Source organism: Papaver somniferum, chromosome 4, assembly GCF_003573695.1.
Source record: "Papaver somniferum cultivar HN1 chromosome 4, ASM357369v1, whole genome shotgun sequence".
NCBI classification, from domain to species: domain Eukaryota; kingdom Viridiplantae; phylum Streptophyta; class Magnoliopsida; order Ranunculales; family Papaveraceae; genus Papaver; species Papaver somniferum.
This window is the reverse complement of record NC_039361.1, coordinates 53,260,476-53,332,564: the sequence shown is the minus strand read 5'-3', so window position 1 is coordinate 53,332,564 and position 72,089 is coordinate 53,260,476. Positions and strand designations below refer to the sequence as shown.

Here is a 72,089-nt window from a genome sequence, read left to right as displayed (position 1 = left end):
TATTTGAAGAAAAAAAACGGGACAGTTTAGAAAAGTGCAAAAAAGCGAAGCACTTTTTTTTTACCCTAATTCAAAACTGGGTCACTTTATCAAAATTCCCTTATATAAGTTATTGAGTTTGTAGCTTCAATAGGTTGGCATTCGTACTAAATGAGCAACCGAACTCACATGAGCAGTAACTGGAATGTGTAGGCTTCGCTTGATCTCTTCACAGCAGCATCACCTTCATCTCAATCTCCAATTTCTTGCACCGATTATCGAAAACAACCAAAATTACATCCATCCATCACCAGCACCAACAAACCCTAATCGACTGAACACCATCTTCAACAGCAAAACCACTTCAAATTCGTAATCATCTGAAACCTAACTTCCACCAACAACATCACTTCTACCTTCTTTTCTGATTTCTTCTCTAGGTTCTCGATTCTAGGGAAATAGATCCCCAATTTCTTCCCTGAGTTCATAATATATCTCCTCTCTTTATCTCAGAGACAAATCAAGACCCGTCTCTAACTGTTCTTCTCAATCTCGATTATCAATCCAAACCCACAATCTGTGTTCTTCTTAATTATCTCATCAGTTCCTTTTCATCAACACTGCACATCTCTGATCTCCTTTGAATACTCGTCAATTTTCCTGGATGTTTTGTGAATAAGAGATGATAGAGTATATGAATGGTATCTTACTTTTGTTTATTGTTTAACGGAAGTTTTGTCTACCTAACTGGCGTTAGTAACGTCCAGTTAAGTATTTGGTGTAAACCAAGTGTAATTAATTATTAAGATGTAGATCGAAACATAAGTGTTGTATACTCATGTTTTTGCTTACGGGCCAGTTAAATACAGAGTGTAAACGGAGTGTTATTCAATTTTTTATGCTCGGAACAATAGAGTCTCGACACTTGTCCTCTTCAGGATTGCTCTACTTCAAAGCTTTTATCTAATTTAATTTGAGAGGTGTGTCACATTCACCGTGCGATGTGGGAGCTCATATGACTTAGTGTTTTAAAGGAGGGGAGATAACCACCTTAATAGCTTTGTTACAGTTTACAAAGTCATCACTGAAGACCGTAATCAACGTTGCTTTCAGTTATGGAATCAAATCTTGATTTTACTTTGGGTTGGTCATCGAACACTCACTTGTCGAGTTCTTTCCTTATCACCGCATATAGGAGAGCCAGAAGCTTACACCCGCCTCTTTCTGGTCTGTCGCATGCGTCGAAATTCCTAAGTGGTATAAGTCCAACCAGGGCCATTCCTTACATTTGTATGGCCCCTAATAAGCAAAATAAGAAAATATGGCCCTTAAAGAAGAGCCAGAGTTTTCGTGTCTTGGTTTGTCTGTTCATGCACTACATTCACATGTATGGTACGCATGAAGTTATGAATTCTTTCACCTGTTTATGTTTTTGATTCACTGGAACATGTTTAACTCAACTGTTTGTACGAAGTCTAGTTACGAAAAGAAAAAAAAAATATACGAAATCGGTGAAGTGAATGTCTCGTGAAAAGATAATTGAAACCCCAAAAAATTGGAAAACAAAAATGAATGGATTGATTGTATTGTGGCAGTGGAACGTTAGGTTTGTCGGAGATGTAGTCCCTGGATGTCGTTTTTACGCGCCATTATAAGTTGGGTCTCTGAAGTCTGAAGTACTGACTGCTTTTGTATTAGCCAAATCATTATTGATACCTAGGTGGACCTATTTGGATACCAGAATCTTCAATTCTCTGCCCATACCACTTGGAACTTTTCTTATTGGAACAAACACTTTTCTAGTCCACCTTGTAAAATAATCATGACAGCCTCCTTGCTCATTACTGTTTGCTTGAAATGTAAGAGCAACTCCATGTCCAAATCAAACAGCTAGGTTTGGTGATTATACATCTACAGTGGGACTAGCAAACCACTAAAACGGATGAGTAAATCCTCAAATAAAAGATTTTGTACATCACGTCTCATATAGAGCCGATCGGCTCAATCTGAAACGATCGAGTTATATTGAGACGATCGGCTCAATATGAACCGAGACTCGTCTCAAGTTGAGATGATGTCCGGTTCAACTTGAACCCGTCGTCTCAAAGTGATACAATCACTATTTTTAAAACAAAAACAAAAAACTATGGAAGTTAGTTAAATTTAGCCAAAATTAGCTTTTTACATATTTTATATAAGATTTTTTTAATGTACGGTCCCATTTAACATTATAAAAATATTTTTAATATAAAAACGGGTTCCACTAGTTATGTATTAAAGTAGATACTTTAGTTAAATTTGTCCGTTGATTACTGTGAGAATTAAGTTTGCTCGTCCACGCGGACAGGCAAACAATCAAATTAGATGAGTCCCATTGGACTTGCTCTAAGGAGTTTATGTTCTTGTCAGTGGCATACTGGGGTAAGTCGGGACATCAAACGTCGGTGAACCTTTTTGCATTTTGTTTTTTTTCGGAGCATTTTTGCATAATTTAAAACAACAGTAAAATGCATATAGGAGGAGCATTTTATTTTTTATTTTCTAAGTTAAACTCAATAGGAGAATTAAGAAAAGGAAGAAGAAAAAATAAAACATGAGGTAAAGACATAATTTCTAGAAAAAGAAGTAGAAAAAAAATGATGAGAAATGCGAAAGATTACATTTATGAGCTAACCCGTAGTGTTTCATCTGAAAATTTATTTTATAAGCTTTCAATAAATTTTCTATTTCGGTTTATCATTTTGAGAGCGGTGAAACTTGATGTCATCATATCCGGAGTATCTTTTATTACTATATTCTCCCACATTGGAGATGCGCATGCCAGAGCTGGATAGTCATCATATTCATCATTATATGTATACATGGATAGTCTTCTAATCTATTAATATCATCACTAGCAAGCATTACAACCAGGACTAGTAGCGGTACTTGGGCTTTTATTAACAATTTCTTTTGCAATTCCATCATGACTTAATAAACAGCTCGAACAACTATTTGCTAAACAATTTCACGCTCCACACTACTTATATTCGTGCTCTCTCATATATCGACAATATCTCATCCGGATGAACGTATCGGAGATAACACAATATTCATTAATTCACGAGGAACCAATCAGATAAGATCTACTGCATAACTAATCTCTTAATGCTAATTGTCAGTATTGTCTAACAAAACTGGATCGATATCAACATATCCTTATCACCACGTCCCCATTCTCATAATTGACAGCCAAATTAATTTCACCTTCAACAAGGTTTTTCTTATTACTATTGGCGGTTCTCGGTTAACCATTTACATTAGGTTTTTCTCCTAAAGATTTTGGAACATATTTTTGTTTTCTTGGATCAGTTACTCTAACAGTATTGGCAGAGTTCTTCTCAGCTGAAGCGGCAGTGGAGGCATTCTTCTAGGCTTTTAATTTACATTCGCCCAAAGCCTAACCTATAACACGACAATACTTGCAAAAGAAAGTTAATATTTCATACATTTATGATAAGGCATGCATAACCATCTCTCTCAACTAAGATTTCCTCTTGCAGATCCTCAACCAAATTAACCAAAACCAGCACGCGAAAAATTAACCACATTATCCCATCATTATGGCGATATCCACAGCCCATTTTAATTGGAGTACCAACAACCAGTGTAGTCAAAATTGTTCTCCAATGACGATTACTCGCCGAGTAATCGCTACAGGCTATATGATCGAGACGATTTCCGATTCCAAGCCATTCCAGATTTTTAGCAACTAAGGCGGCCGATTTTGCCGTTTTAGACCGTTTTTTTGAGCAAAACAAGCTATCGATTTTTCCGAGTTGGCCTTGCATGCACCATATCAAAAAAAAAAAATTGTAACCCTTCAGATGAGAGTTATAAAATAGTAAAACCTTCAAAATACATGATAAATACGTTCAATATAAAAATATTACACACTTGATTACATGTTAATTTTTTTTTTTAAGTTTAACTAGGTAAAAATCATGACTTATGAGAAACAATATATAAATTATTAATAAACAGATTCCGAGTATCGGACCAAGTTTTGGCGATTTCCAAGTCCGAACTTGTTGCTCCACAACCAAGTAGGACCGAGGAACAATTTCGATTAATTTACCAACAACACTAGCTGGCAGTCTTAAATAAGTTTTTCTTTTCTTTTTGGGAATTTTGACAAAATACACCCATGTGGGATTAGTATTTTCTAAGTATACCTTTTTTTTTCTTAATTGCTAAAATACACCCTCCATCCAAAATTCTGTTAAGGCCTACCATCACTTGATCTGACCATCCATCAACAATTTCCAATCAACGGGTAAGATATCATTTTGAATCTGAAACCCCATATTTACCCTTAATATTATATAAAGGGTTGTGAAGAAATTGATTTCTTCATCTCTATGTTATTCTCGCTTTCAGTAAAAAAAAAAAGTTCCACCACCCTTCTTCTAACACCATGACCACCACCACTATCTTCTTTTTCTAACATAACCACCAGCTAACAAGCCTAGCACCATTTCCAGACCATTTAGACAAGATTTTTGATCAAATTCTTTCAATTTATTCATTACAAAGGTATGTGATGCAGCGGAAAGTTCATCAGTGTGTTATGCTATCAATTTTTATTTTTTTATACTTCATTATGCCTTATAATTTCAGCAATTTGAAAATAGGGCTTTGTAAATTTTAAAAGTTTTGGGTATTTTTCAAAATTAGGGTTTACATTGTTGATTGAGATAATAATATGACTTGGTTCTAAGTTTGATTTTGATAATATTATTTTCTGCAGCAACTTTGACAGCAATTTTTATATCCATCCGACTACGGATTTTGGGGATGAACTCTTGTAACTGAAATTGGTCTCAATGAAGTTTATGAAAGAATTATGAATCTGCTGGCTTGGGTTAGTGATAAGTTTTATTGTGAACTCTTAAAAAAGAAGAATTATTAGTGGTTGAGAAATTGAATTGGGGAGGTGATATAAAGGTTCTATGTATGGCTGACATTTTCAATGCGGGGTTGTTTGATGGAATGGAGGATGGTCGTTGAAGTTGTTTACATGGAAAAACGCGTCAGAATATGGTGAAAAGAAGTTTGTTGTGATATGAAGTTGGGGATAATTTGAGCTAGTCACTCGGTGGTGAAATTTTGAAGGACAAAAAATAAAAATGGAGTTGGTGATGTGGCTACGTTCGACGGGTGATGCAGTGGTGGTTGTCTTGATTACAATGGGTCTTGTCTATAAATTGGTGTTGCATTGTAGTTTTTATATAGTGAGAGCTCGGACAAGAAATGAAGAAGGTTGCAGTTGAAACTAGTCGTGTACTGACTGATTTTCTATGTGTGATTGAGTTTAACTTGGACAGGTTCTTCATACCGGAAAATCAGTTAAGAAGATAAGTTGCTACCGAGATATGGGTTATGAATACAAGTGATTTAAGTGATATATTTTAATTTTAGTCATGGTAGAAGTGAGTCTTCAAGACCCTGTTGCATCTAATTTTGATGGAAAACAAGGAAGAAATTTGAGTTAGTTTCGATACGAATTTTCAGCGGAAATCAATGGCAAACTGTTGTGGTTACAACTGATTTTAATAGTGAATAATTGTGTTTAGGTAAGAACAACAAGGAAATGAAAGAAGATGGTTCCTGAAATGGGTGTCAATGCCATTGTTTTTTGATTTTTCATGTCTATTCCAGCCAGGGGTTTTTCAGTCATTTGTAGATCAGTTCAACTCGGCTCGAGTTGGTATTTAACAGCAGTTGACAGTTGAATTGAGAAAACGGGATGGAAGAGTGAAACTGAATGTATTTTAGCAATTTAGAAAAGACGGGTGTACTTTAGGAAATACTAATCCCACGTGGTGTATTTTGTCAAAATTCCCCCTTTTTTTCTCCTCTAATACTCAATACCTAAATCATAAAATCTTACCCACACCTGAGTTAGAGATTGTTGGTGATTTAGGATTAAATTCAGGTATCCATGTCTGTTGATGAACCATTCTTGGTTTTAAGTGCATCATGCCAATTTAGCAAGTGGGTATACCATCAACTTCGTCTTTAAATGTGAAGCAAAAAAAAAAACTCTGCCCACAGGTGATAAGTTTCGCTGAGTATATTTTGACCATATGAGCTTCGGCTTATTGTATAAATCATTGGTTCTAAAAAGGACAAATCCCCTTGGAAGAGTTAAACTTCTTATCAATCAATTTTTGCAATAATCCGCATCCCTCTAGTATTTGTTATCCGATATCCGATTGAGATGAAGTTACCCTTCAAGCAAGATTTTGGGAGTTGTGCAATACAAATATCTCGTTGCAAGTTCGTACTATTGAAGCAATACTGGGTTTACCGTAGCATTATTAGTTCTAGGTGAGTTGGTGATTTATGTTGATAAAACATTGTTTATGATTATTTTATTTTTTTGTGGATCAATGAAATTATGGAAATCCTAAGGACAAGTGGAAGAAGAAGTCATTATCTTAGGACCAAAACTAAAATATAAAAGGAGTATGACAAGATTTCATCCCGAAATCCTAAAAATCGCCTTTATTTGTTCATTGAATATAAGAGCTAAACATTATTTTTTTTCGAAAATGATTTGTGACTCACAGTTTTTGTGCTCCCAATGCTCCCAACATTAGGTGGTAGTCCACATAAGAAAACTTTGAAAAAACAAACGGAAATGATTGGTGTCCCGAGAGTTTTCTCCCGATAATTCTATCGCAACACACATGTGGTGGGACCAAAAACCCACTCCCTATAATTCCTCAGTGGACTTCAGGGGCTGTGTGTATCGTAATTTCTCGGGAGAAAATCCTCGGTTGGTCTATCACTTCCCAAAAACAAAACTCAAACAAGATTTGATGCTCTGTCTCGATTGAATTGATATTCCTTCGTCTTTCTTTCTTTCTTTCGGCAATTTTACCAACCCTAAAAAAGCATGTGCCGGTAAGATATAACCATTTTTACTACCTAGGTTTTGATTTACATGATTTCAGTTATACAGTTTATCATCATTTAGCTATCTTATTATATATGCAAAGTAAACTTTTTCTTCTTACATGAAGCAAAAACACTTCAATCCAAACAAACTCTGAAATTAAAGACAAAGAATTAGAAATCATAAAAAACATGTTAATGTTTGAAAAACAATTACAAAATTGGACTGTTTCACGTTACATATACTAGAGAAATCTACATAGTAAATTTCACAAACCCTTTTAGGTCAAGCGTTTGTAACCATGCAATGGTGGTGAAAGAGATGATAAAGAATCAACAGTTATAAATTGAAATAAAATAGTTGTGTCAATCAAAAGATGTAATTTTGCTTGGATAATCAACACGACTTAATTTATATGAGTAGCTACTAAAAATTGCACAGGGTGGATCCTTTAATGACTGCTTAACTCAGTGATTTTGCATATTAAAAGCTTCAAGTTAAGATATTTGTTATACGACTAAGTAATGATCTCTCAATTCCATGCTTCTGTTTAGTTTGAATGTTAAAATCTTATATATCAAAAACCTTAAATATGATTGATTTTCAGTTCTAAGGTTTATCATCATTTACGTAGAGATATTGTTTATCAGAAGTTTTTAAGGAAAAGTCCACGTAAAATTGGGAGTGACAAATTGGGAGTGACAAATCATTTTCGATTTTCTTTCTCAAGGTTGTAATCTATGGGAATCAACACAAGGATGCTCCAGATTCTCTATTAGTTTTTTCCTGCCTCTTTCTCTTTTATTAAAAAAAAAAGAAGAGTATGCCTTCAATGACGAAAGCAAGAAAAATGAAAAGGAATCACTCCTTCCCTATGGTTAGTCTTCCTAACAAACGGGCATTATAGAATGATTAATTTTTCTAAATCTGTCATTTTTCTTGAACCTCTATTTCAAGTGAAATGACGGTTGAGAAGAATCCTAAACGAACCATAAAATGATGTCTAGTTTCTTTATTTACTTTTCTCACTTCTTTTACCCTTTTCACTTGTTTCGAAACCTATTATTTTTCGATCCATCTTTTCTTTTCCCACTCCTTCACCAACTTATTGCTTCAGTTTAAATGGTATCGAGTATGAAAATAGTTCATCCCACGATCTTTCTCAAATTTTGAGTACATTCGGCTTAATTTCTTTCTTTTGTTTTATATTTGTATGTTTTATTATAAAAAAATAATATTTTTTCTACTTCCTTCACTCTCAATCTACAAAAATAAAAAATCACTCATTTCTAAAATATCATTATGGTAGTCTTCTTAAAAATTCTTTAAGCCTAATTTTAAAATTTTGTATTTTACAGTGAATCATTTCAGAATCTCAAATTTATTCTTGTTCTTAATAAAAATAAAATGAGAAATAAAATTTATCCAGATATAAATCAGAATCCATCAAATTTGTGGATGAATTTCTTTGCCGAATTTGTGTACAATTCACCACCATTATAAATACATATATTTGGTTTGAATCGGAGTGCATTATTCCGTCCAGAAGTGTGAAAATTTGTAATTAAGTCGACGAATAACTAATTAAGGTTTAAACACTTTCCTTCAAAAGTTTAAATCGTGAATAGTAACATAGCTCGTTTTCTATTTTTGAATAATAGAATCTTATATTAAATCTTGAATCGAAGACTTGTGGTTAATTTTTATATGCACAATGAAAGTTTATTATAAGGAGCGTTCAGTTGATTGGAAAAATTTGACAAGTTTTGACAGGCTAACTTGGATCGTTAGCTGATGATACAAGGACAATTCAGATCGTTAAAAAGCAAATTGGTTATGTAGGTCAAATTATGACCCGTAATAACTAAGTTAAAATGATGTCAAAATAAAATTTAAGTTAAAATGATGTCAAAAAAATGAATACGATTCAAGATATATAAAACGACCATCTCCCCCTTTGAATATCAGTTGTTCAAATTTAACGGTTGAAATTAAGATTGGTAGATGTGAGGTTTGCTATCTCGAATTGCGTTCATTTTCTTTTTATAGAAATGTAGAGTCTTATAGGAGGAACATATTATCAAAATATTACACTTAAAGTGATTATCATTTAGATTTTGTGGAGAAAATTGCGCAAATCTTATCTGACCTTGTTCATCTAAGAGTGTCCATGACTCCATGGATCCTACTCTATAAGTTAATTGCTAATGGGGTACCAATTACCGTAGATGGTACCAAAACCTATATAAAGAAAGAATTTTCCAGTATATCTTATATGAATTTGATACCTACCCGACATGTACGCTATCAACAGTAGTTTGATTTTTATGTTAGAAAGTTGTCAAGAGTCAAACTTGAGTTGGAACCAAAAAATCAGAGTTTACCAACCTACTTTTTTCTATAGGGAAATAGTAAACCAATCTTCTCGAAAAAATAGAACTTTCGGTTTGCCATGGTTACAAAGTTTTTCTTGATCATTGACATGGCTATAGTTGCAAAGTTAGCAAAACGGTAGTAGAATACGAACCTATGTTTACTAACATATAATAATTGCTTTCAAAGCCACTAAGATGGTGGGAAATCAAGGGTCAGGATATTTCATTCATCAGATCAGAGTATCAGACCTCCCAAGTGTCTCGAAAGGACTGGGCTAACTCGATTATTGTAGGTACGAAAAGAATCTCCAAATTACTTTTTCATATTGTTTTTCTCTAAAGGTGTTCGTGAAAGCAGATAAATATCTAAGCTTTTGAATTTGTTAATTGGGGAGCTTACTAAATTTGAAGACTTATCCTTTGGAATATCTTTTAGAACAAATATTGATCTACTTTCTTCAAAGGTATTCTCCCACAATCATCACGAATTATATACTGTATATAATTTGTATTGAATCTAGGATGAGAAAATAATCTATAAATAGAGTAGTTTAAGGGATTTTGGATCCTAGTTAGCAATCCGGAATTTGGGAAACATAAGGAACAGCAAAATCACAAGTATTATTCGGTTAGGTAAATTATAGATTCGGTCAAATATTCGGTCAATGTTTCGTGATTTGGCAATAATTCGTTACGTCGTATGTACATATATGTATAATTCTTCTTAGAAGTACGAATTCGGAAGATCAAAATACAACAGAGAACAACGACGTGGTGTTCATACGGAGAAATGTTATACTGGGAGTATAAATCCTTAATTTATAAATATGCTTATAATTTGTTTCAGATTGAAAATTTGCTAAATTAAGTCGGCGTTCCATACGTACGCATATGATGCGCATATAATCCGGAATTGAAAAAGTTCGTTATAATTCATGCATAATTATGAGAATTGTTAACTAGGGTTTGGATAGAAATAACATTTTGACTTAATTAAATTGAAAACTCAGAAACTAATTTGACAATAAAATTTCCGGATAATTTCTAATTTTTGTTGGAAGCAGAATTGTTTTTCTTTTTCTCTTTTAAAACTGAATACACCTACCAATGGAGAAGCAAAAACACTTGCTAAGTCAGGTTTTCAAAGAGGCACTAAATGTACCGGGGCGGAATTCTGCACCAAATTGGCTGAATATACCCCATGGGACCTAACATTCGCATATAAAACCATAACCTGTCTTAGAAGCTACATTGAATCATGACTATTGTTGTCTTGTTAGGGATCATGTTCATACTTTCATTCTACTAACAGCCAATTCAATTTGTCCCCTCAATCCTATCTTTTAGATGAGTTGCTAACTCTATGATTGATAAAACCTCATTACCCAAATGGTAGAAATTAATCATTTGTCATAAAAGTTAAATGTGGTGAGGTCTTCCTTGTAGAAAGATGGAGAAAAGGTCCGACAGGAGGAACAATTCGAATTTAACGGAGCATTGTTCGACAGAGCACCAATGCTACTGATCAGACTCAGATGATATATTTTACTTGGTGTCATTGTATTACAATGATAAAGTTATTGGGTGATAATATCAGTGACCTCAGTTGAAACTCGCCGGCACCAAATTCTTTACCGATAAAAAAACGTGATACTATATCTCACTTGTTTCTGCAAATGAGTGTTTTAACCCAGCAATTAGTACTCTCTCTTAAATAGCAAACGATAACAAATTTTGAGATTGAAGCTTTTGGACTCTATTAAACGAAGAACAACGACTGTCTTTCTAGCCAAACTAAAAGGCTTTTGTTAACTTGTATACCCGTATACATGTTAAGGTTTGATAAAGAATTATTTTAGGATATTGAAAATTGTGTTTTTTTGTCTTATTCTACTAGAAATTGGTTATTCTTGCACTAAAAACAACAAACCCCATTCCCAATGCAAAGAAATGTTGTTTTCATCGCAATAAAACAAACAAATCTTGTTTCCAATGCAAGTAATTTTTATTTTAATGAACCTTAACATATATACGAGTATACAAGTTAACAGTACTAGGGCTGCACAAACCCGACTCAACCCACCGACCCAACCCACACCCGCCTGAAATTACCCACACCCGACCCAACTCACTTAGGAGCGGGTCGACTATGGGTCAGAACATCAAAACCCATAGTATTGTGGGTCTACTATGGGTCAAAGCTTCCCTCACCCGACCCAACCCACCCACCCACCTAAATATTTCTTAGTTAATATTAACCCTTAGATTACCTATCCTAAATGAATCACAGCCGTTGAAGTAGTGATATATAATACCTAAACCTAAATCGCTAACTTCACTTCAGTCTTCACTTCTTCAATCACTTTCTTGAATAGTCTTTTATCTTTTGAGCTTCGAACAATTGAACTCATTTCTTGTAATTTGTATGCACTTTGCAACTTTGCACCAACTTCTTACTTCTCTGGATTATAATTATCATTTGTTTACACTTAACTTGGGGTCAGCTCTTTAATTGTCATCTGTAAGAGTCTTAGGTAAGTCTGTAACTTTTTTTTTTTGATGCAATGTAACAGTAATGTGTATTTTATGGTGGGTAACCCACCACCCACCCGACCCAACCCATTGTAATGTGGGTCGGGTGAAAACCGACCCATTGTTATGTTGGGTTGGTTGTGGGTGACAACTTCTGCTATCCACTATCAGTGGGTTGGGTGGTGGGTGAGCCCAAACCCGACCCAAAACGACCCATGTGCAGCCTTAAACAGGACCCAAATTAAAATAACATTTTCAGCCGTCGGTAATAACAACATTTTCTTTCCGTGAGAAAAAAAACTACATTTGGCAGCCGTAAAATGGTCATCAATTTGCAGGAAAAGAAATTATGAGACACCCACCTATAGCACTATACACCATAAAAGTTTTTTCTCCAAATAGTCATCAATTCTATATACGACAGACCAAATCGCAATTTGCAGAAGACTCGATTTCCACATTCTGTTTTCTTGGTGGGCACGTGTATGTATTGCATGTATTCTGTTTTCCTGCTAAGCTAGCTAGCTTGATGATTAATTCGCATCCACAGTCTTCAATCTACGCATTTATTAGCTCACTCGTCTCTCTCTCCCAATCTAGCTCCTGCTTGCTTGCGTTACTAATCCCTCTATCTGACTACTAACTACTGATCGGCATTCATAAATTTCATAACCAGCTTAGAGAAGTGCACCATTCAGGGCATGGTATATTCTAAGTATCTTACATACTTAACTTTTGATCTTCTTTGGAAACCAGCATATATATATGCACCTTCTTAATTCCTCTGCACTTTAGCAGCTACGCCTTAAGTATCTTTCACTAGCTTCCCTAGTCGACTACATGCAGGGACTAGGTAGTTTAGGGCAAGTAGGTGCGACTGCCACCGATTAAATTTAGAGTTATTCTTAAATCCTCTGTTCTTATTAACTCTTCTTCCCTAGCTTTTCTATTCTTTCCCTAGCTTTCCTATTCTAGAGTCTAGACCACATGCAAGAGTCAGATAGTTCAGGGTGCAACTGTCTTTACTTGCCAATTAGGTGTTTCAAGTTATTCTTAGTTCTTCTTTTTTAAGTGGTTAATAAGCCTAAAATACTTCTCTTTCACTTTCCTTCTCTACTCTCTAGTATTAGAGTCTAGACCACATGTAGCATACCTGTACATACATACTCTTGTGTGTGTGTGGCAACCGTTGTAGATAAATTCAACTAGCTAGCTCACCCAGCTTTCCTATCATGAAAAGAAAAGCAAGAGTGGGCTCACTTTCTCAAAGCAAAATAGTTTGTTGATATATAAATCTTACCCACAAGACAAACCCCAAATCCAAGAAAAACCGACTCCCTCCCTTCCTCCCCTCTCACTTTTTCTCTAGCAAGTTCTCTTCCACTTGCATTCCTTGTTGGGTAGTCTCGTAGAGCTAGTACTATACACCACTTGTTTGGTAGCGGTCTCTAGCTGAAGTTGATTGAAATATAAATGAAGGAATGACATCTCTCTATTTCTCTATACTCGCTTGTTTTGATTCTTACTTATATGCTATGACTCTATGACTATGATAGAGTAGCTAATAGTATTATTATTACTGGTACCATATTCATCAGTTTCACTTATCATCGGCAACAAGCCAAAGAAACACACCTGTTAGGTCATTTTCTGGGTCTCTATATTATGGAACCTACAATAATGGATCCTAATGCAATGAACAACAGCAACAATTCATCATCTCATAATTTCCCTCATCATCATCATCAGTTTCTTGAAGTTTCATCAATGGAAGTTCACAAAGTAGTCCCACCACCTCCAAGAAGCACAGCTCACAAACTCAAAAACAGGCTCAAGGAAACTTTCTTTTCTGATGACCCTTTCCGCCAATTCAAAGGCCAATCTCCTAAAAGGAAATGGATTCTTGGGGCTCAATATTTCTTCCCTATCCTCCAGTGGTGTCCTAACTATACTTTTAAATTCTTCAAATCTGATATTGTTGCTGGTCTCACTATTGCAAGTTTAGCCATTCCTCAGGTATTATCAACAACAATATATACATATAAACACTAATTCCCTTTACTCAAAACATATCATATTAATTCTTTGTTTTAGTGCAGTATTATTTAAATGTCATTGATACCCATTTTAATTAACTCTTTTCCCCCCTACTTTCAATCAGGGTATTAGTTACGCTAAACTTGCAAATCTACCACCAATTGTTGGGCTCTGTAAGTGTTGCTCTCTTCGTCCAAGTTATATAGTCGGAATTCAGGATGATCCAGTGATCATTCTTTTTTTTGCTATCCTTAGTGTCTAGCTGACATTTTTGCTTCTTTTGGTGGCAAACTTTGTGCAGATTCAAGCTTTGTACCACCACTGATATATGCAGTACTTGGAAGTTCAAGGGATTTAGCAGTGGGACCAGTATCAATAGCATCATTGATATTAGGATCAATGCTTAGAGAAAAAGTTTCACCAGCAAAAGAACCTCTCTTGTTTCTTCAACTTGCATTCACTTCTACTTTCTTTGCTGGTCTTTTTCAAGCTTCACTTGGAATATTAAGGTCCAAAAATAATTCATCTTCATCATTCATATTCAATATTCACCTTCTTTCCCAATAAGCATCTTGCTTTTTTGACTTCTTTTTGTTTCTTGTATATTACTACTGTTATGCATGCTGATTTTTTTTTTTGTTTTTGAGCAGGCTTGGATTCATAATTGATTTTCTATCTAAAGCAACCTTGATCGGATTCATGGCCGGTGCTGCAATTATAGTTTCTCTGCAGCAACTCAAAGCCCTTCTTGGGATTGTAAATTTTACCAAACAAATGGGTGTCATTGCTGTTTTGAGCTCTGTTTTTCAACATACTGACGAGGTCCACAAATCAGACCTTTTTTTAAAAAAAATACTCTCTTTGTTCAATTATGAAGATTTGGAGTGATAAATTTGACTCATTTGGCTTTATGGTTGTATGGCATGTGCAGTGGTCATGGCAAACTATACTCATGGGGTTCTGCTTCCTTGTATTCCTCCTTTTGGCAAGACACGTTGTACGTTTTATTTTTTCTCTCTTTTCGTTTTCTCACATTGTTTTCGTTTTTATATACGCACACGTAGTTTTTTTTGAAACCACACGTAAAATATCCATACCTTTTTCCTACAACAAAAAACAGGATAAAATGGATAAAATCCTCACTAATACAATATCTATGAATGTTTGATCCGTAGTAAATAAATACAAAATCCTCTTTTTTAACACGTAGAATTTGATATTTAATATGAACGACCGACCGGCAAAAGCCTCATGGATCATAATGCATTTCCATTTTTGCTACCTCGCTCAAGAAAACAAAAGAATAGGGATCATTTTTAAAAGTTACTTACCACTCTTTCCACATTCGCTGTCGAAGAATTTTTCTCGAACTGAATTATAAGTTCTCGAACTGAATTATAAGTTGGCTGTGAAAATCATTTTAGTGGGTCAGTGATCATCTTACCTTCCAGACCTCTCGGATATGAACTTTAAACCCTGTATTATTAGTCTAAAGTACTTAAATGAAATGATTATCAGTCTCTCAGGTCATCTTCATGAGAAATGGAAAGTGGGAGACAACTTTGCAGGTTCATTCTTTTAGTAAAATTACCACAAGAACTCGGAACAAAATTTGTCTCTCTTCTTGATTAATGCCAGTACTAAAATTAAGTTTATTAGGAACGTTGATTATTTAGGCACTCAATTATATATTCAAAAGTAGATTGAAATTCTTTGTGGCCCGAGAAAAAGGTGAATCTATTTTTCAAGATTCTCACTAGAAAGCAGTATTTTTGTTTTGAATAAAATTCCATTAACTACACTTTACTAGATCCCTTTTCTAAAAAAACTAAACATGAAATCCCATTTACTACACTTTGAATAATTATCATGGTCTTATAATATTTTAAAGCGTTTTAAGTATAATTTTTAATAACTTATTGATAAGCAATGCTTAAAAATACCTTTTGCTATCTTCTTTTGAATTGTTTTTTATTACCTTTTCTGAAATATCTATGGCACTTGAATACCAATGAAATAATAGAAGGTGTCTTCTTTAAAGAATCTTATAATTATTACTATTAGATTTTTTTTCGTAATTTTGGGACGCAACTTTAAATTGAGTGTAAAAGCTGGAACTAAATTTTTACAGCCAACTTTAAAGATTTATCTCGAGAAACTGTTTTCTAACCGTCACATAGTACGGTTTTCTTCCTACAATTGATAATAAGTTACTAACCAAGGAATCGTATGATAACGAAATTTCAGAGCATGAAAAACCCAAAGCTCTTCTGGGTATCAGCTGGAGCTCCTCTTTTGTCTGTGATACTTTCCACTCTTGCAGTCTTTGTATTCAAAGCTCAAAATCATGGAGTCAGCATTGTAAGCTTTGGAATTCTGTCAAATTTAATTTGTATCTCTCTTTCTGCATGGTTAAATCATTCATCGTTAAATTTTTCAATGCTTGTATCTAATGTCGGTTTTGATGGTTCTTTTTTAGATTGGGAAGCTAGAACAAGGATTGAACCCTCCATCATGGAACATGTTGCATTTTGGTGGAGGCCATTTAGGACTTGTTCTCAAGACTGGGCTCGTCACAGGAATTGTTTCCCTCACGGTAAGTGTCACTTTTACTAGATCATAAGAAACTCAGATTTTACAGTTCCTTAAAAGTAAATTTAAAAAATAAATAAGAATGAAATCGCTAGAAACAGGGATTGAACCTGTGACCTTGTGGTTAACAGCCACACGCTCTAACCAGCTGAGCTATTCCAGCTTTGTTGTTAAACGCTGTTTTCTGAATTTATTTATAGGAAGGCATAGCCGTAGGTAGAACATTTGCTGCACTGAAAGACTACCAAGTAGATGGAAACAAAGAAATGATGGCAATTGGTTTCATGAACATAGCAGGATCTTGTACCTCCTGCTATATTACAACAGGTTTGCATTTACCACCCGTTTGACTTTCTTAAGGTTTGAAATTGACCCAGGAGCAACAAGCTTCACATGTTGGTTTGGAACTTGTCTGATGGAAGTTGGTTTTTGTAGGTGCATTCTCTAGATCGGCTGTGAATCATAACGCTGGGGCGAAAACAGCAATGTCTAATATCGTCATGTCTGTAACAGTGATGGTGACACTACTCTTCCTTATGCCGTTATTCCGATACACACCAAATGTTGTACTAGGCGCAATTATCGTCACCGCTGTGATTGGTCTGATCGATATCCCAGCTACTTATCTTATTTGGAAGATTGATAAGTTTGATTTCGTAGTATGTGTTTGCGCATTCTTGGGTGTTATCTTTATATCAGTCCAAGACGGTCTAGCTATTGCAGTAAGTTGGATCCTTTTTCACTGGAGAACCACAAAAATACAAAAAAAAATCTATTAGAACCAACACAATAACAATGACTAAGTTTTTCATTTGTAGGTTGGAATATCGCTCTTTAAAATCCTCATGCAAGTTACAAGGCCAAAGACAATGGTGCTGGGAAACATTCCAGGGACTGACATCTACCGCAATCTTCACCATTACAAGGACGCAAAATCTGTCCCTGGCATTCTTATACTAAGCATTGAGGCTCCAATAAACTTTGCCAATTCAACTTACCTTAACGAAAGGTTCGTTGCTGTATATAGAGACAAAAATTTCAAAAGCCTTGGTTTTTTTGTCAAACATGTTGAACTCATCATCAATTGTTTTGGCAAACAGGATTACAAGATGGATACAAGAATTTGAAATACAAGATGGAGTTGGGAAACATTCTGATCTTCAACACCTGGTTTTAGACCTTTCGGGTAAAACCCCGTCTCTCTTTCTCTTTCGCTATATAAATGTGTAAATTACTTGTGAGTTAAGTGATATAAAACGTTTGATTGTGCTCAGCGGTAAGCTCTATCGATACAGGTGGTGTTGGACTCGTTAAGGACATGAAAAAGAAACTGGAGAAACGTGATCTTGAGGTGAGTTAACAAGGATGTCATTTCATTTCTTTCGGGCACTAAATTTATATGTATCTACGTACAACATGTCGTTTGATTGCTTATAAATTTGTGCAGCTTGTGTTGGTGAATCCGGTTGGTGAGGTCATGGAGAAACTACAACAAGCAAATAAGGCTGATAACTTTTTAGCTGTGGATTCCCTTTACTTAACTGTCGGAGAAGCTGTTTCCTCACTCTCTTCGAAAATGAAAATGCCAATATCAAGCCAAGTTTGAAGCTGGACTTTTGAAACTTCATATTGTTACAATGCTGATGATGGAGATCATTCGTAAAGATCTGAAACAAGGACAAGTATATACATGCTCATCGACATTGTAATGTAATTTAATTACTCTGTTGCCTCTACTTAATGCAGCATCGTAGTTGATTCATTTTTATACGTCGTACATTTGGGATTCTCAGGATCAGCCGATTCAGCCCATAAACATTTGGATGCCAGAGAAGTACGGACCTAAAGTCCGCATCTTTTAGACGTAACCGATCATAATCTGTCAATTTAGTTTTTTATTTTGTTTAATAGGAAAGGAAATTCATTAGGGGAACTTAGGCGCAGGCCCAAAATTCTTTTTTTTCTTACCGCCAGGTCCAGAATTACTTTTCCCTACGGTCGCGCCCAACATTATTTAAAATCATTAAAAACGTGCAGAGTTCCTCAATTACCCTTCAGCGGTTTTATTAACTCCCAAAAACGGTCGGAACCATTTGTTTTCTCTTCTTCTCATTTTTTCTTCATCCGTTTTTCTATTCCTATTCCTCCATAAACACGGTAACGGATGATTGATTATTGAAGTTGATCAAACCCTAAAAATCAATTTCAAACTCTAAAAAACATTAACCCTAGAATTCAGTAGAACCAAAATGGATGAAACACCGACAAAAACACGTCTTCAGAAATCAAAAGAGAAGAAATTAGGTACTAAAACTAGTTTAATCGATCTTATTCTTGCATGCATTCGGTACATTTGATTTTATTGATTTTCGATTTTAATTTTTGTTCTTGATGCTTCAGATGAAAAAGGAAAAATGAAGTCGAAGAAACAGAAAAAACCCGGTGAGATTTATCATTAGCTTCATCTGTCATTGTTTGATTTTGTTTTTTTTGAATTTATTTTTTTTAATCCTGAATACCCATAATTTTTTTTGAGTTATCACTTTATTCTTCTTCGATTTTAACATAATTTTCTCCTCAATGTGATTTTACCTTCTGATGTTGAAGATGAACAAGAAGAAATTGATAGTGTCGAAACACTAAAGGAGATGCAAATCAAGGCAAAGAAAGCAAAGAAAGCTGCACCAAAGGAAGTATTGGGTGATGCAGATAATGAGGATGATAATACAAATAAGCAATGTGTTGTCTATAAACAAGGTGCGTTGAATTCCTTCTTGTTCCTGTTATGCATCAGTTATGCACCTTAACAAAAATCAATGCATGACATATTATTCAGTTCCAATATTAAATGCATGACTAGTTATGCACGTTAATAAATCAATGCATAACATGTTATGCAGCCCAATATATGAATGCATGACCGGTTATGCATTTTTCAATATTGAAAAGGAGTTAAGCAGGGTTGTGTTTTTAAATGCATAATAAGTTATGCACCTTAACAAATCAATGCATGACATATTATTCAGTTCCAATATTAAATGCATGACTAGTTATGCACCTTAATAAATCAATGCATAACATGTTATGCATAGTTTAGACTTGCTGCATCACATGTTATGCATATAAAACAATGTTGTTATATTTGTTATGCATTCCTTTGTTGAATAGCAGTTCTAAAATGCATTTTTTTTGTTCTTTTTTTTACGCAGTTAAACCTAAAACCAAATCTACATTTCAAGGAGGTACTTATAGAGCAGGTTTCCTTAGGGTAGGTCACTTGTTTAGTAAGATAAAAGACAGGGGTGGTTTGAATCCGTTGCAGGCTAACATGATGAATGTGTGTGTGTTTGGAAAGTTCTATAACTGGTTATATGCTGCAAACATGGCATACTTGGATGGTAAGAGCAACAAGATGATGGATGAAGTATTTCTATCATATGACCATGAAGAATTGAATCAACATTCATTCAAGTTGTCTGAAAACAAGTCCATAGCATCAACGTCTAGTGAGCTTGCTGCTACATTTCTGATTCCAAGAATTGAAAGAGACAGAGGAAATGATATTCTGACTTCGAAGGCAGAGATAGAGATGACTCAGTCACATCCCCTCGTCAAGCAATTCCCATCCAAAACAAAGCCAGGATTTATCAGCAAAGATCCCAAAGCACGGGTAACAAAGGTGTGGATAGATGATATTGAAAGGCTGGTGTTGGAAAAAATTGATAAGAAAGGTCATGAAGAGGAAGTTGTCTGCCTTATCTTCCTTTACATGCTAGTCGTCTTGTTCTTTTGTCATTCAAGTGGAGACAATTTAGATGTCTCGTATGTTGGTTTGGTTAAGGATTTGGAAACCATGGACTCTGTCTCTTTTCCTGATCTTATTCATGAACACCTGATGGAGAGCATCAAGACTGTCAAAAGAAACAATCTTCATATCAGGAATTGCAGTGGTTGCACTATATATTCTCTTGTGAGTTAGTTTTTTTTTGTTACTTTCATAACATCTGTCAATAAATATTACTTTCTTGGATACAGAATATCTTATTAGTTATTATTTTTTGCAGCTTTGGTTGGCTGAGCATTCTAACATAGATGAGATATCATCAGACATCGTTAAGGTCATTTCCAATGCTACACCGAGAGCTGCGAAGTGGGACTTGGCATCAATGAAGAAAGCAATGCTCAAGAAGAATATTACGTTCTTAAAGGTACCTGTTTGTGAACATTTCATGATTTATAATTGACCTTCATGCATCTACGACTGTATCTCTAAATTCCTTAAAAATGAATGCATAATAAGTTACGTTAGCAAAAAATGATAATTGCATAATAAGTTATGCACCTTAATAAATCAATGCATAACATGTTATGCAGCCCAATATATGAATGCATGACCGGTTATGCATTTTTCAATATTGAAAAGGAGTTAAGCAGGGTTGTGTTTTTAAATGCATAATAAGTTATGCACCTTAACAAAAATCAATGCATGACATATTATTAAGTTCCAATATTAAATGCATGACTAGTTATGCACCTTAATAAATCAATGCATAACATGTTATACAACCCAATATATAAATGCATGACCGGTTATGCATTTTTTAATATTGAAAAGGAGTTAAGCAGGGTTGTGTTTTTAAATGCATAATAAGTTATGCACCTTAACAAATCAATGCATGACATATTATTCAGTTCCAATATTAAATGCATGACTAGTTATGCATTGTTTAGATTAGCTGCATCACAGGTTATGCATATAAAAAATTTTGTTATATTTTTTATGCATTCCTTTGATGAGTGTCATTAATCATGTTGCAGTATAATGAGAAATTTAGAGATGAGTACAGTGCAATGGAGATGGAATTCTGTGAACCAAGAAAACCAAGAAAAAGGAAAGAGATATATGATCTCGTCGCAATGAATCTTGAAGAGAACAGGGACAAGTATGAAGAAGCATTTCTGGATGCGATTAAGATCATTGAACAAGAAACGTGTCCCCCCGATAGTGCTGAAGCAAGGTTGCAGATCATTGAAGCAAAGCTGAAAGACATGAAGCAGACTCAGGAGAGGAATAGACAGAGTGGAGTAGACTTCAATGAAAAGTTGTATAATTACGTGAAGGAATTGCTTGTTGATTGTGGCAACATAGAAGTGCAGGAGGAGTCGTCAGGTGGACCTAGTGTCAATGTATCATCAGCTGAGCCAAGCGACCCACTGAGCCAAAACTTGCCAAGGAATGAGACTCTTGTTGAACTGGTATCTTCAACTGAACCACCTACACAAGAATCAGTGCCAGAAGTTATCAGACTCGATAGCCAAGACCAAACGCTAGTCAAGGTATCCAGTCTTCACCTTTCAAGTTCATGGACATGGAAAAAGCTGTTAATCTCTCCAGCGACGACAAGGAAACAGAAACTCAAGTGGAATTGGAGACAACACCAAATATAGCAACAACACAAGAAAGACTTGAAGCACAGGAAAGAGACTTTTTGGCCGGTGGTGATGATGACATTCTTCCAGAAACTCAGAAGAAAGCAGAAGAATATGTGGTGCCCACATTTAATCTGCATTTATCACAACCTGCTGCTGCAATTAAAGATGATGCTGGTGGACCACAAGAGCAAGCTGAAAATCTGCAACAACCCGCTGTTGAGATACCACAACATCAAACTGAAGAACCACAACAACCAGAAGAGCCAGTGGCTGAAAAGCCACAACAAGTAGTGTTGAGATGGTTGTTGATGCAGAGAAGGAGATGGTGGTTGAGAATCCTTTAACTCCTGGTGCCACACAAGATGCTGAAAAAGAAAAGGCTATAATGAATGCTGAGATGGAGACCGTTTCAAAAAACCTGGTACCTCTTCTTTTATTATAAACTGTTTACTATATTGTTGTTTTGTTGTTTAATCAACTATTTACTTAATTTCATAATAAACTGTTTATATCTAACACATTTTGGTTACATGAATCTCTAGGAAGAAGACGTAGGAGGGGAGTTTGTACCAAGAACAAATTTTTGAAGAGGTCACCATTGAAGAAAAAGTCAGTATTGAAGCGAAAAGCAAACAAGGCAGAAGAGGATGGGAAGCAACCAGGAAGCAAGGTAAGAAGAATCAAGGAAAGGACAACATGTAATCAAAGGACAACCAGTGTACTACTCAAAGATTGTGAGCTAGGGAAGCAGAAGAAGCAAAAAGACAAGCTGATGAGAATAAAGTTGAAGAAGAAAATCCCCGTACGTCTACTGGCTTGCCGTTCAGAAAATTACCTCCGCTGGAAACAATGGAATGCTTTCAAGATTACAAGGATACAATAGAACCAGCCATGATGGAAGTACTGAAGACATACTTTGAGAATGCCAACAGCCTGTAAGTACATCAAAATTACCTTTATGCTTGTTTGCATAATATGTCATGCAGCTCCCAATGTTTAATGCATGGTTAGTTATGCATTGTTTAAAATATCTACATCACATGTTATGCAGCTCCAATGTTTAATGCATGTTCAGTTATGCAAAAAATGTTGTTATATTTATTATGCTTGTTTAAGAAATCAATGCATTACAGGTTATGCTTCTGATGAAATAAATGCATAACAAGTTATGCTTAAAAAAACCCATGCATAACACAACCCTCTAGTTTATGGTTCTGCCGCATGTCACTTGAATAAAATCTCACCAATTGTGTCTTATGTCATCTGCAGAAATTCGGCTTGGAGTATCAGAGAAGGAGAAGACCCGTACTTGTGGGATATTCGGATTCACGGAGATATAATAAGGCATCTAATGAACAACGAATACTTAGAATACCAAGTAGTACGCTACTACAGTTATAGGTTGTTCAAGAAGCGGTAAAATGAAAAGATGGTTGATAGTGTTGAACATAGGTATGCGGAGTCTGCATTCATGATGCCAGATGCTTGGGTAAGTCAAGAAAATAAAATCATTTTGCTGCATAACAAGTCATTCCTGCATATTATCTTATTCCCATATAATTCTTCAGCATAAAATGTTATGCAACTAGATTGAACTGCATAACAAGTTATTCAACATTGTTTTCTACACCTCTTGTGCACCCTTTCAATTGCATCCACTAACTTTTTTTTACTAAAAAATATTTTTTTTGCAGTTCTTTGTTAAAACAAAGGAGAAAGATGGGATTGCCAAATTTGTTGGAGAATTCATCTTGAATCTCCCTATTGAAGTTGAGAGAATGTTCATTCCAATGAACTATATGACAAAGGAAAACCCTGCTGGTACACATTGGACATTGTTAGAGTATGAATTTTCATAGGGTGAGTGGAACTACTATAACAGTGTTGAAGGCTATAAATCTAACTGCAAGAAACAAGCTCTCATAATGGCAAAGGCTTGTATGCCGTATTTGATCCAAAGATATGATGAACTGAATCTATCACCACAAATCGTGGATATAAAGCGGGAACCGCTTGTATACAAGGATATTTTTACCAAGATTGTTCCTGAACAAGGTCATCACCCCGACTGCCTCACATTTGTATGCTATTATATGAAGATGAGCATGAAGTCTCAAGTTAGGAACAAATGGCTGAAGTTGGGAAAGGAAGATGCAGTAGAAAAAGCCAACAAGAAAAGAGTAAGTCTGGTATTGAAAATGCTGACGGATCTTAGAAACAGTTGGGCGATAGATGCCAATGAAGACATCTGGGATGATGTTGCGCGTCAATGTGATGAAGATGAGCGTCAAATGTGAAGCTGTGCATAATAGAAAGGCTCAAACATAACTTTGTTTTAACAACCTGTGTGTTGTTGGTAGGTTGAGAAATTTAACTTGGGAGTGAAAACTAATGGGAAAGTAGTTAGTAGTTCTTGTCAGAACAACTTATGTTATCTTGTCGATGTTTATAAATATATTTATTATATATCAATGCTGGTTTCAGTGCTTCTATTTGCTGCAATCTTATTTCATTTAACTGTACTATGATATAAATCTTACAAGGAAAATGAAGGAACAACAGGTTACATATAAACATCTAAATAACAAGTTATGCAACAAAATAAACCTGAATAACATGTTACTCCTAATAAAATAAATGTGCATGACTTGTTATGCAGACGCATGACTTGTTATGCAGATGCATATGCATGAAGGAACCACATTTGCATGAGTCATTATGACGCCATCTTTAAAAGAATAAATGCATAACAGATCGTGCATCGTCGAAAAACAATGCATAAGAGATTATGCAGCTACAAAACAATAAAGCATAATACGTTATGCATCATAAAAACTAATGCATAACAAGTTATGCATCATCAAAAACTAAAGCATAATCCATTATGCATTTAAGAATAAAAATGAAAACATTATCTGATAGAAGCAGAAAAACACACAGTGAAAAAAAAAGTATTTTTCATAAAACCAATACAAAAAAGAAACTAAGTACAGAAAAAGTACTTGTTCATAAAAACTAATACAGAAACTAATGAAAGAAAAATGAATAAGGTTCAAACATAAAAGTAATAGTCTGAAGAAACAAACAAGATAATTGCTCTTCTTTAACTTCCCTTAGGATGCTTCGGCGGCTTCGGAGGCTTCTTGTAACAGGTAGGATTCGTACATGTTTACTTGTTATGATGACCAAGATCAAAACAATTACCACAGCGAATAGCTCTCCTGGGCGGCTTCTCATATCTGCTCAAATGCCTATTAGCTTGTGGTCTCCCTGGCGGCCTCCTAACATCAGGTACATCGATAATATCATTACCTTCATAAACTTCAGGCCTGTTATAGTTCGGAATAGGATGAATTGCATGACTGTAGGCATTATTGAAGTATGAAGTAGTGAAATAAGGTTCAACAAAATCATATGGATTAGAACCAGACATTGTTATCGATGCGAAAGCATGCACACATGGAAACCCATAGACGCGCCACCTCTGACAGGTACATGTCCTTGCCACAAGGTTAACACTATGAGAACTGTCCCCTCCTTCCACTTCATAAACATGAGTATCGGACTGTATAACCAGCCAGGTTAAACCCCCATCAATAAGAGCCTTCATCTTATTTTCATTCTTCGGTGTGAGAATTGTTATGAAACTATTACCCGTATTCCGCCTTTCTGACATCATACTCATCACATCCTTCCTTATCTGATCCAGAAGAGCATTTGCAGGGAGCTTCTTGTGTACCTTCATCCAACTATTGAAGGATTCAGCAAGAGTAGAAGATGTCCTACCATACCCACAACCCTGGAAAAAGGCATTTGACCACTTCTATGGAGGGATATCTTCAATATAGTCGGCAACCCAACCACAACCAAGACCCCTAATAGTAGGGTTGGCAGTTTGGAAACCTTCACGATTAAGAGCATAAGCAGCAGCTTGAAATGAATCAATAACTGCACCATACCTTTCGTCAGATGCATTAATAGGTAAGTTCATCTTAAGATGATAATAGCAGAAACTATGGAAGGCTCCAGGAAAGTAAAATGGAATCGCTCTCTTTAATCCTTCTGCACGATCAGATAAAAATGTGATTGGCCTTTGTATCATGATCAAGAACATTACTCAAATTCCTCATGAACCATTCCCAGTTATCATTATCTTCACCAGGTACCAGGGCCATGGCTAGTGGGAAGAAGCCTGCACAGAAAAAAAATAAAATAAAATCAAGCCAGCGTCTACATGAAGTATGTAAAGCTAAAAAATACATAATGGCTCATGCATCTAAACTAAACAATGCATAAGACATTATGCATCTAAAACAGAAATGATGCATAACCAGAAAAGTGAAAACAAATAATGCATAATGTCTTATGCATCTAAACTAAATGATGCATAAGACATTATGCATGTGCATAAAAAGGATGCATAAAATCAATAAGTGAAAACCATAATGCATAAGACATTATGCATCTAAACTAAACAATGCATAAGACATTATGCATCTAAAACAGAAATGATGCATAACCAGAAAAGTGAAAACATATAATGCATAATGTCTTATGCATCTAAACTAAATGATGCATAAGACATTATGCATGTGCATAAAAAAGGATGCATAAAATCAATAAGTGAAAACCATAATGCATAAGACATTATGCACCTAAAACAAAAAATGTATAATGTCTTATGCATATAAAACAGAAATGATGCATAACCAGAAAAGTGAAAACAATAATGCATAAGACATTATGAAGCAAAAATAAATAATGCATGAGACATTATGCACATATATAAAAAAGATGCATTATCAGAAAAATTACCATTTTCAGCATTGATAGCGGTTGCAGCCATGATGCATCCTCTATATGTCCCTGTAAGAAAGGTAGCATCGACATAAACCATGGGGCGAAGGTAACGGTAACCATGGATGCATGCCTCGAAAGCAATAAAAAGACGCACAAACTTATTGGAAGGTGCCTCATCTTCTAATTCAGCTGAACTATCCTCGTTCGCTTCATGTTCATCCGTTTGAACTTGAAAATCAATCCAACTCCCAGGATTTGTGCTGCGAATGGAATCTACATACCATGAAAGATGCGAATACGACATGGCTTCATCACCAAATATATCCTCATACACTTTCTCTCTTCCGTTGTAAGCTTGGTAGTATTTCACATTGATCCCGTAGCTAGTTTTGAAAAACTTTGCCAAATCAGATGCTTTGAAACTCGGATCACTTCGGATTTCATCCTTGATCAGACTAGAAACAAATTTACTGCTGAGCCTGTGGAAAAGCCTTTCAGTTCCAACACCACAGGTATGACTGCTCTCATATTTCTTAACCTTAAGCATCCTGTTTTCAACATCAACAGCACAAACCTTATACTCCCAAGGGCAATTTTCTTTTGAGAATTTTGCATAGAACCTGCTAGGTTCATTCTTCTTATATACAAGAACACGCCCAGCTTTTAACTCGTATTTCTTCACTACGATACGTACCTCTACTACACCTCCAAAAAACACTTTACCAACTTCACCAAGTAATTTATCCCAACCTTCAGTCCTAAGAACCTTGTTAACAGGCACAGAACCATCTTCAAGGAAATTCACCATAGCTTGTTCGGGTTCAGGTTCTATTACACGACTACTTGAAGCTCTACTACGACTTCTGGAAGAATTACAGCTAACTTCAACAAGTAAATCAAAGCTCTTCTGACCTTTACAGTGGCAACGAGATACAAAACATTGAAGCAGAATATCAGATTCAACTCGCAAAAACTTGCTTCCATCATTAAAGGAAAATCTGACATGATGCGGTAATAAACGAGTCTAGTTCTGGAAAACGGCTGTCTTCAAAGACTCCAAAGTTGTGTTGACATCAACATGATGTGCTAAGAATTCACTGAAGTAGTGAATTACATCTAGTGCACTACCAACAGGGATTTTCACCCTCCAAAACACAAAAGAGAAAAAACCAAACATATCTATCCTGCATATTGCTTCACAAAAATTCTTACTCAAAATTAAAAGATCAAATCAACAACAGCAAACAATCTACATTAACCACAATCAGATGAGAAATCAACAGGATATCAAAATCAATAACAGATAACAGATCAAAAATAAGAATGGAAAAACAAATCAAATAAAAAATCCAACAGAACAGAAGCAAAACCTAGTAAATTGGTATGTCAACATCGGAACATGAAATTGAAACAAAAAAATTTAATCGAAAAGATCTACATTGATGTTAACAAATTCAAAACCTAGAAAATAAACAAAAATTCAAAAACAAGCTTAAAAGATCTAAAAAACGATTCGAAAAACTAAATTAAGCTTCGGAAACATAAAATAATAGATCCTAATATTACAGAAACTAAAACATAGAATCGAATCAAGATTAAACAAAAATCAGAATCAAAGATTGGAATAAAAACGAACGAACCTGAAGCTTTGCTGAGTAAATTGAATCTCTCTCGGTAATCAAGGACAAGTGAGGCTAAAGCTTTGCTGAGTAAATTGAATCTCTCTCGGTAATCTCTCTCGATAATCAATCTCTCGAAAATAAACAGGATATACTGAAACTGAAAGTGAGGCTAAACTGGGAAATAAAAAAGAAAATAAACGAATTTTGAAAACTCTGGGCCTGCAAATAATTTGTTGGCTGCTTTTGGGTGCGCCCGTGAGATTTTGTGAGGGTGGGTTTCACAGTAGGAAAATATGTAAGAATGGGTATCCCTGTAGTTTTCACAATTCATTAATATTTCTAATAAGAGATTTTAGCCAAACAGGAAAGGTTGTAGCCCAAAACTCATCTAATCTTGAGTTTCTAGCCCTTCTAGCTAGACTATTTGCTACTTCATTAGAATCTATATGCACAAATGTGCATTTCCAACTTGTAAAACTCCCTAACAGAGTTCTGCAATCTTGAATAACATTATTATTTTTCCATCTGGCACTCCCTACAATGTTGTTGATGGCTTTGACTACACTAAGACAGTCACCCTCTAAATGTAAATTCTCCACTGCTTCAGTTTTTGCCCACTTTATAGCTGCAAGGGATGCTAAAGCTTCAGCCTGAGCTATCCTGTGGATTGATTGAGCTCCCCCATATTGACCTGCATCATTAAAAAATGTCAGACCGATGCCCATATAGTTATTTTCTTTCACAAAAACAACATCAAAATTCAGTTTATGGTATCCACTATCAAGTAGATTCCATGGCATGACATTCTGGGTTGCCTGCCAACATTTCTTCCTACCTTACTTCTCATGGATTTGCATTCTATTCAATAAGTTCCTTATTAACTTGTCTGACAAGTCTGTCTACATGCACATATTCATTATCAAAGACAACAGAGCATCTAAGTTTCCGAATTTCCCACACATCAAAACTGACAAATTTAACAAACTTTTCCTGACATTCCCTTGGGAAATTGGTATATTGGAACCAGCTAGAAATTCAATCCTGCAAATTCATATTATTAATATTACCTGCAATATTAGAATCCTAATGAAACCACGGTCTTTTAGTAAGCTCACAATCATTGAGCAGATGATTAACTGTTTCAGCTTCATTCTGGCATAAGAGACAATCACTACTTATAGAAGGAACAAATCTAGAAAGTTTACTTCGCACTGAAACATAGTCATTCACACATTTCCGCAGACAATGTTTAATTTTCTGTGGAAGGTCCAATTTCCATAGTGATTTCCAGGGAAAACTACTACTTTCACTACCATAAACTTCATCAATAATGCATCTATATGCAGTTTTAACACTAAAATGACCATTATGGGAGGGTTTTCATCTGATAATATCCTTCCCATTAGAAGAAATTTTGATTTTACAAATGGCATTAACAATATTATTATTATCGAAAAGGCTCTTTGGGACCTTGACATTCCATCGTCTTGTTTCCTGCACAATTAACTAGTTAACAGTTTTCATATCTCTAGAAGCAAAAGAAGTATCCAGTAAGGTGTCTCTACTGGAAACCCACTTATCTTTCCATATTTCAACGGAGGATCCATCATCTACCTTCCAACAGTAATGTCTCTTAATCAGTTCTAAGACCCTGCAAAATACCTTTCCAAATCCAAGACACAGACTCATTGTTAATAACATGAAGAGGATTAAAGTTAGGGAAATATTTGTGGCAATGAATTTGAACCCAAAGAGCATCTGGTTCAGTCAACATTCTCCATGCAAGTTTAGATAAAAAGACAATGTTAAGATGTTTAGTTTTCTTAATACTGGGACCACCAAGTTCAGTAGGTTTGGATACATTGTCCCAACTCTTGAAATAACCTCCCCCGGAAGACCTTTTTTGTTCCACCAAAACTTCTTTTGGATAGCATCGAGTTTGTCTGTCATCTTGTTTGGCATTGAGAAGACAGACAAATGGTGAGAAGCTAAAGTACCTAAAGTAGATTTAATAAGCAGAGTTCTACCTATTTGATTAAGATATTTCCCTTGCCAAGTATCTGGACTGTTTTGACAAGATTCTCCTAAGTGCTTGAGTGTCTCCATTTTGTTCCTTTGAAGCAGTAAAGGAACATCAAAGTATTTGTCATCAATCCCTAAATCTTTTACTCTAAGAATGGACAATTTGAGACTTTGTTCTACGATAAGTCTTAGGACTAAAAGCTAGTCCAAACTTTTCAAAGTTAATGGTTTGACCAGAATACTAACTGAATTTTTCTAACATGGACTCTAAATGCTTAGCACCTTTGACAGTGGCCCTGGTAAAAACAAGACAATCATCAGCAAAAAATAAGTGAGTAATAAAATGGCTATAAGAAGTGACCTTAATACCTTGTATGTTGTTTTTCTGTTCTGCATTAATAAGAATCTTAAAGAGTACATCCATACATATAATAAACAAGTAAGGAGACAAGGGGTCCCCCTGCCTAAGACCCCTTGTAGGATAATAGACCTCACCTGGAGCACCATTTAGGGGAATTGATATGGACACTGTGGTTACACATTGTTCAATTAGATAACACCAATGATTATGAAAACCAAGTTTTCTCAAAATATCAATCAAAAACCGCCATTCTATCCTATCAACGTATCTAACTTGATAGCCATTAAACCTGACTTAGTTTTATTTTTTATCATAGTGTCAACTAATTCATAGGTTATAACAATGTTATTTTTTATTTGCCTAGAAGAAAAGAATACATCTTGATATGGGCTTATGAACTTATCCATAACAGTCTTAAGTCTACTAGCTAGGAGTTTAGATATAATCTTATAACTCACATTACTTAAGATTATAGGCCTGAAATCAGCAGGTGCTTTAGGAGCATTATTCTTAGGAACTAAAGACACAAAATTATGGTTAATCTTTTTAAGCAAGTGACCAGAATGAAAGAAACTATTTATCATTTCTATCGTGCAACCACCTACAATGTCTCACATCTGTTGATAAAAGCCAAGGGGATAACCATCGGGTCAAGGACTAGTCCATGGTTGCATTTGCCAGACTATAGCCTTGATCTCCTCATCAGTGGGAGGATGAATTGGGAAATAATTTTCTTCAGTTGTAATACATGGTTCAAGCACATCAAGAAAGCTAATATCTCTGGGAGAGTTAGTAGTTCTACTCATTTTACTAAAATGCTCCCTAAGCTAATTAACTATCATATGATTTTTTCGTTAACCAAATTCCAATACTACTTTTCAGGCAATTTATTTTAGTTTTTCATTTCCTAAATTTAACTTTATCATGAAAGTATTTAGTATTTTTATCATCAAAAGATAAAACATTCTACTTAGCTCTTTGCATGTAGTAATCCTTCCTCACTTCATACCAGTATTTCAATTACTCTTCTAAACTTTCCTTAACACTATTACTAGTGTTATCATGCATATTACCAGAGATATCTTCAAGTTCTTTCTGAATATCGTTTATATGGTTTGAAAATTCTCAAAAGAACTCATGTTCCACTGCCTAAAGGCCAACTTCATATTTTGCAAACATTTAGTATTTTACAGGCTTTAGAACCTCTTTCACTAGTTTTCCAATTATCAATAATTATAATTTTACAGATATTATCACTGAACCAACATCTATTAAACGTTAAAGCCCTTTTAGTAGAGTTATCATCTCTAGAAGTGACTACTAAAATTGGGACATGATCACTTTTAACATCAACCAAATGATAAACAATATCATTAGTGAAATAATCAAGTCAATCAGAGTTTACTAGAGCCCTATCAAGTCTTTCAAGAATTAAAGACTCTCCACTTCTATGATTACTCCAAGTAAAAGGACTCCATACAAAATTCAGATCAATGAGACCTAGACAGTCTAGGTGATTCTTTACATCATCAAGCTTACTTTGAGGAATTTTGTTGCCACCAACTTTTTCTTCTTGTCTAATAATTAAGTTCATGTCTCCTAAAATCATTCAAGGATAGTTTTACCTAGTAGCTAGGTTGTCTAGGAAATCACATTGTTTATCCCATCCTACATCATCTAGAGCACCACACATACAATTAAGTAAAGTGTGACCACTTCTAGAGTTCAGAATCACTAAGACAGAAATGAAATTGAAATTCATATCAACAAGATCAATGTAAATTCCATCTTTCCATAATATAAAGAGACCACCAGAAGCACCTATTGGATTCATATATAAATAGTTCATGTAATTATATCCATAAGTAAATCTTCCCATTTTCACATTCATGGTTTTAGTCTCACACGGAAAGATTATATCAGGATCATTAGCTCTAATTAGTTCCCCTAGATGTTGTTTGGTATGTTTATTACCAAATCCCTAAACACTCCAAGAAAGGATTTTCATGATTTTGGTATTTAGGTTAAAATTAACCCTATTTGTGGGTACTGAATCAAACAAACTCAACCAACTATCAAACTCAACCCAGTAATTTAAACAAAAAGAATTATAAATAATGCATACAAATGGCAATTTTCCAAATAAGTTGAAAGTAGAAAAGAGTTTGAATTTTTTGCAAACCTGATTTGCTGCACTCCTTCACATTTCAGTAGGCGGTGGGTTATTGGTCCCTCACTCCTTCCTTCTCATTTTGTATTTGTCATGTTCAAATCTTCACCATTGTAGGTTGGTGATGGGTTTTCAATATGGAAAATTCTACCATTTTGGGAAATTTGATTTTCGTCACTATGCTCAAGAGAATTATCTAAGAGAACATAATTATCCTCAATAAAATTATCTCTAGTTCTTTTACTCTTCCTCGGGTCGAACCCTTCAACGCTGTCATAACTCGGTCCACTAGAAGATGCATTTTTTCCACCAGCACCTCTTTTTTTTTCTTGATTCCTCTGAAACTCTTCTACTAGGTGAGCATGCTTTGCATAGTAGTCTTCAAACTTCTTATCTGTCAAGCCATAAATAAATGTGGTCCATGCAATCTCTTCACATTTCTCTTCATCGTGTTTAATCACATCGCAGTTAGGAAAAGTTATATTTGGTTGCTTCTCAAAATAATATTTAACTCATACCTTTTTCTTAGCCACATTAAAATTACATACTCCTCTCTTTAATGGTTTGTCAAAGTCTACCAGAACCTTTGCAGTAACCACTCTTCCTCTTTTTGGGACACACTTCTTCTCATCCACCTTCACACCTTGACCAATATCCTAGATTAAATTATAAATTATTCCATTATCAACATGTTCCAGTGAAAGATTACGAAAGATCACAGAGAAGATCTGATGAGTAAATTTGTAGTCTTCTTAGGGAATCGAATTATCATACTCCTGCATAACAACTAAAATGAAATTGATAACCCATGGATTCCTTTTATACACTTCTTGCATATCTTCCTTAGTTTTGTTCTTGAAAACAAAAAGATTTCAGCCCATGGTGCTGATTTCCACACGTTTATATTTTCTCCATATTATGTTAATCTCTCTTTGAACAGCTTCAGAATCAATATCATCCTTGTGTATTATCTTGCCAATAAGGAAATTACTCAAATTTTTTGGTGCCTCATCAATCTCTTCAGCCGAAATCAAAGTACCCCTCCCATTCCTGATTTGATTAAGATCAAGATTAGTTTCTCTCATCCTCCTTGTTAAGGCCGTCAACTGCAAGTTATTTGTTTGTGCCATCTTCTCCTGATCTTTTTTGCGATTGTTTTTCTGAAAACTTTATGTAGAATACTTCCTCCTTGTAAACCTTATATATATAACATTAGGGTTGGGGTTTGACCTAAAGATAACCGCATTACCGAAAGTATCCTTCTCATCCACCTCATCACCAGTAATCTTAATATGATTTTTCGGAGATTTCTTTGACTCGGAGAGAGGAAAATTAAATTTCAAAAGTTTTGAATTCCATAAATTGCGCTTTTTTCTTTGGTGAGTTACCAATTTTCCCTCCATCATTCCGATCTTGCAACTTTGATCCTGATCTGAATAATTTGATCCTAAATTTTGATTGGAGCAATATCTACGAGTGGTAGCAAATCCTATTGATTTGTGTATCATATATGCGGACAAGCAAAAAACAAAAAACACCATTATTTTCTGTACTTCTACACTTCTTGAAAATTTGAACATATCCATAACATATGAGAAAGTCACCACTGAATCAAAGGAAGATTGAAAATCCCCTACACTATTATTCCAAAAACCACCACTATATCACCACTGAAACACTACTTGAGTAATAAAAAACATTTGAGAAAGATTAGTTCCTCATGTTTCCAAAGAAATAAAAGTTATGTTTTTATAAAACCAAATCTACTGAATAACGAGTTGTTTTTGAAAATAAACAATCCAAAATGAAATCAATGTTTTATGAAAATAAACAATATAAAATGAAATCAATCATAAGAGTATGATTATAATTACTAAAACAATGATAAGAAATAAGTATAAATTCATAGAACCTGAAGAATCATGAAGTTTTTGAAAACCAATTTTGATACTGGGTTGCCATTTAGTTCAGTTGGATTTTTTTCCCGACTACTAGGGAATATGAGGGCGACCTTTTTGTACCCCGGGCTCTATAGAATGATTGTAAACTAGTTCAAAATGCATTCCTCTAGTCCTTTCCTACATTGCGACATATCAATATTGTAAAAATATTTCTACCTTTCTTTTCAAGAGTGGATGATCTACTATATTCCACAAGTATGGGATCATAAGGATTATTTTGTCACTGTATAGTCAATGTAATCCGGGACGGTAGGGGTCATACTTTATTACTTGAAATACGAGGTTCCCCATTTCTTTCTTTTATGTTTACCTTTTTTTCTTTTCTTTTTTAATTTTTTCCGATAACAGTCTTGTTTGGTAAAATTTATGATTATCTATCTATGATTATAGAAAACCATAAATTGATAAATGATTTTTATATGATGATTTTTGTAATAAATTTTCACAAAACATGTTTTCAAATAATTGATCATTTTAGAGTAATGCTCTCAAAAAGGAGAGGAAAGAATAATGATATAGAATACCTTTTTAGTTGCTTGTTGTTTTTTGTATCTCTATCTTGATAGTCTAGAGAAAATAAGAAGAAAAAAATCCAATTTACTATGTTAAACAAAATAATTGATTTTGATAATTTTTAAAAACAACTTTTTTCTATTTATGATAATGGTGATTTTTTTTCATTTATGATTAAAATAATCAATTATTATAATGATTACCAAACACTTATATAATCCATTATAATCTGCATAATGAATTATAAGATGATAATCCATTATAATAATGGTTACCAAACAACCCATTATGTTTCAGATAAAAATAAACTATTTTAATAAGTCTAGGATGTTATCAGAAAGTAAAACAAAAATTTTTATGTGGAGGGTTACTTAGTAACCCACACTCCATTTAAAGTATTACACGAAGAAGCTCCCTTTGCAAGAACATTAACCTAAGAAATTGCCTGGTGATAGTTCTGAGTCTTATGACTAATAGTAATAGATTAGAGTAGGAAATATATAATGCCCTGGAAAAATATCATGCTCTCGTAGAAAATTATATCTCAATGAGATAGGGAAGGTAACCCAAACACAAAGTTTTATCACAGTGCTGTCAAGAATAAGAGAAGCAAAAATATTATTCCGAGGTTAAAGATTGACGGAGTACATACCAAGGATAAGAATGTAATCAAAAACTCTATCACATCCTTTTTAGTGAACCTTTTCAAGGGGATACCAGACCTAAACTCTATTACCTCCTTTTTTAGTGAACTCTTTCAAGGGAATACCAGCCCTAGACCGAGCATCGAAAACATGGACTTCAACAAAATTGATGGTCTGGAAGCCGTTATAATTGAAGTAGACATCATTAAAGAAGAATGTATTCTAGATCTGAAAGGATTGGGTAAGGATAGGTCGTCAGAGCCCGGCGGTTTCCAAGTTCATATCATCCTTAAATGCCGGTTTTTCATGTGCAAGGACGTAGTGGACGTGGTTAAGGATTTCAACTGGTGGGGCTCGATAAATTGGAGACTCGAATTTACTTTTCTAGCCTAGCCTCCAAAAAAAAACATACATAAGAGGCTACAAATTTTAGACTCATTTGCTTAATAGGGAGCATCTATAAGATGGTATCCCAGGTAACGCCGAATAGGCTAAAGAACTTGCTGCCAACTTTGATCTCTTTGCATCGGTCGACTTTCATCGAAGGGAGGAAATCTTGGATTGCGCACTTATTGTGAATGAACACATGGACTCTAGGATTAAAAGTGGAATTTCATGTTGTGTGGAAGATAAACCTCAGGAAACCGTTCGATAATGTTTCTTCGTATTTCCTAGACAAAGTTCTTAAAAAAATTGGTTTTATCACAATAAGGAAAAAATGGGTTCAAGGTTTTATTCACAACACTCCGCTCTCGGTCCTAATTAATGATCCCACTGACTTGGAGTTCACCACATGAAAAGGTCTTCGTCAAGGAAAGTCACTATATCCTTTTCTTCTTCTTGATTGTCTTGGAAGTTTTAAGTCAAATGTTCATATGGCAGTGGACTTAGGATGGATGTGAGACTTCAGTTGGGTTTTAATAGTCTTAGGGTGGGTCATCTATAGTTTTCAAGGTTGCTAATAGGGGGTACCATTTTTCTTGGGGGTGTACCAACCCAAAGACAATTGCTTTATTGTCCTATATGTAAATTGGTACACCCCAAGGCAAAATGGTATCCCCCATTAGCAGCCTTGAAAGTTTGGATGATACTCTTATTTTTACAAACGAGTCTAGATATCACCTCGATGATCTCCGTTATTTTTTTATTTTTATTTCTTTACGTCAGGGACGGATCCAGGAAATAGTGTTGGGTAGGGATAAGCATATGCAAAAAATAATTTTTTTTGTTCAACAAGATAATCAAAGTTCTACCAAAGAAATTATAAAGTAGTACCTTTTTATTGATGCATATGTCGCTTGTCCAACAACCAAATCCCGATCATTTCATAAGCTTTATAACAATCGGTGGACTATATATCATCTCACCTGCAACGCTGCAACATAAATTGCCAAAAACCTTACAATATTCACCAAGTGGTTAGCTCCATAAAATTAACAAAAACTTTCAACAATCAAGAACCCCTTCACTGTATAGCAAAAAGTTATATCCCATTAAGATTTCATAAGCGTTTAAGTACAAAAAGTTACATATTTTATAACAAAAAAGTTGTTATACATTAGGATTTATAAGTGGCTAAGCTAAGTACAAGTATAACATTTGATCCGACGATATATATATATATATATATATGCATAACTAGCTATAACAAAATATATGCAACCCGTATATACTAACAGAATTGGACCTTTCGTGGTCTCAATGAAGCAAAGTCATCTATGATAGAGTCACATGACACTTTTTCAGTAATTTCTCTTTCAGCATGGACTATCATACAATCTCCAAGAAACTCATTACCCATCTTGTTAAGAGGTACCGTTTTCACAATATTCATACATGAAAATACCCTTTCTGCACTAGCTGTTGAAACGGGAAGAGTAAAGACAAGGCGAATTAATCTATCTATCAAATCATAGGCATTTGACTTACCAGTTTCAACCAATCACTGACATAATTCAGCCACAGTAGTCATGTTTCCAAAATCTGGATTGTCGGCAATGTCTAACTTGTAATATTGTAGTTGGCTTCTTAAAACACATACCTCTTGCCCCGTGAAATCATCAGGGTAAAACCTTTCTGCGAGACTGCAAAGGGAATCAACGTCAAAAGCTTTATAATTTTCATCCGGATTGAAAGCTGAACAAAGCACAAGTAGCTCCATTGATTCCTCTGTGAATCGATTGCTTAGCTCCAATAGGTGAAAATCAATGACATCATATGGTCTTTCTGCTGACAAGAACGACCCGTACCCATCATATATCGATCTGAAAATTCAGGAAGGACAATGTCATGTTCATCACAAAAACTTTAACATTTCCAAAAAAAGTAACCCAATTTTTGTCCCTCAATTCTTGAAGAAGCACTTTTGTGGACTTGACCAGATTCATGGCATTAACAATGTCTTGTGTTTTCTTTTGCAGAGCTTGACATAACACTTCTGTTACCGCCATAACACTTCCCACCAAGTGTAAGATAAAAACAAACTCAAAAGACCTAATTGCAAGATAAGCACCTTTCGCCATCCCCCTTATCTTAGAGGTGTTTCCATCTTTCATAACATTTTGAAGGACTATGCAAGCTGGATTATACATACGGATCAAACTGAATACAAAACCAAAATGTGAGCTCCAACGAGTATCTGCTGCCCGTTTCAAAGTACGAGTTTGATTGGCTCCCGAACCAGTCTCAAGTTCACCATCAGCTAATTTTGTGGCGACCTCTAATACTGCTGCAGATTTCAATTGACTGTGACGCTTAGGAGAAGCCCCAACAAGCTTGACAATAACCTTTAACTTCTCAAAAAACAGATAAACATCTTGCTCATCTGTATCTGCTTCTACTAATGCTAGTTGTAACTGATTAAAGATTTTTCGTGGGTTGTAGTAATAAAGGTTCGAACTCTAAGACTTGTGAAGGTAAAGGATTTTTTTAGACTTATAAAAATATATATACAAAATATTAACAATTTTGGGCGAGAGGTAACCAAGACACTAGATTCCACTACTACGCAAGATTGAATGATAAATATTTCAAAACTCTATTCAATTCTTAAGTCCTCTTTTATCTTTAATTCACTATCAATCATACAAATTCTCAAACATTATTTGTAAACCTTAAGCATAGATTATCAAGAGATTAAACCAAGCATAACCTATCAAACTGAATAACAAATAATTAAGACAATCATTCAAACAATTTAAAACTCTGCAAAAGCAGCGATTAGGTGAATTATATAATTAAATGAAATAGTTACCCATTTATGTTGCGTGAATAGCTTCCTCCATTGCCTTGGTTACGAGGGAATTAACTCATCATGTTGGAAAACCTCTCAAAATATTTTATTAAGCTCAATTGATGTTTACAATAAAGAGAAAGATAAGTAAATGTTCTAAAACAGGATTCTGCGACCCACAGTAGGCGTCCAAAATGAACGACAAAGCTGAGGTGCTGTTGTCGCTGAAACGCTACGACCCACACCTACGACCCACGGATGTGAGTCATTTTCACTGTTGATAAACGACTGCTGCTGCGAGTCCGATCTTCGTGTTCTTGGTGTTCTTCATCAGCAGCAGCAGAGTTTGATCAACTCTTGATTTCTGCGTCTGTGGCTCTCCTCTCTTCTCCCAACTCTCGACAGCCTCTCTAGTACTCCCAGGGAACATATTTATACACCTACAGCTCGTTGAATCTCCCTCAATTACTCCATATAATCTTCATTACTCGGTGTTTAAAGAAAATATTTTCCGAATATTTTCTTCCCTGAAATGATTCTCCACGCGTAAACAGCCTCTGATACTCCCTTATTTAGCTTCTACACGGTCCAAAAGTGTGCTAGAGTCCTCCATGCATCATCATAACACGTCCGAATCCCTCAAAAAATCCTCTCAAACCCGTGACTGCCATGTTCTCTGATGATGACTTGTTTAGCCGATTCTAACCAAATTCGATCGATTCTGACACCCATACTGTATTCCTTAAGCTATATCACATCTTCCTACCAATTTTTAGCCATTGAATCGCACCACAACACCTTCATTTTGTTGATTGAAAATCTGCCAGAGAGAGAATATATTTTCCCGCCAAAAATGAAATTTGAATTATGAGAAGAAAAGTGTCCTCCCCCTAATCCTGTACGGGTGTCCCTTTAGCAATTGGGGTGGAAATAGTAATTTTGGGGTGGAAATAATAATTTTTCTGGGTTCCTCCGGTACATTTCTGGGACGCTTCCGGTGCATTTCTGGGGTGCCTTTAGTACTTTTCTCCGGGGTGTAAATCATCACTTTTTTGAGCTCATTTCGCCGCAAAGGCTTATTTCTCTAAAAACATCTACAAAAACACAAAATAACACAATAAGTACTTAATCAAGTCTAACAATACAGAATATTGAGAACAAAATAGACACATAAATGCGTCTATCAGTAACCTGTGAGCAAAGCAATGGACATAATAAGCATATGGACAATCTCTAAGAAACAATGTCTGCAACCCATTCCATGCTCCTCTCATATTACTAGCACCATCATACCCCTGACCCCGAATATTTTCTACTAAAAGACCATGTGAAGCAAGAGCTTCGGAAATCTCCCTCTTTAAAGTTAATGACGTGGTGTCCTCAACACTTCTGACTGCAAAAAACCGCTCTCTAATGCAACCATTAGTATCAAAAAACCTCAGAACAATAGCCATTTGCTCTTGAACTGATGAATCTTGTGCTTCATCTACAAGAATACAAAATTTAGCATCTCTGATTTCTGCACGAATAGTATCCTTTACCTTGTTAGCGAGAATATGTAGAATTTCCTTTTGAATCTTCGGTGAAGTATACATTGCATTTCCAGGTGCATTTCCTAAGACAACTTCAACAATCTTGTCACTCAATATGGCTGCATATTTCATCAAACCAATAAACTTACCACGATTTGTTGACTCTAATGACTCATTGTTACCTCCAAAAGGACATGCATGAAGACCAAGCACTCTAACTGTCTCAATTGCTACCTTTAGTCGTAGATTGTTCTTTTCTATAATCTCCTTACTTTGTTTACGAAAAAATCTATCAAAATGGCGAGATGGCCTCCGAAGATTTTCACAAGCTTCCACAGCTACCATGTGAGAAGATTTGATATGTCCAACATGTTGAACAAATGAACATGTAGATACCGTCTTATTAGAACCAATATGCTTGAAATATGAGAAACCTTCTATTGTAAATGCAGGACGCTTAGGTGGATCCGTTTCAAAAATAAAGCAAGGGAAGCAATACGCTTTGTTCTTTTCGACAGAGTACTCTAGCCATGAATGCTGTCTCAGCCAACTATATTGAAAATAACGATCTTGTCTTCCATCCCAAGTAAGAGGATATTTGGATAATCTAGGTTTGAAAGGTCCCTGTTTTAAATAAGCTCGACGTACCTCATCACGTTGATTCACTGGATATTCATAAATTTGGCCCCGCAAACCTGGATCACGCTCATAAGTACCTCCATTTCTTTGAACTGCAACTTCTTTGGCTTTATTAGATATAGTTGGTTGAGCATATGATGGCTTCTTTTGCTGCTGAGAAGTACCATGTTCATGGTGTGATGATGTAGGCATGCCAACATTGTCAGTAGAAGGAAGCAGCTCACTTGATTTATCACCCCTTTTAGGCTTGAAAAATGACTCTATCGTTTTTAACTTCTTAGCCGGTGGACGAAAATGGTCGAGTGACATTGTCGAATAGGATTAGTATATACCTGAAATTGTAAATAATCATATCAAACTATCAAAGTATTGAAGCAAAAACAAGGAGTAATTACAGAACTATTGAATTTAAAACTTAACTTCAATTTGGATGAGGTATAACAGTGGAGAAGCTTTCCAATCAGGTATGAACTATAATTAACAGTGGAATCAAATTAAGAACACCCATATTAAGTGAATCCTAATTATTCAGCAAACCAAAAAAAAAATCAGCAAAAAAAAAAAAAAAAACCTAATTATTAACATAACAAGAGAATCCTTGCAATTTCATTATACTAAATCATTGATCTAAGATAACAAAACTAAAACTACTGATATTTATTAAGAAATATCACCATAACTCCATTATCCAATCTGATTAACAATACAAAACCCTAGATTGACAAGGTAAAAAAAACGAAAACTACACACTATAAATACCTTGAAATTTTAATCGAGCATCCTGCAATCTTGTTTACAAACTTCAAATTGAATAATTGATTATGATCTTACCAAAATCAGATCGATCAAAGTTAAATTGAATACTACCACTGTGACATAGATAGGAAGTCCTCTTTCCAACTCTTTAGTCTTTACTCTTCGAGACTTCTGCCAAGCAAAAGAAAAAGGCGAATATCTTAACTTTACTGGCTTCGATTAGTGGTGTAGGATCTCACGCGTATCAATTTTTGGTTGTCCATATTTAGTGTCGGGCTAAATATATAAAAAGAGGCTAATCTGGATGGTATACAGTATGTAGGAATTACCTATAGATCCTATTATAGTGTTATTAGTTAGTGGCAGGTCCACCCACTAAAGCCCAATAACCAGAGGTCCATAATTAAAAGAAAGAATAAAAATAGACCCAATTTTTTATCACTTGGTCCTGTACATGTGCGAAACTAGGAAAATATTTTCGATAAATGTCTGGATTACCCTTCATACATAATAATGATAAGACTAAATCAGTCACAGAGATTTTTATTTTTATTTTTATTTTCTCTTTCCACGACTCCAGCTCTGCGTTGAAGATCGAAGAAACTCCATTTGAAAGCATCACCGACGAGTTTTATTGAATGAATCATCAATAAAATCCAACAAACAAGATAAGTTTCATCTATTTTGATTGTTTAATTCGGTCGTAATCCTTTCCACAGAGACTAAATCAGTCATAGAGATTTTCATTTTCTCTTTCCACGACTCCAGCTCTGCGTTGAAGATCGAAGAAACTCCATTTGAAAGCATCACCGACGAGTTTTATTGAATGAATCATCAATAAAATCCATGATTGATGAGAATTTACAGAAAAATCTATGGTTTCAAAAACCCTAATAGCACTAAATTCACTTTGAATTCCTAACTCGATTCACAATTAGTTTTTAGATCTGTAATCTCATTTCCTTTCTCGGTGATTTTAGCTAAAGATTGGTTGTATAGATCTGAGTTGTTGATGTTTGATTGTAGATCCGTGGTTGCAGCATCACCGACGAGTTTTATTGAATGAATCATCAATAAAATCCAACAAACAAGATAAGTTTCATCTATTTTGATTGTTTAATTCGGTCCTAATCCTTGATTTATCAGTTTGGATAAGAATTTACAGAAAAATCTATGGTTTCAAAAACCCTAATAGCTCTAAATTCACTTTGAGTTCCTAACTCGATTCACAATTAGTTTGTAGATCTGTAATCTCATTTCCTTTATCGGTGATTTTAGCTAAAGATTGGTTGTATAGAGCTGAGTTGTTGATGTTTGATTGTAGATCCGTGGTTGCAGGATCCGATAGTACATATATGTCGTACTGATGGTATTATAATTGTTGTATATGTTTAAGATGTGTAAAATCCATCTCTTTGTTTTGAATTTTTCTTGTTTATGAATCTGTTTTTGTAATTGATATTATTTTGATTGGGTGGATTGTCAATTTGAGATAATTTTCCGTTTTTGGTAGATTATTTTTTTTCCCAGTTAAAATCATACTTTTTCTTGTTGTTTTAATTTCATAATCAGGAGTACATATGTGATGTACTGAATATAATACGGTCGTTGTATGTCTATAAAATGTGTAACATCTAGATTTTGTGTATATGTGTGTGCTTTGTGTAAAAAAAAATAAGTATCAGTTTGATAATCTAATGAATCAGCATTGGTATATGTCTTTCTTTTAATTTGGTGCAGGCCTTTGTCGTTGGATCCATGCTCTGTTCTTATTCGGATCTAGAGACTAACATAATTCAGGTAGGTAGCTCTTAAGTTTTTTATTCTGATTATTCTTTTATAGTTGATTCTATTTTCAGTTGATTTTGAGTGTGATCCAGCAATGCATATATGATGTACTGTTTATATCAGTATGATATATATGTAGTGCTGCAAAAGACTCCAGCAGTGCATATATGGCGTACTGAAAAAGAATTGTTTTGCTTTTGTTATATTCATTACTTGTTTTGATATGCAATTGATTTTTAGTTTTTGAATCCGTCTAGTGGATATAGGTCGAATAAGAACGATTTGTCTGTTGGTAGTTTAGTTCGGGTTAGGCGTAGGAATGGATCGTGGTGGCCGTGGCGTATAATGAGATTTCCTGAATTTCCTGATGGTTGCGTCCTTTCTCTGAAGGATCAAACTCCGGTGAAGTTATTGGGACGATATAATGCAAACATGTAAGTGTTTCGATATTCTTGTTTATGTAATCTTGTTTAGTATGAAGTGTGTTTTAATGGGTGTGCATAATGTATGTACTGCATTCTCATGCATTTTTAGTGTGTTTTGATGAGAGTGTGTAATGCATGTATTGCATTCTCATGCATTTTTAGTGAGTTTGATGGAGTCCATAATGAATGTACTGTATTATTCCCAGATAAGTATTGTAGAAGGTTTTTGCAGCTTCATTTGGTATAATTTGGCAGTGCGTATATGCTGCACTGCTGAAAATTCAGTTTATATACGCTACACTGATGAGAAATCAGTGTATAAATGTTGCACTCTGTAAAAATCACAGTCTACACTTCATAGAACATTACAGTAGCTACTGGTTTTTTGCTCCATAACTATTATTCTGCACTAAGCATAACCAAGTAATCCGCTTGGAGTTTTTATACATTTTTTGATCATCTCAGTTGGTCACTTAGCAGGGGGCTAAACAAGACGTGCTAGTTGATATGGTTGCATAAAGTCATTCTTACAAACAGAGATTGGTAAACCTTATCAACACAACTACGTAAGACTCTTGCTTAAGTTTTTTTTTTCGCATAGAGGAATACCAAAAAAAACTAATAAAAAATTTATCTCCTTGCTACACCTTTTTCTCTTAGTATACCAGCACCGTCGTCTATTCGTTGGACAACCCATAACGATTTTAGTTTCAATTTTTAAGTATATTCACTCTATAATTATCCAAGTTGGACTAAGTGAAGTATTGTTCATTATGGGGACATTTATAGGATCATAAACATATTTTTCTTAACATTAAATCCGTGTTATTATGTTTAAAATCCACTGAAAATATGAGTGCATCCAATATGTACTGATAGTTGTGAAATGAAGACTTGCCTTTCTTAGCATTACACATAGGTTTAGATAGAATTAGTTGTGTTTTGTAACGCAATCACTGTCATGGTGCTTAAAATCCGATAAAATTATGAGTATAGCTAATATGTACTAACAGTTGTGAAAGGAAGAATTTTGTTTCTTAGCATTATCCATTGGTTATATGATCTTTTTGGGTTGGTAATGGAATTGGCTTATTAAGCAGTTTATGTGTCGGTTCGAGAACGATTTTTTTTTTTTGGATTATACAGTATGAATTGATTTTATTCAAGGATGATTTTTGTAGATGTAAAACATGAATTGAGTGTAGGTATACTGTCAATAAATTGGGTGTATAAGTACTGTCAAGAAATAGTTATTGTTGCCTTCGAAAAAAAAAGGACCGAATAAATTGAGTGCAGATGTACTGTCAAGAAATTGAGTACATCATTTATAGACTGGAAAACATTTTGCAGGATTATTACTCTTCGTTAGTTGGTATGGTTTGCTAAACGCATACATCTTTTGAATGTCAATTTTTTATGCTTTTCTTAGTTATTTCTCTTGTATTTTTGTATATTACGTTTGTTTTATTTTGCAGGCATTTTGGAGTCATGTTACATGAAAGAAGAGGAGAAGAGGCATAATTCATCATTTTGGATACGCTAGGTGCTAATGGATTTGAAGCCAAGGAAGTCACACTTATTAATTGGGGTAGCCACCTGCTGTGATAAGGGCCAGTCTTATACGCAGCAACAACAAAGTTAGGTCCTAATACACTCGACCAGTTCCGCTCATTTCATCTCAGTCTACAACCAAAATACGAAGAGCTGCTGCCAAGAGTTCACGGTTGTCCAACAAAGTCGACCAGCACTAGTCACAGTTCTTGTGGTCGTGTTTGAGGAGGAAAGGCGTGATCCAGAAGCTCAGAACAACACGACAGAGTGAGTGATTAATACCGAGAAACCAGTTGGGAAAGAGTTGTTGTCTGTCATTGATTGGAATGAAGATCAGGACTGGGATCTCGAAGCTGAGAAGGAAATAAAGATTGGGTATTCAATTTTGGAGAGTTTGGTTTGATTTTGAAGTCGTTTTGCTGCCAAGAGAAGGCAGTGAAGAGAAGACAAGCTGCTGCCGTTATGATGATAAGTGATGATGAATGTTTCTGAGTTTTGAATGAATTAGAAATGTGGATGCTTGTGTAATTTAATTATTGTCGCAGGGAAGGAGATTGAAAGAGCTTAGGATTCAACATCAAGCTCAGAACTTTATAGAAGCAAACTGCACACAGGCTGTTTGTAGAAAGGCCGGAAAGAGCATTTCTTCACAGTTTCAAGATCAGCTGCGACCAGCTTAGTATGTCAGATGTAGGAGATGTTAAAAATGCAGACAAGGGATTGTGCAACCAGTATTCAAAAATCCAAGTAAGTCTTTTGCAGTTATCAGCCATGGTTACATTGGTTGTACAAGGGTTCGACCAGACTTTCGACAAGAGTTTGAGGCGAGTAATCAGTGAAGAGGAAACAGTTCTGCCCAAGTATTGTGTAGCTGCTAGTCTTGGCTCGAGGCTGTGCACAAGGGCTGTCTGGCAAAGGCAAAAGCTTGATTTAGAACTTGAGATAAACATGGAAACATTGGTCGAATATTCAAAAATTGGGTTTGTAAAACTTGGACGAAGATATGTACTCGAATTTATAAGTATATAAGATATGTACTCAAATTTGTAAGCAATGCAGCGGATATGTACTCAATATAATAAGGGTGTAGACACGCACACGTTTGGTAGTAGAGGGTATTATGATCATTTCAATGTTTTCAATTAATTTTGGACCTCCAGATAAAAGAAAATTCCGGTTGGACCCTACTATAAATAACTATATGGGCCCAGGATCAACCAACAAATTTTCCATACAGTATACCTTAGAAATTAGTTTTCAAATCTGGGGAGGGGCTATAGCCCGGGTTAGCCCAGCACTAGGCCCGTCCCTGCTTTACGTCACTTCAGGCCTTCGAATCAATTTCGTAAAGACAAGCATGTTTAGTATTGCAAGGCCTCTGATATTTCAAATTTGGCAGAAATAATGGGATATAAAAGTGATACAATACCTACTAATTACCTAGGTCTCCCTCTAGGAGACTCAACATATTCAAACTTGAAGTGGGATAGAATTATTGATAATCCACGAAGAAATTGTGCTCTTGGAAGTGATCAAGTCTTACGAAGGTGGGGTAAGCTTTCTTTGGTGAAAAGCGTTCTCGAGTATACCCATACTTCTCTCTTTTTGCATCTTAAATGGAAGTCAATGAAGTAATTGAGAAAAAATTTCGAGATTTCTTGTGCGATGCAAGCAAAGTGAGATCCCCTAGTTGCATGAAAGAAAATTTGCACTCCTCTAAAAGAAGAGGGGATGAGTGTCCTCAAAAGTATGAAAAAGGCTCTAATTTCCAAATGGTGATGGATATTTAGTATGAAATAAATTCCCTTAGGAGAAGAGCAATGTTGGATAGATATGGCTGGTGTGCTTTTGATAAAGAAACACATAAGCTTAAATGAACTAGGGGCTGTGGTCCGTGGAAAGCAATTTACAAGCGACTAAATTCCTTCAGACAAAGATGCAAATTCAATTGGGAGAGGGGAATTTTGTCTTGTTTTGGAGGATCACTGGGTGGGTAATGTGTCTCTATCTATCTCCTTCCCAAGTGTATATGTTATCGTATCGGCAAAGAAATATATGATTCAAAGATGCGCTCAAGATATTCGGCAAAGAGAAGCTTGTAACTTAGGTCCGGACCATACACTTAAACAACACCAAATCTCAGAAGTTTGATCCATCACCCCCTTCCTCAAAAATTTCAATTTAGGTTAAGGTTTGCACTCTCTTAGATGGGACTTCAGTCCTTCCGGCCTATTCACCGCGAAATCTTGTTATGCTAATATTGAAAACGAACACATCTCAATAATTTTTTATCTAAGAGTATAGTCCAGGTCTTGGCCTCACAAGATTGATTTTTTTTCTTATGTTAGTGTGTCAAAAAATACTTACCACAATGGATACACTTTATAGGAAAGGAAAGTTATTTGTTTAATGGTTGTTTGATTTGCAGCAAAGCCGGTGACTCCGTTGATCACTTGTTGCTTTACTGCTTTTTCTTTGATGAAATTTGGGATCACTTTAAAGTGGTAAGAGGTCAAATTTTCCCAACTCTTAATTGCACTGTACCATTATTAAAGGATGGAGACTGAAGTTCCAGTATCCTATTGCGGAAGTCATACGACATGTTATTTAATCAGTTATTTGTTGGTCCATGTGTAAGTGCAGGAATCACATTATCTTTAAAAATGGTGTAGCTGATTTTAAAACCATCCTCGAGCAAGTAAAAATCCATCCTTTTTGTGGCGAAGAAATACCGAAGACATAAAGGATACAAATTTAGTCTTTGTAATGGCTAATTTTGATAGTTTGATTGAAACTTAATTTGTTGAGTACGTGAGGTTTTGGGTTTTCAGAGATGTTTTGTCTCTTCTTGGTTATTTTTGAACATTTTTGCTTACCTCTGGTAGAACGTTCCAATCTAATTCTTATTATTGCCGATCAAAAATAAATAAATAATAATGATAGAAACAAACTTATTTTTTAACTGTCTAATGTCATGAACTCTGCCTGCAAGGTATGTGCTGAATTCTTCGTTACAGAGATGCATAATAAATTTCACTTCCATCTTTTGTATGCCCAACTGAACATTAAGAGGGAGATCATCTCTGATGTACAGACCTTATACATATTGTCCCATTTTGATAAATATGGTCTTTTTTATAAAATTAACTCGTCTTCGTAATATATTAAACAACTAGAATCATGTTATGCTAAAGCATCTAAGATTAGAGACTTTGTTTTGGAAAGAGATCCTTGTTTTAAAGAGGGTAGATAGAACTCCTAGGTTAAAGGGTTAACTACTAGGTTTTAACTGAAGAGAAGAGAGACAAGATGACGAGGTTAAGTAAGACAGTTTCTATTGATTTTGAATACACAAAATATACAGAGACTCAATGCATATATATATGCATAACTAACTTGAGGGTTAAGATACTATCTTTCCCAAATAAACACAATTCCCTAATATACAGAGATTTCCAAATATACAGGACTGCCATGTATGCATGAAGTCACGTTGTGTTAACACCCTCCCGCAAGCGTAACGGGTTATATTGAACCGTAAGCTTGAACCTTAAAAGAGAAAACCGATCACTAGAAAGTGGTTTGGTGAATATGTCCGCAATTTGATCTTTAGAGGATATAAAAAGGACATCAAGAAGCTTGGAAGCTACTTGATCACGAACAAAGTGGTAATCAATTTCTATATGTTTCGTCCGAGCATGAAATATAGGATTAACTGTGAGATAAGTTGCACCAAGATTATCACACCATAATATGGGAGGAGAGCGTGTGGATATACGAAGCTCAGAAATAAGCGACTGAATCCACATAATTTCGGCAGTAGCAATAGCAAGTCCTCGATATTCAGCTTCAGTACTAGAACGAGAAACAGTCTTTTGTTTACGAGCACTCCAAGAAATAATGTTACCACCCAAATAAACACAATATCCACTTGTAGAACGACGATCATCAAGAGAACCAGCCCAATCAGAATCAGTATATGCACTGAAAGATAATTGTAGAGAAGGGGATGGCTTAAGGAGTATACCAAACGTACTTGTATGCTTGAGGTAACGAAGAATACGTTTAACTAATCCCCAGTGAAACTCTGTAGGAGCATGCATAAATTGACAAACTTTATTGACAGCAAACGCAAGATCCGGACGAGTAAAAGTTAAATATTGCAAAGCTCCAACAATTCTACGATATTCAGTAGCGTCTGTTAATAAAGTGCTACGATCAGAGGAAACGTCACCAGAAGTGCTTAGCGGAGTAGTAATTGGTTTAACGCCATCCATTTTTACTCGAATAAGAAGATCTTGAGCATAACGGTGTTGCGAGAGAAAGAGCCCCGAAGAAGTACGAATTGCCTCAATCCCAAGAAAATAGGATAATTGACCAAGATCTTTAATTGCAAATTCTTGCTGCAAACGAGACAGAATAGAGGTAATACCTGTAGTACTAGAGCCAGTGACAATGATATCATCCACATACACCAACAAATAGATCACACCATGAGTCCCAGTATAAATAAACAAGGACGAATCACACTTGGAAGTAACAAAACCAATTTGCAACAAAAAATTGCTAAGTCTGTGATACCACGCACGAGGAGCCTGTTTAAGTCCATAAAGAGAACGATGTAATTTGCAAACATGTGTAGGAAAACGAGAATCAACATAACCTGGAGGTTGTTTCATGTAGACTTCCTCTTGAAGTTCTCCATGAAGAAAAGCATTCTGCACATCAAGTTGATGAATGGGCCAATTGGAGGATAAAGCCAATGTAAGGATAATACGTATAGTGCATGGTTTAACAACCGGACTAAACGTTTCAGAGTAATCAATTCCTTCTTGTTGATTGTATCCTTTGGCAACTAGTCGAGACTTACGACGTGCAATGGTACCATCTGGATTACGCTTGATTCGAAAAACCCACTTACAACCAATAACATTCATAGAAGGATGATACGGGACTAAGGACCAAGTACCATTTCGGAGTAATGCATTGATCTCATCGTCGGATGATGTACGCCAGTCAGGGTCCTTATGAGCTTGAGAAATGCAAGACGGTTCAAGAACTGAATCACAGATGAGAGCATATCGTGAATTTGGTTTGAAAATACCATCTCTAGCTCTTGTAGTCATCGGGTGTGTAACAGGAGAAGCATCTGTTGAAGTTACAGATTGAACAACAGAAGAAGACGGCAACAATAACTGAGAGTCGGACGAATCAGGAACATGAGACAATGAACCGACAACATCAGGTGTTGGCGGCAGCGGAAGAATAACAGCAGGTGACGGCTGAGAATGAGAGACAGAAACCGGCGGCGGATGATTAGAGAAGGATGCTGTCAGCTGAGAAGTAACAGCAGGTGACGGCTGATGATTGGAGACAGAGACAGACGGCTGATGATTGGAGACAGAGTTTGGCGGCTGATGATTGGAGACAGAGTTTGGCGGCTGATGATTGGAGACAGAGACTGGCGGCTGATGATTGGAGACTGGCGGCTGATGATTGGAGACTGGAGACGTTTCATGATTAATAGACACTGATGACGGCGCAAAATTATGAAGAGCAGACAAGGGAAGAATTACCTGTGAAGGAGTCGACGACGGCGAAGATGACGACGCAGATGCAAAGGGAAAGGTAGTCTCATCAAAAACAACATGTCGACTGATGTATATTCGACCCGTAGGAATATGAAGACACTTATAACCCTTATGAGAGGGGCTATAGCCAATAAAAACACATGGAGAAGACAAAGCATCCATCTTATGATACCTATACGGACGCAAGTGAGGATAACATAGACAGCCAAATACACAAAGAGAAGTGTAATCAGGCGAAATACCAAAAAGAGCTTCATATGGAGAAGAATTATTAACAGAAGTCGAAGGGACACGATTCATCAAATAACAGGCAGTGTAAAAGGAGTCATACCAATATGAAGACGACACAGAGGCCATGTTAAGAATAGTAAGACCAGTTTCACGAATATGACGATGACGACGTTCAACCAAACCATTTTGTTCAGAAGTATGTGGACATGAAAAACGATGAAAAATTCCAAGTTCTTGAAGATGTGGAGTGAGTTTGCGATATTCAGCAGCATTATCAGATTGAAATATTTTTATCTTTCGACCAAAAAGATTTTCAACATGCTTTTGAAATAAGAAAAATATATAGAAAACATCAGATTTTTGAAACATAGGAAACATCCAAGTAAAACGACTATACGCATCAATGAATATAATATAATATTTATATCCTTCATTAGATAAAATATGAGAGGGTCCCCATACATCGGAGAGAATTAAATCTAATGGATTCAAATAAACTGTTGTACTGGATTGAAAAGGTAATTTATGACTTCTATGCTCATGACAAAAAGAACAAAAACTGATAGTTTGATTTGAAACTGGAAGAGAAAACTGAGAAATAACTTTGCGAACTGTGCGCATCATTGGATGACCCATTCTAGCATGTCAGGCTTGTAAACTAGCACGTTCTCCTATGTAAGCCTGAGGAACTGGAGATGAAACATCAAGTTGATAGAGACCACCCTTCCTAATGCCGCGAAGAAGAACCTTCCCGGTACATCGATCCTTCACAAGACAAAAATTTGGATGAAATTCAAATAAGACATTATTATCAGTAGTGAAACGAGAAACAGATAAGAGATTATGAGAGATTTTGGGTGCAAAGAGGACATTACGAAGCTGCAACTTACGGTTGGGAGTCCCTAAAATTGAGGAACCAACATTAGAAATTGGTATAGAAGAACCATTACCCATCTGAATTTGATCAGGGCCAGTATACTCAGTAGGAAATTGAAGACGAGAGAAATCATTGGTAATGTGATCTGTAGCACCACTATCAGGCGTCCAAGAAGGTGATGATGAAAACCCAGGTCCATAAGCGGCATAAGCCCGAGGTGCAGAGGATGGTGGTTGACGCCTAGGTGGTCGAAAACTCTTGTCATAACGGTTCCAGCAGTCTTGGGCCTCATGATTTTTACGCCCACAAAGTTGACAACAAGGAGAAGAAGAATCAGAGGTCATAGGCCCACGTTGATTGTCAGGTGAAGCAGACCCACGTTGATTCTGAAAACGAGCAGGCTGAGATAAACCAGGCCCATGGTGATTTTGATTTCTGTTGTTACCAGTAGAGCGAAAGGAAGACAACTGAGAGTTGGGTGCTGAAGATGATCCAGATGATGAAAAAGAATGATACGAAGATTGTCGATTCTGGGCAGCGAGATTAGCAACTGGTTGAGAGTTGGAAAGCTTTGTCTGTTGATCAATACGTAGTTCAAACGTCAGGAGAAAAGTGAGAAAATCTTCAACAGACAACGAACTCATCGTGGTGGTTAATGATGTGACGATAGCATCATAGGTACTGTCCAAGCCAGATAAGAGACAATGACGAAACTCTTTGTCTGTGACAATGGTATCTGCTGCTGCCAAGCTGTCCACAAGATCACGAGCACGGTCTATGTACTGACGCATAGTTTGAGAACCTTTCCGTAATGCTCGCAGTTCACAGTGAAGATGATGAACTTGAGCATCAGATTTAGAGCCATAAAGAGATTCCAGAGATGACCAGATTTCTTTAGACGTTGTTAATCGATGGACATGACGAAAAGTAGCCGGGGTAAGAGAAGAAAACAGCCAACTAACTAAGAGTTTATCCTGTTTTCTCCAGGAAAGATAGGCAGGGTTTGGGAGATCAGCAGTAAGAGTTTCTGTAGGGCATGGAGTTGCATGACATAACCATCCAAGTCATGTCCCTGAAGGTAAGGAAGAAATTGAGCACACCACAAGGAGTAATTGGTGTCGTCTAGCTTTACGGTGATCATGTGATGTGGCTAAGAGAACTGAAAAGAAGACATCGTAGAGGACTGAAGGGAAGACATGGTAGAGTTGATTATAGCAGAAACTGTAGAAGAGGCTGTAGAAGATGTGGTTGATGATTCTGTCATAACTGAAATAGGATCGGCTAACCTACTGATACCAAGATAGAACTCCTAGGTTAAAGGGTTAACTACTAGGTTTTAACTGAAGAGAAGAGAGACAAGATGACGAGGTTAAGTAAGACAGTTTCTATTGATTTTGAATACACAAAATATACAGAGACTCAATGCATATATATATGCCTAACTAACTTGAGGGTTAAGATACTATCTTTCCCAAATAAACACAATTCCCTAATATACAGAGATTTCCAAATATACAGGACTGCCATGTATGGCATGAAGTCACGTTGTGTTAACAAGGGTGTGCTTCAAAAACAAAATTTGAATAGACCATTAGAATTTTTTGGGAGAACCAACCATCTTACTTTGAATATGAGAGTTGCGCTCACACAAACAAGCACAAATGATAGACAAGCTATGCTACAAACTATAAATATAGCTAAGCGTTGGCTATGCAAAAACCCGACCGCTGTGGGCATTGACTATATATGTTGGCGGATTTTCAATATCAGCTGGTGAAACTGAGTATTTAATCAATATATTTTAATATCCGATATCCCAAAAATTTAAAAGTAACAGACAATGTTTGGTCGGATACTCATCACCCATGCACCCTTAGTCTGATATCTGATTTTCATGAATAAGCTTGCTCTATAAAATGCCGCATATCTATGGCATAGGGACGGAGGAAAACTGAGACAAATGGGGTCTCCCGACCTTACTTGGTTTTGAGATTTAACTACATCGAGCTTATAATTTTTTTATAAATTACATGCTTATGTATGATAAAATCAAAATTCTACTTGACGTGGGAAAAATTATAAACTTAATAATTGAAAATATCAAATAGTGAATATGAAAAACAATGTAAATTACTATCTCTAATTTGATTAGAACATTTTGTAACTTGATCTTCAATTAAAAGGTGATACAAAATCAATTAAAATGCAAAAGAAAAAAAAATCGTGCGGTCGATCCACCATTATGGCGAAACTTTTATTACTCAATTTAAGTAAAAATCTGACTCCATCACCGACGCGCATCCAACGAAGAAGCCTTGACTATCTTTACTGGAATATAGAGAATTTTACCCCTCCAGTTGGTGCTTCTTTTTATATTTTAGAGGCACGGTCCAGATCCAGAAAATGTACACCAACCAGCACGGCTAACCCATTGTTGCTTCTTTTTATATTTTAGAGGCACGGCCCAGAAAATGTACACCAACCAACACGGCTAACCCAAGTTGGTTATCTAATTAAGACGAACCTCTCCCTCAGTCACGCCTAGAGAGGAGTTGCAGTGTTGAACATCGAAGGGCGTCGGTCCAGTCGTGGTCCCGCTACCACAGTTTCTCTGCAATCGATGTTAAACACGTGTAAGACTAAATCTTACCCTTCCTTCCATCTAAGTATCTAACAAATGCCGTTGATTTCGGTTTTTCCTTTTCTTCAAAATAAACTCCATTTCTTCCCCAAACTTCTTCTTCGTCTTCGATTTCTGCAACTAAAATAAACTGCGCAATCTAGCATATTCATCTTAACATGCGCCATTCAACTGAAACTACTAATTAAATAAATCTTCACAATCATGTCGAATTGGATCTCCTCAAAGCTCAAAAAAGCTGAATCGTTCCTTCAACAGGTATGCATTTCAATCCAATTTTATCATTTTCTAGGGTTTTATTTGTTTTTTAGTGTTAATTTTGAATATCACTAGTTTTATTAGGGTTACATTGCCTCAAATCAAACTAGTGAAATGTATCTGATGATCACTATAGAAAATTTGTGTCATAGATTGATCAACAAGCGGCAGAATCACTAGGTCATAATGAATTATCAAGATCTGAGGAACACAACAATAAAATTCCAACAAAGATTGAATCAGCTGTACCGTTAAAAGATCAGCTCAAAAAGAAATCAGAACCAGAACGTCATGATTCACATAATTTACGTAAAGAGCGAAAAAGAGATGTTGTTGTTGCTGCTACACCTTCCAAGTTAGTTACAAAACCTATGCCACTACCTAAGGTGGTTCCACCGTCGACTTTAACAGATAGTGATTGGACAGAACTTCTTAGTACTCCAAAGCAAGCTCAAGGGAATTCTAATGGAATGTCTGTAGTTCGTGGTTCGAAAAAGGATGTCAAGAAGATTTTAGAAGTGAAAAAGAGTGTGCCGCCAGTGCGTAGAACTGTTTCGAATAAGTTTAAACCTATGGGGTCAGAAAATAGTGTTGATGCTAGAGTAGACAGTAGTAAAGTTTGTGATGGAGATGAATCTGGTTCTAGTGATTCCCTGCATAGAAAATCTGGTTCTGGTTCTGGATCGAGTAAAGATGAAAGATATGTTGTAGAGAGAGATAATGTTGTTGCTGGTACACGAGATGGAGTTCCTCATGCAGCAGATGAATCCCTTACAACTGAAAAGGTGTCGTCGATGTTGGAAAAGTTTGATGGTGCAAAAGAGAACCAAATGAATGGTGATAATGATGGTTTGAGGTTAAAAAAGTCTAATGCAGCGGTGGAAAGCGCTGTTCGTCAAGACTCCCAGGGAGAATCTTCTTCAGAGAGTGAGGGGCAAACTGGTTCTGACAGCGATTCAAGTTCATCTTCTGAATCTGAAAATGAACGGAAAAGGAGGGAAGAAAGGGAAAGGAGAAGGGAACAGATTAGGGCTGAGAAAGCAGCTGCAAAAGCTGTCGAGGCTATAAAAGAACGTGAGAATGTTGTCGCTAGATTGGAGGGAGAGAAACAAAGCTTAGAGAAAATACTCGAAGAACGAGCTAAACAACAAGCGCAGGAGGTCAGTCTCTATATTTTGCTGATTAGTGTCTTTTGACTTGTCCAACGGGGCTTTATGGATAGAGAGTACTAAGCATATTATTACTTACGACCTTCAGTGCTTAATACAGAGCATGAGTGTGAGATCAAAATAACATGAACTATTTGAAAGTTTTTAAATGTATTTCTTGGATCACTTCCTAATCTCAGTTTTACTGTATTTGTACATTACCACCCCGTACTTGTATCAGGCTTCTCAACTGCAGACAAGCATGATGGAAACGATGGACGCTGTTGATTTAGAGAAGCAGAAACATAATAATACAAGGATGGAGGCGCTAACTCGATTGGCTAAACTTGAGGTCCCTCTGACATTTCTAGACATGTGCTTTACTCTATTATTAGGTTGTTATTTTTTGTTATAGGTTTGTTTGCTACTTCTTTGTTTGAAAGATATAAGTAGTTTATAGGAGCCCGAGCACTACTGTGATAAAGATTTGTTATTGATTGCTGGAAGTCTAAATATCTCTGTTGTCACTTAAGGAAATGCTTCTCTTGCAGACTGCAAATGCTGATCTTGCAAGATCTCTGGCAGCTAAGCAATGGAATCTTGAAGTAGAGGTAATATATCTCCTTCATTTAATTATTTGTCCATTGTGTGCGCGTCTTCTCCATTTGGTTAACAAAGAACCTTCCGGTTTGTTTTATTAGATCTGGTGATATTTTAATATTTGTTGTGTTCAATCTTGTCTGCCTCTAGTAGAACTTTTCCTTTCTCAGAACTCGTACTATTGGTTCTGACCTTGTCTTGCACTCATCTTATGAACGCGGACCTAATGCATTGATTTTTTATATTTTCATATGGTGCACCAAAGGCTAATCGAGTTGCGGAACTCCGCCAACAACTTGAATTGAAAGAAGGAGGCCGTGAAGGTTTGCATTTCTGATTCTTGAATTATTTTGTCAGACATTGTTGGCTTTATATATAGCTGTAATAACAATGTTATAGATAGTGGATCTGCCCAGGATTCTGCTTACCACTGTGCCCATGAACAATGTACCAAAAAATTTCTTACTAGGAGAATGTCCATTGTTTAAATTTTTATGGTTTTCCCGGATGCAGATCTCAAAAGGAGAATGTCCAACATTAATCAGAGTGGAACTGGGTCATGCCCAAACCAAGTATGTTATCTTCATGTGCATGTAAAATTACCGTACTTGGTTACGAGGAATCTCGTTTAAAGTAGATTATTCTTTTAAAATTTAATGTTGATAGGAAATGTTTTTCATATATTTATTTTGTTCGTGTGCTGAACAACGAGAGAGATATTCTGTTCATGTGCTAAACAACGAGAGAGAAACAAAAATGCCATGAAGAAAGTTGCCAAATCTGATAGCCTTTCCTTTGCCGTGGGGCGTGGGTATTATCTGTTAGCTATTTTTTTTTTAAGGATGACAATTAATCTTGATTAGTGGAAGCGGTGAGCGATGAGCCCAACTCCAGATCTTGTAGTTGACCTTAAGGTACTTACAAGATTAAATAAAGGTTGAAAGATACGATAATCTAGAGCAGTTGCAGTGAGTTATCTAGATGCACTCTATTTAATAAATGAACCCCTCCATGTGGGATGAATGATTACCTTTAAGAAACCTTTAGTTTTTGGGGAAACATTATTTATGTTTGGTTCCGAGGCTATACAACTAAAAGATAACTGAGTGACATGTTTTTCTGGGTATAGTATTACATGTTTGTCTCACTGTGTTTGTAGTCAACTCCTAGATTGATATTTTGTAACTATTATTTGTCTTATGGATAAATTTGTAGGAAGCGTCCAAAGGAGCTGAATTTGAAAGAGATATCCTTGAAGCTGAATATTCATTCACGTGCGATAAAATTGTGCAATTGCGAGAGAAGGTATGACTTTCATTGCTTCTACATGTACGTGAATTGACATGTATTATGAATCTAATTTGATGAAAGAGACCCCGGGTTTAAATTCCATACTGGAATGTTATGAAGTAGGCTAAACATGTTGTGCCTAACTGTATTGGTTCCCTCGTTCACTGTGCAGGCAAATAAGCTAGAGGAATGCATTGAGGTTACACGAAATGAGATGGAGAATCCAACAGCTGTAGAAGCTGAGCTCAAGAGAAGGCTTTCACAGCTGACTGACCATTTAATACAGAAACAGGCCCAGGTTTATCTGCTAAGCATTTTCTTCATTGCATATAATATTAATTATAACATGTCGCCTATTAGGAAAGCCATTTGGCTGGTCTTTTATAGATACATTACGTGCATATATTTATTTATGGATACAAAATGCCTAATGGTCTTGTGTAATTTTTCAATTAGGTCGAGTCTCTCTCTTCTGAGAAGGCGACGTTGCATTTAAGAATAGAGGTAAGGATTTACATAATATATTACCCTGTGGCAAGTTAACTTTTTTGGCCAACATGTAAAACGGATCAAGAAGACAGAGTCATGTGATGTTAGGTCACACTTAAATGATTAGCAGATGATGCGGTTAAGTGTTTAAAGTTGACATATGTCAAAAGATCACATGCTCCACAGGAACGTAGGATTGCACTTGGGAACAACAAATTACCCTTTAAAAATGTTGAAATTTGGATTTACATATTTGCAGACTACTTCAAGGCTGCTTGAGGAAAGTAAGTCAACACTACAATTTTCAGAAATGACAGGATCATCATCCAAGGATGATTTAGAAGCGGGAACATGGGGAACATCTAATTCCTCAAGGGTGAGACCAATGATTGCGGAAAGAATCCGATCAGGAGGCCAGCACTTTGAGTCATTGCTTGTTCAATTGGATATTATCTTTTCAGCTGGTGCTGCATTTTTGAGGAGGAATTCGTCGGCCAAAGTTTATGCCCTAGTTTACATTGTATGCCTGCATTTCTGGGTTGCTTATATTCTCATGTCAAACTCTGATGTCGGTACCATTAGATCAGGTGCAGTTATCTCTTTGGAGACCATCAATAAGACCACAGGATCCTGATTGTTGTGATTTCCGAACTAAAAATAAATGATTCTCTGTTGTTCTGTCTCAAATTTTGGAGGCTAATGTAAACCTTAAAATATATGATCTCTTCTGTATTCAGATAGCACTGTAAATATAAATATGAAGCTTTTATTGTTATATTCTTCTTCTTTTCTCTTATTCACACTTCAAAATTTTCTGATTGGTGCTGTTGAGTGTTAAAAGATCAAAAGAGTTCACCAATTTGCATTCTAACTGAGAAGAAACTTTACCATCCAAGGTAGGTTTTATAAGCAGTCTGAATCTTCAAACGTCTAAAAATAAGTAAAACAACATATTTTGAGAGTTTATCTTCATATTAGTTTTGTAATAATGAGAGTTGCACAACCTCAAAACCGTGGTATTAGGTTGTGCAACTTTATACAATCCTTAAAGTAAAGTTTATTGATCCCAAAATGACTCCACGGATCACGAGCTTCAAAGATGAGTCATAACAATTTACTATTTATTTTACTTCGATGCCGTACAATAAGTTTTTTTCTTGAACAATTAAAGAGGAAATTTATTGAAAACAAGGTACTTAATAGGGGCATCTCAACCCAATGAATACAATTAAAAACAACAAGAAAAAAGTGACCGAAAAAGGATTCAATAACCGTTTGTGAAGGTCGGAATAAAGAATCCCAAAGTGATATCATCATATTTGCAGTCATATCTAACGTCCTTGTGTTCGACTGGCCCAAAAGAAAGCTTAAAGTTTGGCATTGCTAATGATGCTTACCATATTTTTCTATTTGTTTTCGAAGATTCGCTCTCTCCATATGCACCGTCAAATTGCAACCGGGATATTTTCCATATTCTACCAAGTCTTTCATCTCCCTATTAAATTTCGAAGATTTCACCTTTGTGGTGACATTTGAATCGTAAGTCCATTGAAAATGACATCCATCAACAAAATAATCTCATATTCTTCGGTTCCTCCAACAATCATAATCTCATATTCGTCGGGTCCTTCAATAATTATAGAATAAGTGTGAAAATGCGGGGTACCAAAATACACCACCAACTTTTTCGTAGGCAACCTGTATGGACTAAACCTAAATACAATTCCGAGAGTTACAGCTTAATGAATCTCAATCAGAAACTATATCAAGAGTTTATATCTCTTTCTCCTACAATCAATATGTAAACCGAGACAGGTCGGTGAACCTGATTATACTGTGAGAGTACTTGGACGATTCCAAAGATCAATATCCAAGACCAATCAAGTCGTATCCAACAATTAAGATGGACGTATCTACTTTGTTTGATTTTACGTACAACCTGTGATATTCAATTATATAAATAATAAATATAATGCGTAAAAGAAATAACACACACACCATTAATTTTGTTAATGAGGAAACTGCAAACGCCAATACCTTGTCCAGACTTGAACACCAAACTGTATTAAGCCGTTACAGAATCTAGCCTATTATCAAAACTTTGGACTGGAATGTAGTTGAGACCGAATCCACTGTTACAGTAATTCAGTTAAAGTCGTGCTCATTACGTCTCTTGAATCTCGCAAGACTCTACGCAATTGATTCCCTTAGCTGAGTTCCTTTACAGCGTAAGAGTTGTTTCAACCTAAGTGAAGACTTTAAATCAATCTGCCTCCCATAAAAAAAGCCTATATGTGATTTCCGTTCTGATCGTGAGATCAAGGTGAGATAGGAACGTTTGCAGTAGACTAGGTCTAGCAAACCACAAAATCCGGTACTTACGACTCCCGAAGAGAAGCCTATATTATTATTCACCTACTCTGATTTCAACAAAGAATCGTTATAGAGGAGTATACTTGTGGAATCACAAGGTATGAGACGAAGAACTTTGTGATTTCTATCTATCTTGCCTGATCAAAGTGAGAATCAACAATCAGTAGCAAGATCAGGATACAAGAACTATCAAGATAAATATAGTCGGACCTGGTGTTGATAGTGGATTTTTGGCAAAGGCTAAAATCGTAACCTTACATATTCCTGATCCAGTAGTCAGATGAATACTAAGACTTATGTCTCTCATTGAAGCATGAAAACTCATGCCACAAGAACCTCTGACTGAGTATATTGTCTCTCAGAGCATACATGAATATGCAGTCTCTCAATTGAGGCAACGACACATTTCATGAATACTGAGAAATTTCAGTAATCACTTTTATATAGAATCGAACGATTGGACGGCTCCTAGACAGCTTGCACGCTAGTATAGAGCGATAACGTCTTCAGGATGTAACAACGTTTTCCCTGACTATATAAAAGACATGTGTATGGAATCTTAATGATTGGACGTCTCCTAGACAGCTTGCCTTCTAGTATAGAGCGATAACGTCTTCAGGATGCAACAACGTTTTCGCTGACTATACATAATAAATATGACTCTTCAACTAGCTCATATCGCTCAATTCTCGAACAATTAATGCTCCTAGACAACATGCTAGTATAGAGCCATCAATTAATTATTTCTAGTCACTAGATTCATTAACTGGATCCCTAGAAAATATTATACGTTCTTCATAATATTTCATTACTTCAATTCATGGCTCTTCCCAGCAAAATTCTATTGGTTAGTAATAAATATTCAACGTACGGGCATCTGAGCCACTATCGAGTAATCCCCGACAAAATGGTGCAAGTGTACTCAGCAATAATGCACTAACGAGCATTCAAAAAATACGAAGGAACGATGAACCTATGCAAAATAGGAAAGAAAATAATAATAATAATAAAATATTAATTAAGGTGCCTAAGGAACCAGGGCCACCGGCCAGTCGAACATGCCGCCGTGGCCGGTCCCACCTCTTCCCATATTTTATCTTACTCTATTATTTTCCTTGAACTCATGAAAACTCCTTCATATGAAAAAACTCCTTCGTTTGAGGAAACTCCTCAGTTTCATGGTGTTTCTTTCATGTCAAGGAAACAACATAAAATTAGGAAAGGTGTCGTGGGACCAGGTGATAGACGCATTTATGTGTCTAATTTGTCCCAATTGTTTATATTGTTAGTACTCTATTTTGTACTTATTTGGTTATTTTATGTCTTTGTAGGTGTTTTTGGAGAAATAAGCTTTTGCGGCGAAATTGGCTAAAAAGTGGTTTTTGCGCTCGTGGGAGAAAATTACTATACGGACTCTCACTTTGGATAAGGGGTAACCTAATTACTAAGAGGCACCCCATTTCAGGGCATGTACTAAAGGGACACCGGAACTGGATAGGGGGAGGTCATCTTCAAAGTTTCAAAACTGGATTTTGGCGGGAAAAAAGGCAGCAGCGTCAACAGTTTTGGATGAATGATTTGAGCGACCTAGGAGGCGATTAAATGGGCAAATTTGGTACCCACAGACTCTACAAGACATAAGGGACCTGTTAGAAGCGATTATACCCATCTAATTGGGCTGGATAAGTCAGAAAATCCACACAAAGTCAAGACAGTGCACACGGTTTCTGTTTAGGGTTTGAGATTAGTTTGAGAGATTTATGGGATATCTTGCGTGGGATATACATCAAAACAGTTGGGTAAAAGTCCTAGAAGATATTTGAGACGAGGAATAGAATATAAACAGCCTGTAACGCAACAAGAAGAAGATTATTCTTCAAACAACCCGTAAAGAATAATGGAGATTTCCAAGGGGTTTGATCGAGTTTCAAGGGGATTTAAAGCCTATAAATAGTTGGTTTTATGTCAGAGAAGGGGATGAAGAGTTTGGGGTCGCCAGATCCAGGAGGAGCGAAGAAGAAGGAAAAACAGCAATGTTCACCTGCTGCTGCTGCTGCCATTAAAAAGCTTCAAGAACACGAAGAACAGACTCTCCAGGGCAGACTTATTTTCAGCAGCGTCAACAGCATCAGCGAAGTGTCGCAGTTAGCTGCAGTTATATTCTATCGTTTCTGTTGGACGTGTTTTGTGAGTCTCAGAACCACTATTTTATAACTTTTGACTCTTTTAATCACACTTTGAACTTTGAATTAATATTTTGAGTGTGTGATTGATATGAATAGCTAAACCCCAATACTGGGATGATGGAGGAAGCCATATTTTACACATATAAAAATTATATTTAATTCTTTTATGACTTCTTGCATTTTTATTAAATGTTTTATGATTTTTTCTTAATTGATTGTCATTTCTTTTGATGGTTTATGCTTGGTCTTAGTACTTTTGATATGCCATGCTTTCGATTTACAGTTAATCTTCTAAAAATCTACCTTGGCAAGAATTAGAGTCCCTATTTTTATGTGAGCTATAATTGTTTTGGAAATAAATATATTAATTATATGAATGATTATGGTGGAATCCTGAGTCCTAGTGTCTCTTGATCCTGTGACAATTTTGTTATATTTTTGCTTTAAAAATCTTTTTCAAGTCCGAGCATCGAATCCTTATTTACCGCAATCGAATTACTACAACAAAATGGCGCCGCCGACGCGGACTTGTATATAGATTTGTTTTTAGGTTTATTATTTTTTATTTTTTTTTACTATTATTTGTTCCTTTTTACGTTTCTTTTTGTGTCTTTGATTTACAGGTTCGAAGTGGAATACTAAGGACTTGGGAACAAAAAGCTTAAAGCTAAAAGTTAAAAGCTAAAAGAGAAGAAGAAAAGACATAATTTTTTTTTAGGATTTAATTTTTATTATTATTATTTTTTTGTATATAGCTTTTATTTATTTATTTTTAGAATTTGTAAATAGGCTTTATTTTTCATAATTTTTGTAATTTTGGACTTTTTATTTGGACTTTATTCTGGACTTTGGACATTATTTTTAAAACCCTACGGAAGGGTTATAAATTAAAAAAAAATTAAATACAAATGTTTGCAGGGAAGGACGACGATTACTATATCGTCTCGGCCCCTCGGGTTCGCACACGTCATAGGAGTCGTGGCCCGAGTCGACGACAACGGTTCATCGCCCGTCTGGTACGGGAGGTAAGTCCAATCGAAACACCCGAATCTCCTGCAAGCGGGTTACTGTCTGCCTTAAGGTGATAATTGTTTGAGGACGAACCGGACTGTCTTTATTTTCCTAGTAAAGGGCAAGGCCTGGCCTAAAAAGATAAGGACTCGGATTTCATCACCGTTTCCTTCTTGCCCGCCTTAGGAAAACGAAACCAAACGCGAACCTAAGCCTAAAATTTTGAATAGAACGAGACCAATAGGGTAACGAGCTTAATAGGAAACTCGTTCGAAAAATATTGGTTGCTCTTTAAGCACATTTCAAAGTTCATGATGGTTTCTGTGAGTTGAATGCGTGACTGCGCCGCCTTGTGATAGCGGTGAGGCCTTGGGTATCAAAGCTCCACTGAGCTTCCCTCGCCTCGATTCAACTTACATTAGCTCGGATTGATTCCAGAGGGGTGTGCTCAAATTGTAACGAATTCCTTTTCGAAGGAATAGAAGCTGGTCTAGAAAACAATCTAAGTGGAGCCATCATGCTTTTTGTTTGCTAGATTCTATAGGTTTGATTTGGTCGAGTCGGACTTGTTTGTGATTGCGTAGAATTCCCCTGCAATTAAGAATGTCGAACTGGTATGATAGAAGCCAATACAATGAATATCGACCTGAATTTGAATATGGACATCATCAGTATTATGACCATAGTGAGAATAGTGACTGGGGACGCCAACCTTTTCAAGGTTATGGTTCATACCATGGTGAGCCCAATTACTATCCGCACGCGCATCAGTCATACGAGCAAGAAGATTATAATACTAGTTCTTCGTCTTTAGAGGATACAATCAAACTTTTGAAAAGTAGTCCTTATTATGATCCTTCAGTTCCTATTCCTTCTCTAGAAGAGACTCTCAGGAATTTAGCTAAGTCATCACGTCAGTTAGCTGAATCGACGTATAAATTAGATGAGGTGAATAATGTAGTTATGGACGAAAGAACTGCAACAACAACTGAATCTGTAGAAGATATCCTCAATAGATTAACTCAAAACTTAGATCCTACACTAAGGGAACTTTCTTTGGAAGAGACCCTTGAGAGGATAGCTGAGTCGACACGTAGACTTGAGTTAGAGACGAATGAAAGTATTGCTCGAAATAACTTGAATTGCCAATATAGTGTATCCAATAATACCCTTGAGAATGAAGATACTTTTTCACATAATCAAGATAACGAGGTTATAATTGGTAACACTACTTATTTAGATAAGGTTCAATCATCTTCGTACTATTATGATGATGAGGATAGTAGTGATGAAGAATCTGAAATGTAGGCATAGTAATCAGGAATCTAGTAATCCAATTGAGCTTTATAGTGATTATATTATTTCTACTTCAAATCCAAATAATTTTTATGATTATTCACCTATTCAAAAGGACGAGGATTTGATTAGGGATACCACCGTTTTAGACGATGTAGTTTTTCCTTTTGATTACGAAGCCGATAGTGGTTTAGAGGAACGGGTTCATTTCGAAAATACTGTTTTAGAGTCTAGCGACTTAGAAACAATAGTCTTGGAAGAAGAAGATAGACCCGTAGAGATGAGTAAAGATGCACTACCTGATAATAACTTAGAAGAATCTCTTGAATATTTTAAGGACTCTGAAGATACGGAAATTCAAGAAAAATTAGAGGTCTATCTAGAGAAACTGAAAACTCTAAGTTTGGGGGTGATTATCACTTCCCTAGTGCCTTACCTTTAACTCTCAGAAAGTCCCCACACTTAGGACTTGACATCAATGCCTCAACCATTTTACAAGATTACTTTCATACTCGTTTTCCTGAACCTAGTGATGTCCATAAGGAAGTTCAGTTGTTAGAAACCCATCCTCTGGTTGATGAGGTTAGACCAGGCTATGATACTAAGATCGACTTTGTTTTCCCACCAAATATTTTTCAAACAATTGTGGGAACGTATAAATTTCAAATGTGTCAATTATTAAGTTCTGAGACTAAACCTAATTACTTTAGGATATTAGAATCGACACATTTTCTTAAGAATGACCACTACTCTCACTGTGGTCAATTATGTAAGTCAAACCTGATTGACTTAGAGGATCCTCAATTATTTAGGTTATTATTTTGTGCTTCTAAGTTCTTATTTAAGTACTTACAGACTCTAGGACCTAATAATTCGGATCTCAATTTTGAGGAGTTGCAGCCTAAAGAAATATATTTAGACCCTTTTATAGAACCTGAACCTGAACCACAATTAGATATAGATATCTTAATCAGGAAACTAGGTAAGGGCATGCTAGTCTTGTACATTTTCTTGGTTCACTGCAGTTTCCTTTTGTCAGCTCTTTTTGGTGTTAAAGACCCACAGTTATTCCGGCTACTTATACGGTTCGAGTTGACTAATACTTTTCTTAGTCTGGCTGAAGACTTTAAACTTAGCACTTCTTGGGAGGTAACCCAATCTCATGCAACCAGGTAATATCCTTCCGTAACTCTTTCATTTCAAATGGTAACAGTTTCTCCTTGTTCATGCTTTTAATTTCATCTTTAGAACATTGAGGACAATGTTAGGTTTAAGTTTGGGGGTATGGGAGAAACTTTTTAGTATGAATAAATAAACTCCAGAGCTTAGAAATTTATGCCTATTGAGGATTGCACTAACTAATCTAAGTGGATGGAAGCATTTTGATTGTAGGAGTTTGAGGAACCAATCTGATTAGATGGAAACATCTAAAGAGTCTATTCATAAAAGCACAGAGCTCAGGTGTTAGAAATAACATGATAGTTTCACCATATCTCGTTGAGTCCTTTTCACTTCTATTTTTATTTTATTTTGTTTTTAAACTATGTTTCTCTAAGTGATAGGTGGGGCCCACGATTCAAGTTGTTACCAATGCTAGGGTGAATTAGAGTGATTGAGATACCATGAAAAAAAAAAAGTTGAAAAAGAAAAAGAGATGAAAAAAAAAAAAAAAAAATGGTAGTTACCAAAAAGTAAAAAAAAAAAAAAAAAAAAAAAAAATTGAGACCAGACCATTTGACCAAAAGGAATAAATTCAATAAAGTCGACCACTGGTACCCTTGTATATGCCAGTTGTGTTGACCTAGAGTTAGGTTATCGACCACTGGTACCCTTGTATATGCCAGTGTGTTGATATTAGTCAGACTAGTATCTCAATCCATTAGGATAGGTTCATTTTGGCGGAGGCCTTCAGACAGATATGGGAAACGTCGTTCACTTAGTAAACATCAAAACCATCTATGTTTTCTATATCCATCTTCTTGATCTATCCATGTGATTAGTTTAGACTCCGAATATGATGTCCATAGTGCAACTATCTGAGTAGAGCTCTGTCACTTTATATGAATTTTAGTATGCTTGAGTGCAAACTCGTGTACAGCAATTGGAATTTCGCATCAGGGTACTTCTTCCTGTAGTCAATAAGTATGCCAACCAAGGAGATTCTTTAGTGCCTTCCAAGGTTCTGCGTAGATAGCTAAGCTCTGGAGTATTAAGGTTTTGTGGGTACACCTCTGGTAAACCCCCCGGAGACAACACTCCGCCACTAGGGCCACCTAGTGGTTTAACGGCTTACTGCACGTGCTAAGTGTAGTCATTTTATTTTAGATTAGATTTGCTCGAGGACTAGCAAATAATAAGTTTGGGGGTATTTGATAGACGCATTTATGTGTCTAATTTGTCCCAATTGTTTATATTGTTAGTACTATTTTGTACTTATTTGGTTATTTTATGTCTTTGTAGGTGTTTTTGGAGAAATAAGCTTTTGCGGCGAAATTGGCTAAAAAGTGGTTTTTGCGCTCGTGGGAGAAAATTACTATACGGACTCTCACTTTGGATAAGGGGTAACCTAATTACTAAGGGCACCCCATTTCAGGGCATGTACTAAAGGGACACCGGAACTGGATAGGGGGAGGTCATCTTCAAAGTTTCAAAACTGGATTTTGGCGGGAAAAAAGGCAGCAGCGTCAACAGTTTTGGATCAATGATTTGAGCGACCTAGGAGGCGATTAAATGGGCAAATTTGGTACCCACGGACTCTACAAGACATAAGGGACCTGTTAGAAGCGATTAGACCCATCTAATTGGGCTGGATAAGTCAGAAAATCCACACAAAGTCAAGACAGTGCACACGGTTTCTGTTTAGGGTTTGAGATTAGTTTGAGAGATTTATGGGATATCTTGCGTGGGATATACATCAAAACAGTTGGGTAAAAGTCCTAGAAGATATTTGAGACGAGAGAATAGCTATAAACAGCCTGTAACGCAACAAGAAGAAGATTATTCTTCAAACAACCCGTAAAGAATAATGGAGATTTCCAAGGGGTTTGATCGAGTTTCAAGGGGATTTAAAGCCTATAAATAGTTGGTTTTATGTCAGAGAAGGGGCATGAAGAGTTTGGGGTCGAGCCAGATCCAGGAGGAGCGAAGAAGAAGGAAAAACAGCAATGTTCACCTGCTGCTGCTGCTGCCATTAAAAAGCTTCAAGAACACGAAGAATAGACTCTCCAGGGCAGACTTATTTTCAGCAGCGTCAATAGCATCAGCGAAGTGTCGCAGTTAGCTGCATTTATATTCTATCGTTTCTGTTGGACGTGTTTTGTGAGTCTCAGAACCACTATTTTATAATTTTTGACTCTTTTAATCACACTTTGAACTTTGAATTAATATTTTGAGTGTGTGATTGATATGAATAGCTAAACCCCAATACTGGGATGATGGAGGAAGCCATATTTTACACATATAAAAATTATATTTAATTCTTTTATGACTTCTTGCATTTTTATTAAATGTTTTATGATTTTTTCTTAATTGATTGTCATTTCTTTTGATGGTTTATGCTTGGTCTTAGTACTTTTGATATGCCATGCTTTCGATTTACAGTTAATCTTCTAAAAATCTACCTTGGCAAGAATTAGAGTCCCTATTTTTATGTGAGTTATAATTGTTTTGGAAATAAATATATTAATTATATGAATGATTATGGTGGAATCCTGAGTCCTAGTGTCTCTTGATCCTGTGACAATTTTGTATATATTTTTGCTTTAAAAATCTTTTCAAGTCCGAGCATCGAATCCTTATTTACCGCAATCGAATTACTACAACACCAGGCTTATTACCGGCCGACCATGCGTTAGCCATGACCGGTCCCACACTTTATAATTCCTTATTATTATTTCCTTCATCTTATGAAAGTCCTCAATTTCATGATATTTCTTTCACACCAAGGAAATAATATAAAATTAGGAAAGGTCACGGGACCAGGCCACTAGCCGGCCGATCATGCCTAGCCATGGCCGGTCCCACACCTTACGACTCCTTACTTTATTATTATTATTATTATTATTGTTTCCTTCATCTCATGGAAACTCCTTTTTTTTAAGGAAACTCATTCGTTTCAACAAATTCCTTAATTTCATGATATTTCCTTCACATCATGAAAATAATATAAAATTAGGAAATGTGTCATGTGACCGGGCTCATTGGCCTGCAGACCATTCCCTAGCTGTGGACGGTCCTGCACCTTGTAATTTATTATTTTATTATTATTTCCTTCATCTTATGAAGTTCCTCAGTTTTAGCGAAACCCTGATTTCTTCGTATTTTCTCAAATGTTGCTCAAATGCACACCAGAAAATATCAAAATTCTCAGGACTGAGACACGGACACTTTGATGACATGGGAATATTACCTTGACCAGCCAAGGTTGTCCCTTTGGCTTGCAATAGGCCGATCCCACATATTTTCATAATTTGACCTAATTTGTTCATAATAGGTTCAAACTCTCCCAAACGACTTGGAATTTCATCAAACGATTGTCAGTCGGTCCCATGGCCAACCAGGGAAGGTTCCATGACTTCTTGGTCGGTCCCTCGCTCCGTCATAATTAGGTTTTATCACCTAAAGCTCAGACGAGCATTACTTCAATAAATGATTAAACCAACATTTAATCATCCTTTCACCAACTTGTCTTCAAGAGACTTTGGTATTTGCTCATTCGAGCATCTGGGCGCTACATGGCCGACCCATTATCCCATGTAGCCAGTCCTTCTCCCATTCTGTGATTGGTTTTCAATAAATCATCAATTGATCATCAGCTGATAAAAATTAGGGTTTCGAATCCAAGGCTCATAATTCCGAGCAGGTTCAAACACTAATAATTTTACGTTGATCCCGTGATCAACGTTTTAATTATTATACTCGGTCCAGTTGCTAGTATCTTAAATCAATATTTTATTTGGTCCCGCTATCAATAATTCATCAAACGAGCAACATTTGCTCAGATGAGAAATATTTTCTCAGACTAGAAATATTGGTTCAACTATCAATGTTAAATCAAATGAGCAATATTTGCTCACCTTAATTATCAACATTTGTACCTCCATCTCAACAGACATTTCCCGTTCATGAACATTCATCATGTTCGACTCAACAATACAAAGACTCACCGTCTCATCAAGTCAACAACTGAGTGACTAAATACACGTCTGCCTTGCAGACTCCACAATCACGAGACATCAATCGTGTCACATGGGGGATATTAACTAGGGTTTTGGTCTGGCGGCCTACGGCACGTGTGTTCATCCACGATGAGAATATGACTAAGTCATACAAGCGGTTGAAGGAGTTAACGAAGTAGTTGGTGGACAATCAACCAAGTCTCCGCACGATGATTAACTGGTTTGAACACAATTTCCCACTTTCCCTCTCTTTGACTTCAGCAACCGTCACACTTACTGGGATGAATGTGTATACTATAAGTCTCTGAACTCATGATTGAAGGAGGACAACATTCGTCTAAGCAGAAGAATCTTGAGCAATCACTCTCAACAATTCGATCAATCAACCCGAACTTATTCGAACTAAATATTTCACAGGAAACTTGCAAAAACTTTAAACACATTGACAATCATTGATCACCATTGATCTCACACATTTCTCAGCTTCCCTCCTACAGATCGACCCATCATCTCTTGTGACCAAATTGATTCTGGAACGACCATTGTCTTGGTTTAGGCCGGATTCTTACAGATTGATCTCTCGAATTCAAGCACTCCCTTTACAGTGCATCTGTGTGAGGTTGAGCAGTTTTCTCGGTTCAAGGAGTCTCCTCCGCACGGTGTCTCCTTACTCCCTTAAAAACCATCAAATCGTTTTTCCCCATCTACACCTGGCTTCCTAAATCCCTAAGCAAAGTCTTTTTAGTCGCTAAACCTAAAAGTTTAAAAAAAAAAGGACGACTCTAGTTTACAACTAGGACATACATGAAGAGTGTCAGGGATTCAAAAATCTCAGTTGCTTGAGGTTCTCCTTTTATAGACTTTCAAGATCGAAGATTTCTTTAGATTTAAGCTAAGTAGCTTTGAATCAAACAATCTTTTTACACTGTTAGATGAAAATTCGACTTGAGATAAACATAACAAAATATACACCATATTTAGGATGAACCCTAACCGAACCGTGCATAACAACTT

At 35.9% G+C, this 72,089-nt stretch overlaps 3 protein-coding genes, 2 long non-coding RNA genes and 1 other non-coding gene across 8 annotated transcripts; 4 read left to right on the top strand and 2 right to left on the bottom strand.

The window, feature by feature from the left end:
* Positions 1-4,393: 4,393 nt before the first annotated feature.
* On the top strand, positions 4,394-5,828 carry LOC113273880. Its single transcript, XR_003322644.1, has 2 exons — positions 4,394-4,554; positions 4,769-5,828. It is a non-coding gene; the product is annotated as an uncharacterized LOC113273880 (long non-coding RNA).
* Positions 5,829-13,169: 7,341 nt separating this feature from the next.
* On the top strand, positions 13,170-18,321 carry LOC113275504 (probable sulfate transporter 3.3). 2 transcript variants are annotated; one of them, XM_026525037.1, is made up of 13 exons: positions 13,170-13,845; positions 13,991-14,039; positions 14,168-14,375; positions 14,517-14,688; positions 14,798-14,863; positions 16,114-16,227; positions 16,346-16,462; positions 16,659-16,785; positions 16,894-17,180; positions 17,277-17,467; positions 17,559-17,644; positions 17,754-17,809; positions 17,906-18,321. In XM_026525037.1, the coding sequence occupies exons 1-13, from the start codon at positions 13,495-13,497 to the stop codon at positions 18,062-18,064; spliced, it is 1,983 nt and encodes a 660-aa protein (XP_026380822.1). In that variant the 5' UTR covers positions 13,170-13,494; the 3' UTR covers positions 18,065-18,321. The 2 variants fall into 2 exon arrangements, with proteins under 2 accessions (XP_026380822.1, XP_026380821.1); XM_026525036.1 differs by having other exon boundaries at positions 17,733-17,809.
* TRNAN-GUU lies at positions 16,548-16,621 on the bottom strand. Its single transcript has one exon. It is a non-coding gene; the product is annotated as a tRNA-Asn (tRNA).
* A 4,449-nt stretch (positions 18,322-22,770) lies between the features above and the next one.
* Positions 22,771-23,630, top strand: LOC113273879. The gene is made up of 3 exons (XR_003322643.1): positions 22,771-22,826; positions 23,161-23,380; positions 23,586-23,630. It is a non-coding gene; the product is annotated as an uncharacterized LOC113273879 (long non-coding RNA).
* Positions 23,631-28,633: 5,003 nt separating this feature from the next.
* LOC113272523 lies at positions 28,634-41,696 on the bottom strand. Its single transcript, XM_026522345.1, has 9 exons — positions 40,428-41,696; positions 38,358-38,839; positions 38,026-38,248; positions 37,662-37,908; positions 37,352-37,359; positions 33,385-33,522; positions 31,721-31,791; positions 29,299-29,354; positions 28,634-29,004 (listed from the first exon to the last, which is right to left on the bottom strand). The coding sequence occupies exons 1-9, from the start codon at positions 41,694-41,696 to the stop codon at positions 28,634-28,636; spliced, it is 2,865 nt and encodes a 954-aa protein (XP_026378130.1).
* Positions 41,697-55,321: 13,625 nt separating this feature from the next.
* Positions 55,322-59,807, top strand: LOC113275503 (golgin candidate 2-like). 2 transcript variants are annotated; one of them, XM_026525034.1, is made up of 10 exons: positions 55,322-55,505; positions 55,658-56,665; positions 56,895-57,005; positions 57,205-57,264; positions 57,519-57,576; positions 57,767-57,825; positions 58,469-58,558; positions 58,716-58,841; positions 59,000-59,047; positions 59,292-59,807. In XM_026525034.1, exons 1-10 carry the CDS (start codon positions 55,452-55,454, stop codon positions 59,664-59,666), a joined length of 1,989 nt encoding a protein of 662 aa, XP_026380819.1. In that variant the 5' UTR covers positions 55,322-55,451; the 3' UTR covers positions 59,667-59,807. The 2 variants fall into 2 exon arrangements, with proteins under 2 accessions (XP_026380819.1, XP_026380820.1); XM_026525035.1 differs by having other exon boundaries at positions 55,363-55,505; positions 55,642-56,665.
* The last annotated feature ends 12,282 nt before the right edge of the window (positions 59,808-72,089 follow it).

Excerpts from the sequence above, each read along its gene's own strand:
- LOC113275504 (XM_026525036.1), top strand. The coding sequence starts at position 13,495 with ATGGAACCTACAATAATGGATCCTAATGCAATGAACAACAGCAACAAT. Across the intron at positions 14,040-14,167 it reads ACCACCAATTGTTGGGCTCT|ATTCAAGCTTTGTACCACCA; the intron begins GTAAGTGTTGCT and ends AACTTTGTGCAG. Across the intron at positions 14,689-14,797 it reads TTTTTCAACATACTGACGAG|TGGTCATGGCAAACTATACT; the intron begins GTCCACAAATCA and ends TGGCATGTGCAG.
- LOC113272523 (XM_026522345.1), bottom strand. The coding sequence starts at position 41,696 with ATGTCACTCGACCATTTTCGTCCACCGGCTAAGAAGTTAAAAACGATA. Across the intron at positions 29,355-31,720 it reads GTTAAGGAAAGTTTAGAAGA|GATTGAATTTCTAGCTGGTT; the intron begins GTAATTGAAATA and ends ATGAATTTGCAG. Across the intron at positions 29,005-29,298 it reads CCAAGGGAATGTCAGGAAAA|GTCAATATGGGGGAGCTCAA; the intron begins GTTTGTTAAATT and ends TTAATGATGCAG.
- LOC113275503 (XM_026525034.1), top strand. The coding sequence starts at position 55,452 with ATGTCGAATTGGATCTCCTCAAAGCTCAAAAAAGCTGAATCGTTCCTT. Across the intron at positions 57,577-57,766 it reads GAAAGAAGGAGGCCGTGAAG|ATCTCAAAAGGAGAATGTCC; the intron begins GTTTGCATTTCT and ends TCCCGGATGCAG. Across the intron at positions 58,559-58,715 it reads TTGTGCAATTGCGAGAGAAG|GCAAATAAGCTAGAGGAATG; the intron begins GTATGACTTTCA and ends TTCACTGTGCAG.